This window comes from Bufo gargarizans, chromosome 2, assembly GCF_014858855.1.
Source record: "Bufo gargarizans isolate SCDJY-AF-19 chromosome 2, ASM1485885v1, whole genome shotgun sequence".
Lineage (NCBI taxonomy): Eukaryota > Metazoa > Chordata > Amphibia > Anura > Bufonidae > Bufo > Bufo gargarizans.
In genome coordinates this window covers 657,423,383-657,495,471 of record NC_058081.1, presented here as the reverse complement: position 1 = coordinate 657,495,471, position 72,089 = coordinate 657,423,383, and the positions used below count along the sequence as shown (strand labels likewise).

The 72,089-nt window shown below is 44.6% G+C and overlaps 1 protein-coding gene across 1 annotated transcript; it reads right to left on the bottom strand.

Annotated features, from left to right (window-relative positions):
• Positions 1-33,190: 33,190 nt before the first annotated feature.
• LOC122926915 (apolipoprotein A-I-like) lies at positions 33,191-36,934 on the bottom strand. Its single transcript, XM_044278436.1, has 4 exons — positions 36,857-36,934; positions 36,130-36,208; positions 34,378-34,510; positions 33,191-33,971 (listed from the first exon to the last, which is right to left on the bottom strand). Exons 2-4 carry the CDS (start codon positions 36,170-36,172, stop codon positions 33,410-33,412), a joined length of 738 nt encoding a protein of 245 aa, XP_044134371.1. The 5' UTR covers positions 36,173-36,208; positions 36,857-36,934; the 3' UTR covers positions 33,191-33,409.
• Positions 36,935-72,089: the final 35,155 nt, after the last annotated feature.

The window sequence follows — 72,089 nt, the reverse complement described above, 5'->3', positions numbered from 1 at the left end:
AGGGAGAGGACGTGGCTGTTCTGACACGTCCTACTGAACCTACTACCTCAGGTCCCAGTAGCCGCCAGAATCTACAGTAATATTTGGTCGAGCTTAATGCCGTTCTAAGGATGGTAAGGCCTGAGCAAGTACAGGCGCTAGTCAATTGGGTGGCCGACAGTGGATCCAGCACGTTCACATTATCTCCCACCCAGTCTTCTGCAGAAAGCGCACAGGTGGCGCCTAAAAACCAATGCCCATCAGTCTGTCACATCACCCCCGTGCATATCGGGGAACCTGTCTGAGCCTCAAGTCATGCAGCAGTCTCTTATGCTGTTTGAAGACTACTGGAGGACTACTACTACTGGAGGACGATGAGGAGGAGGATGAGGAGGATGGGGATGAAGCATGTTCACAGCGGGGTGGCATCCAACGAAGTTCAGGCCCATCACTGGTGCGTGGCTGGGGGGATACGGAGGACGCAGACGATACTGCTCCCACAGAGGACAGCTTGTCCTTACCTCTGGGCAGCCTGGCACACATGAGCGACTACATGCTGCAGTGCCTGCGCAACGACAGCAGAGTTGCCTACATTTTAACGTGTGCTGACTACTGGGCCACCCTGCTGGATCCACGTTACAAAGACAATGGGCCAGATTTATCATTAGCTCAGGTCAGAATAATGGAGTTAAAAAGTCCCCAAAAAGTCCCAAACACTAAAACTGCGCACAAATTTGCAACTTTTTTCTGCTCTGCACTATGCTCTCCAATTTTCTGAAAGTGGGCGTGTTTTCTTATGTAAATGAATCTCTAGACAGATTTACTATTGGGATTATTCAAAAAGTCGCAAAAAACTCGCAATTTCACTCCAGTGAGGACCATGCCTATCTTATGAGACTTTTTAATAGAACATTTGGCTTTTTCATAAAAATCCACCTCCTTCTCTGAGTTGCAGGTTAATAATTTGTAATTTTTTGTTATTTTATAATAATTAAGTTAATTCCCAATCCACATTTATTTGCAGAACAGTTGCCATGCTCTTAAGCACATTTCACTGCCTTTTTCATCCCTCTAGCCTTTTCAAGGACTATTTTAGAGCCATTTTAATGCAAAAAAGTGCAAATTTTTGTGCCCTAAATGGAAAAAAAATCTTATTTTCAATTGTCGGGTGACATTTTACCATTTTTGGCGTATACAAACCCCTGCTGTGCCTGGGTGACAGGGGCCTAAATCTCTCAAAATCCTCTGTTGTATTGCTGGGTGACATGAACCCCCTTTTGCCGTGAATGAACCCCTGCTCTGTATTGCTGACAGGGAACTATATTTAATGAAAACATCTGTTACTGATCGGAAGATGCGCGACTACAAGCGCACGCTGATGATGGCATTCCCACCTGACAGCGGGGGCACAGTGGAAGCACAAGGCGAAGGCAGAGGAGGAGGAAGAGGTCGCCAACGCAGCTGGGGCACCGTCAGCACCTGAGAAGGCAGGGTTAGCATGGCCCAAATGTGGAAAAGCTTTGTCAGCCTTGGAGGTGCTGACCTGCCCTGCAGCCAGTGTATAGTGTGAACGTGTGTTTACCACGGCAGAGAGCATTATCACAGGCCACAGCCAATGTGGACAAGCTTACGTTTATTAAAATGAACCAGGCATGGATCCCACAGGACTTGTCCGTACCTTGTGCAGAATAGACATTCATACCAGCCTCAATCATCCATTCTTGTACTCAAGTGCACTTATTCTTTGTTTTATTTGGTTATATGTCCACATATTTTAAATATTTTAAAAATAAAAAATAACACAAATCAGTGTTGGCTACCTATTCCTCCTTCATCGCCGCTTCCACCTACACCGCCACGTCAACCTACACCACCACATCCACCCATCCACCACCTCCTCAACCTCCTACTCCTAGATCCAGATTGTTATTTGTAATTTTTCAGTATTTTATGTTATTTTAAGTCATTTCCCTATCCACATTTGTTTGCAGAATAGTTGACATGCTCTTAAGCACATTTTTATGCCTTTTGCAGCCCTCTAGCCCTTTCCAGGACTATTTTAGAGCCATTTTAGTGCCCAAAAGTTCGGGTCCCCATTGACTTCAAGTTTCCAATTGACTTTTTTTTCAAGTTCGGCCAAACTCCTCGAACCCGAATATCCAGGTGTCCGCTCAACTCTAATAGTGACAGCTCTTTGGATCTCATCTTGAGAGTTGACAGCAACAGATTCCAAATGCAAATAGCAGACTTGAAATGAACTCTGGACCTTAAATCTGCTCATTGTAATTGGGATAATGAGGGAATAACACACACCTGGCCATGGAACAGCTGAGAAGCCAATTGTCCCATTACTTTTGGTCACTTAACAAGTGGGAGGCACATATGCAAACTGTTGTAATTCCTACACCGTTCTCCTGATTTGGATGTAAATACCCTCAAATTAAAGCTGACAGTCTGCAGTTAAAGCACATCTTGTTTGTTTCATTTGAAATCCATTGTGGTGGTGTATACAGCCAAAAATGTTACAATTGTGTTGATGTCCCAATATTTATGGACCTGACTGTACATACTTTGGGAGATTTTGCTTTATTCAAATTGGAATTTACTGGGACAGTCTTCTGAGCTGTAATACAAGTATTCACTATTATCTTTTGAAGCAACATCACTTTATTTTTATTACTGTCTATTAACAGTGCGGAGAAATTAATCCCCATCATTAACCTGAACATGATTATAAAAATGGCTTATAGGACTGCATCTCATTTCATCCATTGGGAGCAGTGGATTGCATTGTAAAAATCCATCTCGCCTCCCTTTTCAGGATCCTATTGTCCCAGTCACCACCTCTCTGCAACTGTGGGATATGCTCAATTCCAATGAATTTAATGCAATTAGTATCCCCTCCATGTATCATATTCATGTGTCTTGCTACAGATGTATCCTTGTTGTTTCTGATATAATTATAACGATCCCTGACACGTCTTCTCAATTCCCTTTTGGTTTTGCCAATATAGTCTAGTGGACAGTTACATTGTGCCAAATGGACTACTCCAGTTGTCTGGCAATTAATAACATCCTTGATATCCTATATGGTACATTGCTTGTCTTTGAACAAGTGAACTCCTTTGTTGTCCTTACTTGGCTACACGCCACACATTTACCACATCTGAACATGCCTTTCGGACGTCGTGTCAGCCAGCCTCCTTCTCTTACCGGCGGCTGATAATGACTGTGGGCAAGTCTGGCCCAATCATTCCCCAAAGATCTGGGTCATCACGTAAGATGTCCCAGTGTTTTTTTTATGATCTGTCTTACACGTTCATGTGTGTTATCAAACATACCAATAATTCTTATCGGTTGTCTTTCTGTGTTCGCCAGTTTGTTTGGGACTAGTAATGTTTCCCTCTTGGACGCAGATGCTGACTGCAGTTCTGAGGACCCCATCAGGATATCCTCTTTCTCTAAATCTTACCCTTAGATCACTTGCCTGTTTTTTAAAATTGAACATGTTGGAGCAATTGCGTCGTACTCTCATGTACTTTCCTTTCCCGTAATGAATAAGGATATGCACTCTCCCACCTCAAGAGACTGTTTGTGGCTGTAGATTTACGGAATATGGGCGTGTTAGGCTACTTTCACACTAGCGTTTTTGACGGATCCGTCATGGATCTGCAAAAACGGATCAGTTACAATAATGCAACCGCATGCATCTGTCATGAACTGATCCATTTGTATTATCTGTAACATAGCCAAGACGGATCCGTCATGAACGCCATTGAAAGTCAATGGGAGACGGATCCGTTTTCTATTGTGCCAGATTGTGTCCGAGAAAATGGATCCATTTGGCTCAGTTTCGTCAAGCGGACAGCAAAACGCTGCAGGCAGCATTTTGGCGTCCGCTTCCAGAGCGGAATGGAGACTGATCGGAGGCAAACTGATGCATTCTGAGCAGATCCCTTTCCATTGCATTAGGGCAAAACTGATCTGTTTTGGACCGCTTGTGAGAGCCCTGAACGGATCTCAGAAACGGAAAGCCAAAACGCCAGTGTGAAAGTAGCCTTAATTGTATTATTCCGTCCTCTCTGTATTTGCACATCGAGAAAAGGGAGAGTGTTGGGGTCACATGTCGATATAAATCTCAAGGCTAGATCATTATTATTGATGATCTTCACAAATTTATAGAAGGAGTCCTTGGTCCCTTTCCACAACACAAAAATATCATCAATAAATCTTAGCCACAGGCTGATGTTGTCATGCCAATGGCTAAGATCAACCGACCAGATATAATTAGCCCCCCCCCCAGCCCTGGAGTAGTTTTGCGTATGCTGGCGCACAGGGGCTCCCCATCGCGGTACCCCTGAGCTGGTGCTAGTATTGGTTATTGAAGATGAAAAAGTTGCGCGTTAGATTAAACTCCAAGAGGTCCAGTACAAATTGATTGCGTGTCGATAGTGCCACATCTCTTGTGGATAAAAAAGTACTTACTGCCCTCATTCCCAGATGGTGATGAATGGAACTGTACAGGGCCTCCACATCAATAGATGCCAACTAATTATACCCACTGAATTGAACCACACATGTAATACAGAAAAATAACTTTATTACACATAATCATGTCAACACAATATTTCACAAAAGTACAGTATAAAATCCAGGGGTGAAAACTGTAGAGCAAAAATCCCCCTCCCCACAGACACTTCAAACTTACATTACATATACAAATCATATATGCACACTGACAGGTACCGCATAATAAAGTGCTAATGCTACAGGGCATGGTGCAGTCATCTATGGCTGGTCAGTAATGAAAATCCAACACTCATCTCACAGCCAGGGCACACGTTGGGTCCCCCATCCGGTATGGTCCAAACTACATGGCTCCAACTTGGGGAGATCCCAATTAGTGTCACCAACGGTAATGAAAGTGGTATATACAATCATTCCCCGACACAGAGCGTGATTAAGATGATGGGATGCCCGGCTCGATACACACACACCTTTTCCCCATGTATGTTTCAGGATTGGAGGGAACTAATAATTATTCACATATACAGTAGATTGTTGATATGTGTTTTTTTCTTTATAGAACTGTCCTTTTGAAGTTTCTGAGATTGTACAATGGTTCCAGGTTGTTAGAGAGTTGGAAGGAAAACTGTCTAGCTGTGCATTTTTTTAATGCCTGACCTGTAATGAACTCTATGCCACTGGCAGTTTCTGAAAGGAGAAGCAGTATCCCCTTGACAAACACACAGAGTTCATGACCTGACACTGAGTTTTCTTTAAAGTGGACCTGTCACCACTCCCCCTCTTCTCCATATGTCTGTTATGGTAAGTAATTGTACTCAAAATAATAGCAAAGACAGGTGCACTCTGAACCCTCAAACTGATTTTAAAATTGAGATTAGCCAACATGTCCTAGTGTTAGGTCCCGAGCTACTTGAGAAACCTTGGTACGGTGCCCGGGCTTAGACATGTCCTACACCGTAGGACACGTTGGCTAATCTCTCAATTTTAAAATCAGTTTGAGGGTTCAGAGTGCACCTGTCTTTGCTATTATTTTGTTATATTGTTATATTGATTATCAGATCCACATAATTGCTATCTTGTGTAGGATGTCTATTGTGGTACTTGTGGTTCGCTGCAGGCATCCTCCACTGTATGCATTTTTGCTGGGTATCATCATTAGCAATGGGCCACAAGTGCAAGATCTGCTCCCCTATATATATATGCACAACTGCATGTGGGTTTGAGCACTTCCTGCCTGTTTAATACCACGCCATTCTTTTCAGTTTGTATATAAGTAATTGTACTCCCATTAAATTATAATTCTGGAGCTCCATTCATTAGAACTCTGTTGTGCTGTTCCACTGTAAGGGTTCATGCACGCTGCCGTAGTCGTTTTTTGCGGTCCTCAAATTGCAGATCCTCAAAACACAGACACCGGCCACATGCGTTCTGCATTTTGCAGAACGGAATGTCCGGCCCAGAAAACAGACAAGAATAGGACACGTTCTTTATTTTTGTGGATGCCACAGAATGGACATACTGATGCAGACAACACACAGTGTGATGTCCAAATCTTTTGGGGCCCTATTGAAGTGAATGGGTCCGCATCCAAACGCGAAAAAACGTGGATTGGATGCAAACATAAATATAGTTTTGTGTGGATGAGTCCTTATTCCTACTACAAATGTATGAATATATTCACACCTGGGCTTTACCTGTCCCTATGTCAAAGGAGTGCATCCTTAAAGGGGTTATCCAAGACTAAAAAATGTCCTCCATATGCCCGGACCCCTCACACTAATTTTACTTACCTGGGTCCACGCTCCCTGCGCCTCTCCTGGTCCCCGCACTGCCGCCGCTGCTTCTCCACATGCGCAGATGAAAACATCCGGTGCTGGGAGGCAGCAGCCAATGGCAGGCGGTGACAGAGATGAGCCTGCCTAGAATCGCGGATAACCTCTTTAACAATTCTGGCACTGTTAAAACAATGTAGAATGTGTAGAGAAACATCCCGACTGGTAACACCAAGGGTTGCCAACCATCCATGATAATAGGTCACTTTTTTCCTGTGTCCGTGAAAAAAAATAGATGCGTGTGTGATTTTTTTGGAGGCTGGTCGTACTTGACTAGGTTATTTTGGTGGTAATTATTAGTTTTGAGCACCAAAGTGCTCGGGTGCTTTGGTGCTCGAGTAGAACACATCGGGATGCTCGGGTACTCTACAGAGCAACAGAGCACAATGGAAGTCAATTGGAGAACCCGAGCATTAAACCAGGCACCCCCTGCTGTGAAGATGGGAGGGCGTCTGGTTCACATGAAAAGGTCAGAAATTGATGGAAACACCACTGAAATGGTTCGAGAACAGCACGGGGAGGATGTCTGGATGCATCTTGGTCGCTGCTGGGAACGATGTTGGCCGAGTAGTACGCCACTTTTACAGACTGACAATAGTACTCACAAAACCGAAGATAAAATCGATTTTAGAGGAAAAATTGTTGGGAAACATTCTTTCCTGTATATTTACTTGCATATAAAGTGCAAGTGCTGCCAAAAATGACAAGGAAGAGGCACTCCGATACAACCTGTATATCACATAAAGGAGGGCCTCATTCACATTGTGGTACAATTGTTCATGTAGTGGGACTCCTACACTCATAACATCTATGCACTAAGTGAAAGGGCTGGCAAAAATTACAAGGAATCGGCACTCCAATGCACCCTTTATTACACATAAAGGAGGGCATCATACACACCTTTGAAAAATTATGATTGATGGCCTGCTGCTGAACAATAGGGGCGACGGCCTGCTGCTGAACTGACCATCTAAAACATTAGGGGTCAGGGTCTGCTGCTGAGCTGACCCTCTAAAACATTAGGGGCGAGTGCCTGCTGCTGATCTGACCATCTAAAACATTATGGGCGAGGGTCTGCTGGTGACCCTCTAAAACATTAGGGGTGAGGGTCTGCTGCTGAGATGACTCTCTAAAACATTAGGAGCGAGGGCAGCCTAATAAGCATGTTGATATGATGGAGGAGGACGAGAAAAGGAAGATTGAAACATACAGCCTTTTTTGTGGTGGAAGGGGTGCATAGGAATATAGTGTATTCAATACACAATAACATTTAGAGTGCCTTTATGTTCAGCTGCTTTCCTCTGGTGGAGTAGAGAAGTCAGGGGCAATCCAGGCCTTGTTCATTTTGATTAGAGTCAACCTGCCAGCCAGTCAAAACACTGGCGGCAGGGCAGGCCAGCACCTCCAAGGTGTAGAGTGCCAGTTCATGCCATGTGTCCAGCTTGGACACTCAATAGTTGTAAGGCACAGAGGGATCACAGAGGGATCACTGAGGACGCTGACACGGTCTGCTACGTGCTCCTTCACCATCTTCCAAAACTTTACCCTCCTTGCGACACTAGACTGCGCATCAGGTTGAGGGTGCTGGCGGGGTGTCATGAAACTGTCCCAGACTTTGGAGAGTGTTGCCCTGCCTCTGTTGGAACTGCTGTGTGTTCCCCTCATCTCCCCTCCTCAGTTGCCCAATGAACTATGGACTCTGCCACCAGCGTTGTCAGCTGGAAATTTTGGGAGCAATTTTTCCACAAGGACCTTCTGGTATTGCACCATTGCTAGTCCTCTCCACCACAGAAATGAGAGATGAGAAGTTCTCTTTGTAGCGGGGCTTGAGAAGGGTGAACAACCAGTAATCGGTGTTGGCCAAAATGCGTATAACGCGAGGGTCACGGGAAAGGCAGCATAACATAAGGTCAGCTATGTGTGCCAGAGTCCCAACAGACAAGACTTTGCTGTCCTCATCAGGAGGATGACTCTCAATCTCCTCATCCTCTTCCTCCTCTTCGGCCCATCCACGCTGAACAGATGGAAGAAACCTGCTATGGGTACTACCTCTGTAGCGGAGGCAACTGTCTCCTGCTCCTCCTCCTCATCATCATCCAATGCACGCTGAGAAGACGAACTGAGGGTGGTCTGGCTATCACCCTGTGTACTGTCTTCCCCCATTTCCACCTCTTCCACATGCAAAGCATCCTCCTTCATTGTGAGCAGCGAGCGTTTGAGTAGACACAGAAGTGGTATGGTTACGCTGATAATAGCGTTATCGCCACTCACCATCTGTGCTGATTCCTCAAAGTTGCGCAAAACCTCACAGAGGTCAGACATCCATGCCCACTTGTCGCTTGAGAAGAGCGGAAGCTGACTGGAAAAGCAACGACCATGTTGCAGCTGGTATTCCACTACTGCCCTCTGCTGCTCACAAAGCCTGGCCAACATGTGGAACATGGAGTTCCAGTGCGTGCTCACGTCGCACAACAGTTGACAGCTGTAGATGACTTTCGGAAATGGGCATACACGTGTTGCTCAGGCAAATTGGGGTAGGTTTTGAGAAACCGCTGAACTACTAAGTTGAACACGTGGGCTAGGCATGTTATGTGTGTGCGCTTGCCGAGCTCCAAAGCTGCCACCAATTTACGGCCATTATCAGACACAACCATGCCTAGTTGTAGGGTGAGTGGCGAGAGCCACAGCTCAGTCTGGTCCCTTATACCCTGCCAAAGCTCTGCAGTGGTGTGCTGTTTGTCACGTAAGCAAATTAGTTTCAGCACGGCCAGTTGCCGCTTCCCCACTGCAGTGCTACACTGCTTCCAGCTACTGATTGATGGCTGACTGGTGCTGCAAGATTCAAAGGTGGAAGTGAAAGAGGAGGTGGGGGAGGAGAAGGGGGGGTTGCAGCCACTATGTAGGTAGCAGAAATCCTGATAGAAGTAGGGGCTATAATCCTTGGCATCGGTAGCACCTGTTCCATCCCAGGGTACGGCTTTCTCCCAGCCTCCACAATGTTCACCCAGTGTGCCGTCAGGGAAATGTAGCATCCCTGGCCAAAAGCACTCGTCCATGTGTTTGTGGTTGAGTGGACCTTCCCAGTAACTGCGTTGGTCAGGGCACGGGTGATGTTACGGGACACATGCTAGTGTAAGGCGGGGACGGCACACCAGAAAAAATAGTGGTGGCTGGGGACTGAGTAACGAGGGATGGCCACCACCATCAGGCTGCGGAAAGCCTCAGTGTCCACAAGCCTAAATGGCAACATTTCCAGGGCCAGCAATTTGGAAAACTGCGCATTTCGTTCTATGGGCTGTGGGTGGGTGGCTGGGTATGTGCACTTTCGTTCAAAGGCCTAGGGTATGGACATCTGTGTGCTGCGTGGACACAGAAGTGGATGTGCTAGCTGATGGTGCTTACGAAGGTCCAGGTGCAGGGCGGGAGGCAGGTTGCGCTAATAATAATACTTTTGGGTCTGTAACACCTTTCAATACTAAACCCTGCCTAAAAATAAAAAATAAATCCTGTCTCTACATTATCTGTCCCTTCTGCTGCAGCTCTCTCTGACTAAGACCAGTGATGGCCAGTTCGCAGTGTTCCTGGTGTTCCCGATGACCGCAAGTGTTTCAAAGCGGCTCGTGGCGCAGGCACAGGTGAGGACTTACCTCTGCATCGCCGGGCTTGGGAATAAAGATGGCAGATCGCATGTGTTCGTTGGCGAATACTGCGAACTGGCCATCACTGACTAAGACTAAGCCGAATCACGTATCATCGGGTGCTATATAGCACCCGATGACGCGTTCCAGCCAGTGAATCACTGTAATGCCAGTAACCAACATGGCTACGGCATTACAGTGAGTGCCAGTACCTCCCCGCATGTGTATTGGCTGCGTAGCAGGCAACAAACATTCGGGGAGGAGACTCAAGCATCACGCTCTAGCACATGCGGTGTTTGGCCGAACACCCCAATGTGCCGAGCAGAATGGTGTTCGGCCGAGCATGCTCACCCAACACTAGTAATTATCATCATTTTACAGCTCACAGCAAATGCTGGTGTTGAGTTCTTATACGCATGTTGAGCTATAGTCATGGATTACTTAGAATCTTTATAATTCATAATGGTTTTCCAATTTGTCCATAAAATATGTTGGCTATCCGTGATTTTGTGATAAGTTGTCCACAAAAAAAAAAAATTTGGGTTGGCAACCATACGTCAATTTATTAATAAATGTCTAGTACGAGTAACAGAGGAATGGTATAACATACATTATGAAATAAAACGGACCAGAATTGTTATATTATGGGGAATATAATTATTTAGCAAAGCAGACGTTTCCTGAGCAGCGACAGATCTTCTTTAAGTAGGAGTGCTGTGTTCTGATCTCTGGCCGGTTTATGCGTCAATAGGTCAAATACAAGCAATAACAAGTTAATGCTGACTAGTACCTCCAAATACACATTTTATATCAGGCACAAATGTCCTTGTTTCTGTTGTGATAGCGCCTAACTCCTCTGCTATCAGAAGGAATACATTTATGACATTATATGGCACTTATTACAATCTTGCCACACATCCATGAGTCACAACAGCCGGTCAAGGTCCTGAGTGAGATTTGCCATGCTGACCAAATCTCTTTCTGATGACTAGATGTCAAAATAGCTTATTTATTCCAGTTAAATCTGAACATGTGATAACCTTCTGTAGGGAGGGCCAATTAGATAGGAAACAAAGTTGTCTGGAGGTAACATTGCACTCTACAAACTCACTCAATCAAATGTCCTTTAGACTACTGCTTTGAAATATATGATTCTTTCTACAGGAAATATGCAAGACAGTCCGTTCTGTGTGTGGCCCTTGACCCTGACTCGAGACCCACTCAAAGAGGGTGTGAGAGAGAGGTAAACACTATACAGTTAAACACAGAGACTGTACTCCTACAGAGGGGCACAATGCTTTATGATTATGCATGCTCCCTTGGCTTAGTAGCTACAGTCACAGATGAATACAGAACTTGGAGATTACAGCAGAATGACACACAACTTAATGGTTAAAGTTCTGTGGTGGGTACACAGCTTAATGGTTGCAGTTCTCTGGTGGGCACACTGCTTACTGGTTAGAATTCTCTGGTGGGCACACAGGTTATTTGTTACAGTCTTGAACTGAGCAACGTCTGGTAACAGGGGGACATAGAGGAGCAACAGGGCTTCTCATGGCTTATAGCACATGCAGCGACCGGGCTGCAGGGGCAACACGTGAGCTACGGTCGGCCAATGGGGGTAGTAGTAGTTTTACTCACGGTTAGCAGCGCTCCCTGGGCCGGCGGGCAGTGATGGGAAGGACAGCACCAGTTCCTTCGGGGCACACTGTTGTCCAGGGATTCCCGCCAGATGGTGGTTGAGGTGCCCTTGGTGGAATAGGTTTTTGAGGTGCCTTGGAGGCAGGGTCCCTGGTGTTTGTGACGCCAGCACTGTAAAGTGCAAAGGAAGGTAGTAGCAAGGATGAGGAGTCAATGGTTGAAAACAATGGAACTTTTACTTGATTAACTATCTCAGGGTAGTCAATACAGTTCATTTATATAGCAGAAGTAATAATCCAAATATTAGCTCAGCTGTAATCCTTGTAACAGGCTTGGCAATTGTAGCTTGCAGAATTTTCTTTCTATCCTGTTGGAGAGATACTTTCTTATATCTGTCTACACTATGTTCACACTTTAGAACTCAGTTATTGGATAGAATAACTTCTTACTTGTAATTAGCAATCCACAGAGCGGTCTTCCTGACGGCAGGCAAAATCCTTCTGCTCCGTTATTTGTGCAGGATGCTTTACTCTGATCCACAATGTCCATAGAGGCATGTGGTAATTAGACAACTTGGCGCCCAGTCGTCTGGTTGTGTCCAGGCGCTTTTAGGCCAGTCACTGGTGCTTGTGGAGCCCATGAGCTAAGGTTGCTTCTATCTCCGCTAGACTCACTCCATATCCAAGTAATGACTCTCTGGTCAGTGCTAGGTAGCTGTAATAATGTTCCCCATGCTCCCTCAGCCTGGCAATAGCCAAGGGGCTAAAATGGCAGCTACATCTTAGACAGGTGCTGCTCCACAGATCCATCAACTTGCTACTTTTCTAGACTCTCTGATTCTACTTCCTTTCTGTTTCTACTTCCTCTCTGTATTAGCATACCCTAGCTATACATAAGTGATGCCAGCACCACCTAGGGGCGAATGGTTGTAATGACACTCTAACAGCCTGTTATCAGGAATTTACAGTTTAAATACAGCAATAAATTGACTTAGCATATACATAAGTTTAAAGTGCCCATGAATATCAGTGAGTGGGACACTGCATCCCCCACTGCTCTAAAGTAAGCCGTCCTCTGCGTTTGTCTTACTAGATGCTTTGGATCTCTACGCCGTCACATGCAAAATATTAAACATGCGCCACAAACACAAGTATGCATAAAATCATTGTTGCAAAGTACTATTATGTCACTTCGGTAACCTCATATAAGCAAAGGGTTATGCATAACAATACACATTATGAAATATCACATACATCTGTCTTGCCGGGTTCTCATGGGGCAAGGGTGACATGGGGCGTCGCATCTGTGCTTAACGGTGTCAAAAATGGGCGTTGATCTTATAATGGGGCAATACAGTCCGTGACAAAGTCCTCTGAGATAAAGTCCATCCCTGATTTGGGGCATCCAATAGCTGGTTAAAGTGCAAAGTCTCTGATTCTTAAAACTCATGCGTTGCATAAGATAAAACACAGAAAATGTCTTTCTGGGCACATGACTTAAAACGTTGCTATAACTTTGGTGTAGAGTCTCAGACAACTTGAGAGTGGGTAAAAAAGGGATAAAAATGGCGCAAACTTGGAGCAACTTGAAAAGCAGCAATAGAGTCCAGCAGGAAGCCCTGTATTATTGGCAAAGGGTAGCTGATTCTTACGTGGCTTGGGGAACTGCCACAGAAACAGGACCCAAAACGGAGAGTCCCTTCCCCAAAATAGCAGCACTGGCTCCCAATAAAGTAGTCTCTCACAGGGAGGCTAAAATGATTTGGCCAGCCGGCCTACTCACCTATACGGAAAGCTGGGGACATCAGTGTCCAGAGGGCTCCTCAGAGGAAGGCCTGGGCGGTATTCCTTTTTCTGCATGGTGGTTGCTGAAGTCAGCTCCAGCCCACTCTTGTGAAGATTAATACTGCTCTCTCAGCTGAGGCTGGAGGAATCGATGCTGTGGGCTTTTGTGCACAAGCAGATGCAATTACTGTCCATGCTGGCTCAGCAGACAGCGGCCTGGGACGAGATTCAGGTGTCTCCTGACAGGACTGGACTGTAAGCTGCTGCAGGAGCCGTGCACATTCTCCCATGTCCTTCACAGGCGCTGGCTTTGGTGCAGCCCGAAGACATCTCTGTTTGGTCTTAGGCCGAACGTCAGGGTCTTTAGTGGCAATGGCGGCTTGCCATACAATTTTGGCTCCCATGAGCTAAGGCTGCTTCTCCACTAGACTTACTCCATATCCAAATAATGACTCTCTGGTCAGTGCTAGGTAGCTGTAATATTGTTCTCCATGCCCCCTCAGCCTGATCAGAGCCAAGGGGCTAAATTGGCAGCTACATCTTAGACAGGTGCTGCTCCACAGATCCATCAACTTGCTACTTTTCTAGACTCTCTGATTCTACTTCCTTTCTGTTTCTACTTCCTCTCTGTATTAGCATACCCTAGCTATACATAAGTGATGCCATCACCACCTAGGGGAGAATGGTTGTAATGACACTCGAACAGCCTATTATCAGGAATATACAGTTTAAATACAGCAATAAATTGACTTAGCATATACTGTACATAAGTAGTGTTGATCATGATCACGAATATTCGAATTTCGAATTTTTATCGCAAATATAGGTACTTCGAAAATTCGCGAATATTTCGAATATAGTGATATATATTTGTAATTTCGAATATTTGATTTTTTTCCCTTTTTCTTTTTTAATTAGATTTTTTTTTTTTAATCAGTACACATGATCCCTCCCTGCTTCTAACCTGTGGACCAATAAGAAGGCTGCAATATACTTGACTTTAGGAGTAGTGTTGTTTGCGAATTTTGCTCTATATTCGTTGTTTTCGAATATTCGCTATATTGCTATATATTCTTGTTTTAGAATATTACGAATATTCGAAAAAACGAAGTTATAGCAATATAGCGAATAGTCGAAAAAAAACGAATATAGAGCAATTTAGCTAATATAGTGCTATAATCTTTTTTTTTATAGTTGTCATTTTTTTTCCAATCTGAACTTCAGATTAGAAAAAAATTAAAACTATTAGTCAAAGAAGATTATAGCACTATATTAGCTAAATTGCTCTATATTCGTTTTTTTCGAATATTCGCTATATTGCTATATATTCTTGTTTTAGAATATTCCGAATATTCAAAAAAACAAAGTTATAGCAATATAACGAATATTCAAAAAAACAGAATATAGAGCAATTTAGCTAATATAGTGCTATAATATTCTGTGTCTAAAAGTTGAAAAATTCGCATTACGAAAATTTGTATATTACACGATCATTCGAATTTGCGAATATTCTACAAAATATTCACAAAATATTGCAAATTCGAATATGACCCCTGCAGCTCATCACTATACATAAGTTTAAAGTGCCCACGAATATCACTGAGTGGGACACTGCACACAGATACACATACTGCAGTCCTGAACCATTTGCAGAGTCCACATGATCAATGCAGTCACAATGCATTCAAAGTTAAAGGTCTAGGACCTGCAAATGAATAGATGTTAAAGCACCAACAATAAACATGGTATTAGAACACAGCAAACCATGCCAGCCTAACACCTTAATGACTACGCACCAAGTGGTGCAGGTTCTCACAACTACAGCAATGTATTTTTGGCATTGCTTTAGTACGGAGAGTAGAGTCCTTCAGTGGGCCCTTCTTAAAGCTCTAAGGATGAGTTTCAACTAGCAGATTGTGTTGTCTCCTTGTCCCGGCATTACTACTGATAGGCTACAGCCCTAAAGCCTGTAACCTATTAGAGACTGGGACAGGCGATACAATAACATAGTCATCATCGAGCCGCCTGAACCGGGCACCGTACAGCTAAGGAAGCAGGCTCAAAGAGGCCTGCAACACATCACTGACAGTGGAGGTAAGTATTTGAGGCTCTGTTTTTTATTTTGGACCATGCTGTTGTGCAACCATGGAAGGGGGGGAACAATGGGGGGACCTACTGGGGGCACTAAATAAGGGCATTTTGTACTGGCACCCATAAGGGGGCATGTTCTTGTACTGGTATTCATTATGAGGGGCACTATGGGGACATTAGCTTTACTGGGGGGTAATAAGAGAAGGCATTTTTTTGTACTGGCACACATTTAAGGGGAATTTTTTGCACTGGCACACATTATAAGGGGATATTTTTTTGTATTAGCACACATTATAAAGGGGTGTTTTGTCCACTGGCGCAAATTACAACGCGTTATTTTTTTGTGCTGGCACACATTATATGGGGTATTCTTTGTACTAGCACACATTATAAAGGGGTATTTTTTGCACTGGAGCACATCATAAGGGGGCATTTTTACTGGCGCACGATATAAGGGGGTGCTTTTTGTGCTGGTACACATTATAAGGGGGTATTTTTTGTACTAGTGCACATTATAAAGAGGATTTTTTTGTACTAGCACACATTTTCAAGGGGTATTTTATTGTACTGGCATACATTGTAAGGGGATATTTGCACTAGTTCACATTATAAGCAGGTATTTTTTGTACTAGCACACATTTTCAAGGGGTATTTTTTTGTACTGGCATACATTGTAAGGGGATATTTGCACTAGTTCACATTATAAGCAGGTATTTTTTGTACTGGTGCACATTATAGGGGTATTTTTTGTGCTGGCTATCATGAACCAGCGGGTTTATGAACCCACTGTGCCACGTGACCAACCTCCTCTAATGCTGTTGTCTAAGTGAACCCCTCATTCTTCACAATACGCCTGATAGTGGGGCTAGGCATTCCAATGGGGGACACCAGGGCGATACCTCTTAAGGTGGATTGGCGAACGAAGCAGCTAGTCCAGGTGGAACATAGGGTTTCCTTGCAAGCTACCTAAGGTACAGTCATAGTCAACAGGCCAAGTCATGACCAGGAGCAACAGTGCAGGACTGAAGGATAAGACAGAGGTGAAGTCAAACAAGCAATGGGTCAGGGCAAGCGGCTCAAGTACAGGTCATGCAATCTGGGTCAGCAACCAAGGAGATGAGACAGGGCAGATAAAGAACAACCAGGAAGCAAAGTCCAGAATCCAAGCATGGGTCAGGAATGCAAACACAAATGAAAGCAACCTTCCTTTGCAGGACACAAGGAACTATGGCGCTCAGGCACCTGGGAAGGCGGCTGGATCATTTATATAGGTGCAGGATGGCTAGGATTGGTCACACAGATCACATATGCAAAACTCTTAACTTACAGGAAGTGATGTGTTCTGGCCCTTAATGAGGTGCTACAGGGAACAGGCTGGAAGGCATGCTGTGTCCATGGCTAGAAGGAACCCGTAGAGCGAATTCCAGGAAGGATAGTGTCTGTAAGGACAGCGCTCAGGACCACAGAGGTGAATGAGAAAACACTGGCAGCTAATCACTGACAATGACTGAGGTGGCTAGAGAGGACAGTTTTCGCCTGAGCACGGAGCCAGGGAGCGCCATGGTAAGTAGAGGAACATCTGCGGTTAGCAATGCGCACATTATAAGGAGGGAGTTTTTTGTACTGGCGCACATTGTAAGGGAATATTTTTGTACTAGCACACATTATAGAGGTATTTTTTGTACTGGCACACATTATAAGGTTGGATTTTTGTATTAGTTCACATTATAAGGAAAGTACTTTGTCAGTGTTATACAATATATTTTAGGATTACACAGCATTATAAATTAGTATAATGCTGTGCGCTCCTCTCAAAGGAGGGGAGGCCAGAAGGGACCTCTCATTGACACATGCTGTTACTTGCATTGAACTCGCTTGTGTGTGTCTGGCCTGACAGTAGGACTGGAGGTAAGGGGTTACATTGAGAATTTGGCATAGGAGGGGGTGCTGTTTCAATTTTTACCTCAGGCAGCAGAAAGGTTAGAAGCACCCCTGCCACAAAGCATTGATGAAAGGGGGCCCAAGCTACACCCCTGACTGAAGCTACTCCCAAACAGATGATTGGCCAGAGTGGGGTATTGGATCCTGATCAGCTATTAAATTACTACCATAAGGATAGACCTTCAATATAAAAATCTTGGGAAAACCCCTCTTTTTTTATGCAATCCTGTCTCTGTTACCTCTGTGGTCATAGGATAACTGAATTCTGCCAACTGATAAAATGTCCAACTCGGACCATGAGCCAAAGTAAAGTTTGTTTCTTTACCTAATGGAAATTAACTTGTATAATATCTATAAAACACTACTGTCCCTTTATTACCCAGCACTCACCTTATCTAGGAGGTAAGTTATTGGCGCTCTGTACCTGGTGTTGTGTGGTTGTAACTAATGTGATACTGTTTTTGAGGATCTGCAAAATCTGGAAATACAATAGACAATTTGTCAGTGGTGGCCAGCTGGTGCACCTTGGTAGGGTTCATGGTAAAATCTACTCTAACTGATAGTTACAGATGTGTATCATAAGGTAACTTGATAATTTGAAGAAACTTCTAAAAACTACCAAATTACAAAAAGGTGCAAACTCTTAATGTTAAGCCAAGTTATATTTCCTATTGTATATAATGAGGACTAGCAAGGGTGATCTGATAGAATACTGCACGGATGAAAGAGCACTACAACTGTATCAATCTGTCATCTATTACATCTATCTGGCATACTACCTAAGTTTATTAAAGGCTATTGAGACCTGTTTAGCATTTATTTAATGAAATACATGCAGTTTTGGCTTAAAATCATTTCTGTCATTGTTTTTTATTTTTTTTATTTCAATCATTTGTCTTCTGCAGCCTGCATGTATTTTCGTACATTGCAGACTGCTCTGTCGCTCTCAGTGTGAAATCCATCCAGACAAGTTCTCTGACAGCTTGTTCTGTAGCCCCTCCTCCACTATCAATGCAAGTCTAAGCTTATATCTTTACAAACGTAAAGAGTTTTTTTCTGAGGTTTTTAAATTAATGACCTATCAATATAAGATCAGCATGGTGAGACACCCCAAAACCCTGCTGAGAAGATATTCCAGAGGACATAAGCAGAAATAGGCACTGTAACTGCATAATGTCCGGTAATTTCTTATATCGTAACAGCTGATGACAGGGTCTTAAATCAAAAATCTAAATCCAGCAACCTGTACAACCCTTAAAAACTTTATACTTTATTATATCAGTTTAAAAAATGATATCCCTCTAGTGTCAATGGTGTTGAACAACCAGTTCAAAATGAATAAATTACCCCAAAGAAAATAACCAATTCAATAGTATGATACCTGATCCAAGATTACCAATGCTTATTTAGAAATAGCAGATAAATGAACAGAGACCAAGCGTATTTCAAAGTGCAGTGGGGTGGGGAGACCCATCCCTGATAGATCACCCTACTATAAACCTCAGCCCAGAGACGACCCCTAGTGGTGGGGACTCTCTGTTCTTGTACCTGGGCTATCACACCCTCACTGTCCCTCAAGGGTCCTGTTAGCACCCCAACGCGTTTACCCCATACAATGGGTTCCTCAGGGGGTCAGTACCATAGATGGATTATACCCATAGCTTGTGAATAATCATACAAAGAAAATAAATAATAAATAATAAAGCGTATCTGTATACAACACCTAATACTTGCAATGATGCCATATAATATACTGCATAGGACAATTATACCGTGTGCTATCTAACATTGGGAGCGAACTAAACCAGACTGGGCGGGCTATTATATGCCCTATAAAGAGATATTATGCCAGTCCCAGCATTACTCCAAACTGCAGGCACATCACACCGAACCTTGATAGGTACCTGCAACAGAAAAATCAGGACTCAGCATAACCAAGTTCAGGGTTCTATCGCTCTCATTATCCCAGATGGATATGTGCAAACTGGGCAAAAATGTTAATGCCATCCACTGCTATCAGACAGTAAATTCCAGTACTGTTAATCTGATGCAACACCAAGAAACATATCCACGCAGCAGTTGTTAAAGGAGAGGCAGCCAAGGTTACGCAAATACATGCGACGGTCCCCTGCGCACCTCACCGCTCCCAGGGGTCCTTCAGTGTCGATGGGCACTTCTCTACATGCACCATCTCCTACTACTTACTTCCCTGGCAACTTGTGTTTGAAGAAGGTCATTTTTGACCGAAACGTCACTTTAATGTGAAGTTGCCTTACGAATAAAGATTGAATTCTGCATTCAATTGGAGTGCTGTTGTCTATATCTACTAATCATATTTGACCATGGCATCTGAGGGATCAAATGGTTAAAGGGGTTGTCCAAGTTATATTTATTGATGAACTATCCTCAGGATAGGTCATCAGTATCAGATCGGCTGGGGTCCGACACCAGGCACCCACGCCGATCAGCTGTTTGAAGAGAAGGCATGCGCCGTGGCAGCGCCGCCTCCTCTTCACTGTTTACCTTCTCGCCGTTGCATCTGCAGTGGTGAGCAGGTGTATTTACACCTAACCATCCCATTCATTTCAATGGGACGGATCGTTCCCATACACTTGTACAGGAGCGATCCGTACCATTGAAATGAATGGGACGGCTTGGGTGTAATTACACCTGCTCACCGCTACAGATGCAACAGCGAGAAGGTAAACAGTGAAGAGGAGGCAGCACGACGTGCGCCTCCTCTTCAAACAGCTGATCGGTGGGGTTGCCGGTTGTCAGACCCCCACCGATCTGATATTGATGACCTATCAGGATTCAGTGCGGGTGCTATGCTAACATGACAGTGTTATCTGAGCCTCCCTTTATGGGTAGCGAAGTGGTGCCCTAGGTGGATGACTACCCTCGTCTATCCATTGTCCCGGCCTTAATGCAGAGCACATTACCGCAGGAGGTATAACAGGAGAGGACTATAACCCCCAGCATGTCTAAGCCATTATTTAATAGTATAGCACATTACAGGGGGACGTATAAGAGGATGGGTTTACAACTCCCAGCATGTCCAAGCCGTTATTATGTAATATCAGAGTACATTATAAGAGGCGGTATAAGAGGAGAGGACTACAACTCCCAGTATATCCAGGATGTTGTAATGTACCCTGATATTACATAATAATGGCCTGGACATGCTCAGAGTTGTAGCCCTCTCCTGTTATACCTCCTCTTGTAATGTACTCTGATATTACATAACAAGCTGGACATTCTGGGAGTTTTAGTTCTCTCCTCATACCTCATCTTGTAATGTACTCTGATACTATATAACAGGAGGTATAAGAGGAGAGGACTACAACTCCTAGCACTTCCCTGGCACTTACATTGAATCCTTCAGTGATTCACCATGAATCACTGGTCTTCTTCTTCATTACTTTACTGCACTGCTTAGCTCTTCCTCCTGTTCTGGTCACATGATGATGAGGTCATCGCAGGTCCTTCAGCCCCCTCTTCTCTGCTGAGCTACGCCTCCTCAATGACATCATTGCAGGTCCTACAGCTCCAGTAGAAGAGTGTTGCTGGTGTCCGGAGCTGTCAGTTTGCAGAGCAGCACTGTGAAAAAGACTTGTGTTATGTGTACAGGGAGGGGGCCTTACACTGTATTGTAAAGTGCAACTGTTCAGCTGTCCGCCCGCCGTTCAGCTGAACAGCAGCACTAAAGCAGAGGGCCCCTTAGACGATGGGGGCCCAGGGAAATTGCCCAGTTTGCCCCCCCCCCCCCTAACGCCGGCCCTGGTCATAAGTAAAAAAAAAAAAAATCACAGAAAACTAATACTAATACACTAACAAAATAGATGCAAGCATTATATATGAACTAAGCCCTCATGCTGATATGGTAAAATCTGAGACTCTTAGCCAATATATTTTGATCAAAACACATCTGTGCCAACCTACCCCCGCCGAGGTGGTCTCAGTCAGGCAGGTCCTACGCTAAAACTACATATGCCATTGGGCATCTATCTTCAGGAGAGCAGACTCTGCACATGTAGTGTGCTGCTCCTAGTCACCTCCATGTGCACACAGCAACCAATGAGAGGAGGAGCACACACATATATGTACCACCTAATCAATGCAGCCTATTTGATAGGAAGGGCAAAAGTGCAGAGGAATGCTACTCCCAGAATAAAATAGGAGCACATTCATACTTGAAGGTGCCAATCCCTCAAGCATATGCTACAAACTAAACAAAAATCACTGAAAAAGATAAAAAAAACTGAAATAAAAACATCCTGCACGATATGATAAACAAACATGCGGATATCCATGGCTACATGATCCTTCCTATCAAAAAGGCGACCTTGATTAGGTGGTACATATAGCTGTATGTGTTCCTCCTCTCATTGGTTGCTGAATGCACATAGAGGTGACTAGGAGCAACACCCTATATGTGCAGGGTCTGCTCTCCTGAATGTAGAAGCATAACGGCATACAGTAGGTAGGTTTCGCGTAGGATCTGCCTGACTGAGACCACCTTGGCGGGGGTAGGTGGGCACAGATGTGTTTTGATCAAAATATATTGGCTATATATAGCCAATATAATATATTGGCTATATATATATATATATATATATATATATATATGATAAAATCTGAGACATATATATATGTCTCAGATTTTATCATTAGAGTGAGGGCTTAGTCTATATATAATACTTGCATCTATTTAGTTAGTGCATTATTATTAGTTTTCTGTGATTTTTTTTGTATTCTATGTTCAGTATGAAAAGTTTTATGGCTAGTAGAGTAGAGTGGACTCTTGGATGTTCGGGTTTGACGGGTTCGGCCGAACTTCAAAAAAAAGTTCGAGTTCGGGACCCGAACTTGACCCCGAACCTGAACCCCATTGAAGTCAAGGGGAACCTGAACGTTTAAGCACTAAAATGGCTGTAAAAATGTCATGGAAAGGGCTAGAGGGCTGCAAATGGCAGCAAAATGTGGCTAAGAGCATGGCAAGTGCTCTGCAAACAAATGTGGATAGGGAAATTACTTTAAATAACATAAAATACGTAAAAAAATAAAAAGAAATCTTGATCTAGGAGGAATAAGTCCATATGGAGTAGGAGGTTGAGGAGGCGGTGGATGTGGCGGTGTAGGTGGAAGTGGAGGTGGAGGAGGTAGTCAACACTGGTTTTTGGTTTTAAATTTATTTATATTTTTATAAAAAAATTTAAATACACCCCAAAACATTGGGAAATATAACCTGTGATAACCCCCTCCAGTCGTGCTAAACACACATTCAGACAATACACTGGCTGCAGGGCAGGCCAGCACCTCCAAGGGGTAAAGGGCTAGCTCAGGCCATGAGCCCAAGTTGGAGACCCAGAAGTTGCAGGGGGTGACCCCTGTCAGTCAGTTCGTGTAGGCGTGTGCATACTTACTGCCCCACCATGTCGCACGTCCCCGTGATGTTCACGATCCAATTTGATATCTTCTCTATCAACTTTTGATGTTCTTTTATGCGCCTACCATGGTGATCACGGGTGGCGGGGAATTAGGGCTCCAGGCCGGAGAGGGAGCGTGAGAAAGAGAGACCACACACATCCAAGGGAGGATTATTTTATTCTAATTTAACATTATAGAGCGGCAATATGGGACAAAGTATTAAAGCGTAAAAGTGGGACAACGTTTTAAAGTTTAAGCATTGAATGAAAGGATGTGTCGCGCATCAATTAATGAAGAATTTCTTAAATTTTATTCCCTGTCAACTATGCAGAGCAGGGGTTTCTAGCCGGCAACATTTGAAAAATGTCACCTGACAACGTAATTGACGATTTTTTTAAATTTAAATTTATGTTCCTGTCACCTATGCAGAGGTTCCCCAGTGACATCCACCAACCATTTGGATATCTTCTCTATCAACTTTCGATGTTCTTTTCTGAGCCTACCATGTTGATCGCGGTTATCGGCGAATCAGGGTTCCACGCCGGAGAGGGAGCGTGAGAAAAAGAGACCAAATTTAAGGGAGATAAATGTATACATTTTTTTGGTGGGGATCGAGCGGAAATATGGGAAAAGTTATTGATGCGTAAATGTGGGCCAAATTACAGAAGCTCAAATGTGGGCCAAATGAGTAAAGCGGAAATGTGGGACAAATTATTGAAGCGCAAATGTGGGCCAAATGAGTAAAGCGTAAATGTGGGACAAATTATTGAAGCGCAAATGTGGTACAACTTGTTTAAGTTTAGGCATTGATTTAAAGGAGGTGGCGCGCATCAATTAAAGAAGCATTTCAGAAATTTTATTCCCTGTCACCTATGCAGAGCAGGGTTTTATTCACTTCTAAAATTGTAAAATGTCAACCCAAGAATGTAACAGAAAAATTACAGAAATGTATTATTAACCTGTCTACTTGGTAGAGCAGGGGTCTATGACAAAAAAAATTGTTTATTGTCACCCGAAAATGTAAAAGAAAAATTATTGAAATTTATTAAGCTGTCAACTAGGTAGAGGAGGGGTATATTACAACCAAAAATTTGTGAATTTCACCCGAAAATGTAACAGACAATTTTTTTTTTTTACCTGTCTACTCGGTATAGCAGTGGTACATCACACCTAAAAATTGGCGAATTTCACCCGAAAATGTAACTGACAAATAATTTTTTTTTTAACCTGTCTACTAGGTATAGCAGTGGTACTTCACACCCAAAAATTTGTGAAATTTAACAGAAAATGTAACTGACAAAGTAGTGAAATGACATAAAATAAAATATGTACAAATAAAAAAAGATATATTTGATTTATGAGGAGGAGTTCCATATGGAGTAGGAGTTTGAGGAGGCGGTGGATGTAGCAGTGTAGGTGGAGAAGGGCGAGGTAGCCAACACTGGTTTTTGGTTTTCATTTAATTTTTTTTTTAATTAGGGTACACTCCAAAAGAGTGTGAAATATCCAAAATACAAGAATGAGCAATTGCACTGTAGTATAACAATGGCTGGCTAAGGCCGGTATACATGTCTATTCTGCACAAGGTACGGACAAGTCATGTGGGATCCATGCCTGGTTCATTTTAATGAACGTGAGCTTGCCCGCGTTTGTCTGTGATGACGACCCCTTCCGTGCTAAACACACGTTCAGATAATACACTGGCTGCAGGGCAGGCCAGCACCTCCAAGGTGTAAAGGGCAAGCTCAGGCCATGTGCCCAATTTGGAGACTCAGAAGTTGAAGGGGACAGACCCGTCATTCAGTACGTGTAGGCGTGTGCACACATACTGCTCCACCATGTTGGTGAAATGCTGCCTCCTGCTAAGACGCTCCATATCAGCTGGTGGTGCTGGTTGTTGTGGCGTGCTGCCAAAGCTTTTCCACATTTTGGCCATGCTAACCCTGCCTTCTGAGGTGCTGGCGGTGCCCCAGCTGCGTTGGCGACCTCTTCCTGGTTCTCTGCCTTTGCCTTGTGCTTCCACTGTGCCCCTGCTGTCAGGTGGAAATGCCACCAGCAGAGCGTCTACCAGCGTGCGCTTGTACTCGCGCATCTTACGATCACGCTCCAGTGAGGGAATTAAGGACGGTACGTTGGCCTTGTAACTGGGATCCAGCAGCGTGGACACCCAGTAATCAGCACAAGTTAGAATGTGGGCAACTCGGCGGTCGTTGCGAAGACACAGCAGCATGTAATCGCTCCTCTGTGGGAGGTGTATCTTCTGTGTCCTCTGTATCCCCCCAGCCACGCACCAGTGATAGCCATGAGCTGGTCTGGGTGCCACCCTGCTGTGAACATGGTTCCTCCTCCTCCATCTCCTCCTACTCATCCTCCACCTCATCATCCTCCAGAACTGTGCCCTGGCTGGACAATTGTGTACCTGCCGTTTGTGGGTACAGGAAGCCACCTTCGGAGTCACTTGTGAATGACTGGCCGGAAACCCTCCGAAATGATCCCTCTTCCTCCTCCTCCTCCTCCTCCTGTGCCACATCCTCTTCCATCATCGCCAGCAGCGTTTTTTCAAGGAGGCAAAGAAGTAGGATAGTTACACTGAGAACGGCATTATCGGCACTGGCCATGTTGGTGGAGTACTCGAAACAGCGCAACAAGGAACACAGGTCTCGCATGGAGGCTCAGTCATTAGGTGAAGTGGTGCTGTTCCGCAGAGCGACTCACCCATGCGTGCTGCAGCTGAAACTCCACTATCGCCTGCTGCTACTCGCACAGTCTGGCCAGCATGTGCAAGGTGGAGTTCCACCTTGTGGGCACGTCGTATATGAGGAGGTGAGCGGGAAGGCCGAAGTTACGCTGCAGCGCTGACAGGCGAGCAGCAGCAGGATGAGAACGCCGAAAGTGCACTCAGACAGCCCGCATTTTATGCAGCAACTCTGACATATCGGGGTAATTTTTAAGGAATCTCTGCACCACCAAATTCAGCACATGCACCAGGCAAGGGATGTGCGTCAAACCGGCTAGTCCCAGAGCTGCTACGAGATTTCACCCATTATCGCACACCACCAGGCTGGGCTTGAGGCTCACTGGCACCAACCACTCATCGGTCTGTTGTTCAAGGCCCATCCACAGCTCCTGCGCGGTGTGGGGTTTTTCCCCCCAAACAGATACGTTTTAAAACTGCCTGCTCGTTTACCCCTAGCTGTGCTGAAGTTAGTGGTGAAGGTGTTACGCTGACCAGATGAGGAGCTGGTAGAGAATGAGGAAGCAGAGTAGGAGGAGGAAGCAACAAGAGGCAAACTGAAGCACCCTGCAATCCTCGGTGGTGGAAGGACATGCGCCAAACTGCTATCCGCCTCAGGCCCAGCCGCCACTGCATTTACCCAGTGTGCTGTTATGGAGATATAACTGCCCTGACCCTGCTTACTAGTCCACGTATGCGTAGTCAGGTGCACCTTGCCACAGATGGCGTTGCGCAGTGCACACCTGATTTTGTCCCCTATTTGGTTGTGAAGGGAAGGGATGGCACGCCTTGAAAGGTTGTGGCGGCTGGGCACGACATACTGTGGGACAGCCACCGCCATAAGGCCTTTAAAACTCTCCGTCTCCACCAGACGGAATGACAGCATTTCAAAGGCCAGTAATTTAGAAATGCTGGCATTCAGGGCTAGGGATCGTGGGTGGGTAGGGGGGTACTTCCTCTTCCTCTCCAGCGTTTGGGAAATGGAGAGCTGAATGCTTCCGTGGGACATTGTGGAGATGCTTGGTGACCCAGGTGTTGGTGTTGCTGGCAGATCCTCTGTTTGCGGGGTGCCAGGTGGCACTGTCACTCCAGAGGTGGATGAAGAGGCCGCGACTGCAGCAGAAGAGGAAGCTGGAGGAGCCAGAGACCTTTCTAGGTTTTTGAGGTGTCTACTCCACTGCAGCTCGTGCTTTACACTTAAATGCCTGGTCATGCAGGTTGTGCTCAGGTTGAGAACGTTTATGCCTCGCTTCAGGCTCTGATTGCACAGCGTGCAAACCACTCGTGTCTTGTCGTCAGCACATTGTCTGAAGAACTGCCACGCCAGGGAACTCCTTGGAGCTGGCTTTGGTGTGCTCGGTCCCTTGCTGTGGTGGGCAGGAGCAGGCGTACTGTCTAGAGGATGGCCGCTCCGCTTTTGCACCCTGCTCCCTCTTCTGCTGTGCTGGTGGCTCTGTGCGACCACCGCCTCTTCCTCCGAACTACATAGGTCACTCGCATTGATTCTTGATTCTATGTAGGGTCGAGGACCTCATAATCTCCCACATCATCTTCCACCCAGTCTTCCCCCCTGACTTCCTTGTCGGTCTGCACACTTTCGAAAGCCCCAGCAGTTGGCACCTGTGTTTCGTCATCATCTGAGACGTGCTGCGATGGTCCTCCCATGTACTCATCTTGAAAGATAAGTGGTTGGGCATCGGTGGATGGCCCTGGGAAACCCTGCTAACAGAGTCAGCAAAGGAAGGTAGTGACGATAAATAACAAGAGGACCTGTTATTGGAATGAGTACACTTTCCGTTAACGAGGATCTATTGGAGGGCAAGTCTGGTGCCAGCAGCCGACTTGCTCCCAGCCTCCACAACGTTCACCCAGTGTGCCGTCATGGTGAGGATTGTGTTGACCAGACTCTTGGCTACTGAGACTGGACTTGTAGGTGAGGGCCTTATGTCGCTTTGTTGTCTCTAGATAACTTCTAGGAGATCGCACGTTCCCGTGACGGCGACGATCCATTTGGATGTCTGCCCTATCATTTGGAGCAATTTTTCAAAAAGGACCTTCTGGTATAGCACCGTTTTGCTTGTCCTCTCCAGCTGAGGAATGAGAGATGACAAGTTCTCTTTGTAGCTGGGGTCGAGAAGGGTGAACACGCAGTAATCCGTGTTGTCTAAAATGCGCGGGTCGCGGAAAAGGCAGCCTAACATGAAGTCAGCCATGTGTGCCAGAGTACCAACAGGCAAAACTTTGCAGTCGTCATCAGAAGGATGACTCTCTCAATCTCCTCATCCTCTTCCTCCTCCTCTGCCCACCCACACTGAACCTAAAAGGAGGCAGTAGTGTGACCCGCAGACACAGATTGTGGACCCAGGCATTTATCCCACTTATTACGGTGCTTGGATGCCATGTGGCAGATCATGCTGGTGGTGGTGAGGTTACTAGTGTTCAGGCACCAGTTCATTTTGCTGTGGCACAGGTTGCAAACTACTATTCTTTTGTCATCCGCACTTTCCTCAAAAAAGCGCAATACTGTGAAACACCTACCCCCTGGCAAAGGAGATTTATGCAAGCAGGTGCTCCATGGAACAGTTGTGGGCTTGTTTGGTGTGGCCCACCTTCTCCCTTTTGCCACCCCACTGCCTATTCCAGCCTGTTGCGGTGCTGCAGATCCCTCCCCCTCTGTACTGCTGTCCTCGTTTGGCTTTCCACCTTCCCAGGTTGGGTTAGTGACCCCATCGTCCACCACCTCCTCTTCCACTTCCTCACTCTGATCATCCTCCTGATTTGTTGACCTAACCACAACCTCAGTGATTGACAACTGTGTCTCATCCTCTTAATCAACCTCTTGAGACAGTAATTGAGGTTGACTCATTGGCAACTGTGTCTCATCATCATCCAACTCATTACACACTAATTGCCGTTTCCCACCATCATCTTCTTAAGACAGTGGATGCTGTAAAGGTTGGGAATCAGGGCACAAGATCTCATGTCCCTCTTCAAGCTTGCTTGCTGAGTGGGCCAAATCAAGTAATGGCGATGAAAAGAGCTCCTCGGAATATCCGAGTGTGGGATCACTTGTTTGGCGAGACTCTCCATGGTGGGAGGAAGGAGGATCAGGGTGAGGATTCTGTTGACCAGACTCTTGGCTACTGAGACTGGACTTGGTGGCAGACAGGGTGGTGCTTAACCGACTGGAAGCATTAACTGCTGCAATCCAACCGACCACCTGGTCGCACTGGTCTGACTTCAAGAGTTTTGTCCTGCGACGCCCTGCAAATTGGGACATGAAGCTAGGTATCGTGGATTGTTTTTCTTGTGCTCTGGCAGCAGGCACAGTTTCAACACGCCCAGGGCCACAGCCTCTGCGTGAACCATCAGCATCACGGCCACTTCCCTGTCCCTTAATGCTCGCATTCTTCATATTAAATGTTATATGCACGCTTGACACACAAGATGTGGCACGGATGTCACAGTTCACAGCAAGCACAGTATAAGGAAAAAGTACGTAAAAGTATGAAAAAAGGAAGAAAGATTTCACTTTTTTTTTTTTCTATCTCTGGGCCTGACACACAGAAGGTATTGCACAGATGTCACAAGTCACTGCAGACACCGTGTATAGAAAAAGTATGGAAAAAATATACTAGTTTTCACCTATATTTCTTCTCTCTTGTCCTGACACACAGAAGGTATTGCACAGATGTCACAAGTCACTGCAGACACCCTCTATAGAAAAAGTATGGTAAAGATTGGAAAAAATATACTAGTTTTCACTTATATTTTTCCTATCTCTGGCCCTGACACACACAAGTCACTTCAGACACCCTCTATAGAAAAAGTATGGAAAAAAATAATTTGATGGCTATATTATATTCCTGCCACCACACACAATAGTCCTTAAAAGGACTTTTTGGTCTTTGAAATGTTTTTCAACTAAATCACACTCCCTACACTATCTGTCCCTTCCTAAGCGCAGCTCTTTCTGACTAATGAGCCGAACACGAACCATCGAGTGCTATATAGCACCCGATCACGTGTTCCGGCTAGCCAATCACTGTAATGCCAGTAACCAACAAGACTACGGCATTACAGTGTCATGCGACACATATCATAATGTTGCCCTAGCATTGAAGGGGCAGGGCACTGTGTTGGTCACTGTTAAATGGGTGGGCACTGTGGAGGTCATTGTTAAAGGGGCAGGCGCTGTTCAGGTCACTGTTAAAGAGGCGGGCACCGTGGAGGTCACTCTAAAAGGGGTGGACACTGTGGAGGTCACTGTTAAAAGGGTGTGCACTGTGGAGGTCACTGTTAAAGGGGCGGGCACTGTGGATGTCACTGTTTAAGGGGGCGGGCACTGTGGAGGTCACTGTTAAAGGGGCGGACACTGTGGAGGTCAGTGTTAAGGGAGCAGGGGCCACTATTAAAGGGCCAATTACTGTGGAGGTCACTGTTATGGGTGATACTGTCGCAATTTTTTAACGACACACAGAAACACTAAACATTAAATGAAATAGATGAAATATACCCAATGCGAAGCCTGGTCCGTCTGCTAGTATATATATATATATATATATATATATATCCATAGAAAAAAATCTGGCAGCATTCCTTTCACATGCAGCTGTAAGGTGCCCGCGGTGGTCCCTCGATTCAGGACGGAAGACAACAAAGAAAGTCTGCAGTACTCCTTGAAATATAGAAATGTGTTCTTTATTCTTTATGAATAAAGAACACATTTTCTATATTTCAAGGAGTGCTGCGGACTTTCTTTGTTTTATATAGATATAGATATATATAATATATACTAGCTAAAGGACCCGGCTTCGCTCAGGTATATTTTAACCTATTTAATTTAATGTTTGTGTGTGTCGTTAAAAGATATCAACACTATCCACTATAATAGTGACATCTACAGCACCCCGCCCCCAAAACAGTGACCTCCACAGCCCCCCACCCCTTAACATTGACCCCCCCCCACAGTGCCCCGTCCCTTAAAATTGAACCTTCATAGCAGCCCACCCCCTTAACTTTGAGCAGCATTCCCATTTAACAGTGACTTTCACAGCATACGAACCCCTTGACAATGACCTCCACAGGGGCCCATCCCCTTAACAGTGGCCTTTATTGTATTGGGGGCATGTCTTTTTGAACAGCTCACTCTAAGACAGCAGCATTGTACTGTCTGAGTGTGAGCTGCAGGGAGAAAGTCACCCTCCCTCCCATTTCCACAGCTGACAGAAGTTGATTTTTACCTTCATATTTTCAATCCCCGTCGGCTGAGGAGTCGGAGGGTGCATGGCCTAGCTGGATTGGGGGCATGTCCTTTTGAACAGGTCACTCTAAGACAGCAGCACTGTTTTGTCTGAGTGTGAGCTGCAGGGAGAAAGTCACCCTCCCTCCCACCACTGCAGCTTACAGAAGTTGATTTTTACCTTTATTTTTTCAATCCCCGTCGGCTCAGGAGTGGGAGGGTAGAGGCCTAATCAGATCTGGGCGTGGCTTATCGGGACCTAGAAGTTGATTTTTTACTTTATTTTTTCAATCTTAGTCAGCTGAGGAGTGGGAGGGGGCGTGGCCTAACCAGATCGGGGCTTGTACTTTTGAACAGCTTATTCTAAGACAGCAGCACTGTGCTGTCTGAGTGTAAGCTGCAGGGAGAAAATCACCCTCCCTCCCACCCCTGCATCTGACAGAATTAGATTTTTACCTTCATTTTTTTTAATCCCCGCCGTCTCAGGAGTGGAAGTGGGCGTGGCCTGACCAGATAAGGGGCGCTGCTTAGCGGGGCCTGGGGGCAGGGTTTTAAGTCTTTTGAGGGTGGGCACATTGTGGCAGGGGGCATATCTGGGCTCCTTTCTGCAAGAGTAACGCCCCTCTGGGCACCTTACTGTCTCATTTGCATACCAAATAAACTGGATTTTCAGAGGATAAAAACATCTATCGCTGGAACAAAGGCACATCTTGAATAAAGGTACTAAGTGCTATTAGGCCATGGCTTTACTTCAATAGCAATTATCCTTGTGACAGATTTCCTTTAAAGCTCTCCTACAGCAGTGAAGATAAATGTCTGGGTTGTTATGCAAACCTGGAGTAATGCTGTGTATGTGGAGGCTGGAGGACCTGCGAGCTTCTATTGGCTGATAATGGTCATGTGACCAAGCTTCTATTGGCTAATGCATTTTTTTGGGAATATCTCAGGAATTGTACGTCCTAGAGAGCTGAGACCTGGTCTAAAACCTTCCCAGACACCTTGTGTACCTGTGTGCCAAATTTTGTGATTGTAAATGCGACGGTGCGGATTCCTTTAGCGGACATACACACACACACACACACACTCAGCTTTATATATTAGAGATATATATATATATATATATATAGACACACAACCACTAACTCCCTGTCTCCCTGCTACACCTACATCACACACATTAACCACCCGTCCTGCACACTAGTGTGTCCCCCTCCCCCTCTTCAGCTCACAGTGTCAGCAACTATATAACGGTCATATAGAATGTGCTGTTTGTGTCGCTGTGAGATGCAGGAGCTTACACACTACCTGAAGCAGCAGAGCACAGCAGATAAGAGGATTTGGCAGGTGGCTGCAGGAGCAAGGGAGACAGTCGATTGGAAAGGGCGCAGGGCCAATTAGCCTGCCTGGGCCCCTCAAACTCCCAGGCCCCATAGCAACTGCGTGATTTGCCGCTATGGGCGGTACGCCAGTGGCAATAAATAGTGTCTTCTGACCGGTTCATGCATTACTACATAATACTACATAACATATTTAATGTTTTCTGCTGCAGCATAAACTTACAATCAGCCTATAGGCTCGGGTACACGTCACAGCTACCTGTGGAGTCCCTATGGCTCTGTAATATGGGCTACCTGCACTCTGTGTGCTACTGTATACGGTGCCTTCACATGGAACAATATCACAGAGATATTCTATTCTCCTTGACGAGCGTATCGCCATAATATGGTATCTGGTGGAGTATGCCATGATGCCTGTTCCATTGAATTCATTCAAAATACAACAGAAAAACTCCCTATGTATGACATTGGAGGCCTACTGAGGTACATATTAAGTCCTACAGGTGCTGTATGATGGCAATATATCAGTGTGCATAAGCCCTCTTAAGTAATCAGTCCTTAAAGAACCTAGCCCAGCTATGTTTTTTTTTTTTCTTTTTTACTGTACAGTCTCCATAAGCCTAAAGGGGTTTGCCTCCTTTTGGGTGTGTGTTGGCAAACCCCCTTTACGTGGTCAGACCTACAAAGCCAAGCATAGTTACCTGCTCCCCAGCATTGAATCCCAGCCCCTTCATTCGCCTACCTGGGCTGCCTCACTTTGATGCTGCTGCAGCCAATCGCAGCGGTAACCGGCCTCCTTTTCATCACATGACCAACTGACATGACACAAGGGGAGCAAATTACCTCTGCAGCTAGTGTGTCAAATCAGATGTTGACAGTGAGGGACCTGAGAGAGGCAGCCTTGACTGGGAAGCGAAAGATCCAGGACCCAGCTGGGGGTAGATGGTAAGTATGCCTCCCTTTGCTCGTCTTCCCAAGAAGTAGGGTTTATAAAAAATAAATAAAATAAAAACAGTAGGAGGCCACCGCAATTTAATAAGTTAATTTAAATATATTATAAATCAGGGATCCAGAAATTAAGCTTTGATGAAAATTTTATATAAATTGAAGATTGGTGGTATTACACTCAAGGTGGTATCAAGAGGTAGAGTGCTTTACAGAAACATTCATTTTAGCTCAATAGACTTAGAAATCATAAGGACATTTCTTCTCTGGTTATTTCTTGAGTTGCCTTCATTGGATGCTTTCGAAATATTGTTTAATCTCCTTAAACCACGCCTCAACTTGTTTATGCAATTCTTTGCCATCTGGAAGCTTGTCTGCTAAGTGTTGCTTGACCTTCTCCGCGTTCTTTTCTACACTTTCTTTCAGCTCCTTCGCGTCCTTCTGTAATTCATCTTGGATTTTTTTGTGATATCTCTCATATTCTGCTTGTAAATTATTCATATGGGGTTGCAGTTTGACACGCAGGCTGTCTATTTCAGCACGCATGTTGTCCCGACCCTTTTCTCCAATACTTTCAAGATTTTCAAAGAAATGTGACACAGACTTACTTATTCCAGTTACCATGTCAGATCCAACTGGCACTGCTTCTTTTACAAATTTCTTAAAATGCTCGACTAACTTATCATCGAACTCGTTCAAAATCGGGAGCACGTCCTTTCTAAGCACTGGGAGCTCCTCAGTAAGCTTCTCATCTAATCTTTTCCATACTTCTTCAAGGTACCTTTCCACAGCTTTCTCTAGCTTTTTGGTATGTATCTTTGCAGCTTCCCACTTCTCTTGAATATGATATCTGGAGAATGAAATTTCTAAATATTAGAAATTGCAGATGAGTTTAGTTCTATGTGCATTGACTTTTGTGACAGAAGGTGTCTTGGAGTACCACAACAACTACTTCACCCCTTATTGTTATGCCTTAAGAATCCAAACAACCTGCAAAGCATTGATCTTTAAAATGTTTATGAGCAGGAAGTACTTATAATTAATTAATGGAGAACTAAGCAAGATCTCTAACTTTCTACAATCTCTAGCATTTATTATCTGAAAATTCGATTATCTGATTATCCACAACAATCCACCAAGGCAAAATCACAAATCTAGAAATTTGGATCTTATTATACACAATGTCATAAGTGAGAAATAACATTAATTCTTTTTTTTTACTTTTTTTTTACAAAAATTTGAGCAACATGTCTTACTCCTTTTTAATCTCTTGGTAATCCAGGCTTTCGAAAATACTTGCTATGATTGAAACCCCATGTTCAATAGCTTTCTCTATAGTTTGTTCTTCGGTAGGTTCATCTTGTTGCCAAAAGTAGCGCCCCTGTGCTCCTGCAAGACAAAGAATGTCATAAGAAAGCCTGGCTGGATGGAAAGCTTTCCAGAAAAGGTTAATGTCAGGGCACAATATGACAATCAGAAATAAATGTTATCATTGTTACGGTCCAATCGCAGCAGAGCTTATCACAGCCAGGGAGGAGAAACACTGCACAGCCGGGGAGAAGGAGACGCCCCCTGATAAAAGCTGCTGTCTGCTCCTCCCTGTAACGATGTTCAGTATTAACATACTGGGCGTGAAAACTGCAGGGGGATACAGCGGGGCATGCAAGGAGTATTTGAAAAAAAGAACAAGGATGACAGCATCAGCGAATGGTACCCGCAAGTAAAGGTACTTCATTAAACAAAAAAAAAATGAATGAATGGTCCTTTTTAAGGTGGATTTACACAGAAAGACGGGCAGCAGATTCTCAGGAAGGAAATGCTCCGCAAAAAATACAGATGACATCTTTGTGCATTCCGTATTTTGCGGAAGGGAACAGCTGGCCCTTAATAGAAGAATCCTAGTTTTGTCCATAATGCGGACATAATGCGCATACGGTCCACAAAAAAAATAATGGAATGGACACGGGAAGAAAATAAGTTTGTGTGCATGAGCCCTAAATGAAAAAGAGAAACTGCCAAAAATTCTTACAAAATTTGTTTTCTATGAATATTGAGTTTTAGAAAATACCCCTTTCTGATGAAAGTGTCACTTTAAGCCAGGTTCACATGAGAGTAATTTTGGCTGAATATCAGCCTGGGTGCTGGTCTAAAGACCTGAGCTGACAACATTATACTGTAGAGCCTTATGATGCTGTCAAGTTGGGTGATTATACTTATGGTCGTGGCAGGACCAAGAAGTGCCCGTATTAGACTCATTGGAAACTGGCCTTATTGAGACAGACTGATCTTCATGAGTACACATTTAGGCCTCTTGCACACGAACATGTGCGCCCCGTTGCGGATCCGCAATACACGGGTGCCGTTCCGTGGGCATTCCGCATCATGGATGCGAACTCATTCACTTGAATGGGTCCGCAAATCCAGAGATGCGGAATGGTGCGGAACGGAAGCACGGAACGTAAACCCTACGGAACCCGTACTTACGTTCCGTAAAAAAGATAGGACATGTCCTATCTTTTTGCGGAACAGCCGGATCGCGGACCCATTAAAGTGAAAGAGTCCGTGATCCGCTGCGGCTGCCCCACAGACGGAGTTCGTGCATTGCGCCCCTTTTCTTTTTTTTTTCGGGTTGCAGCACGACCACGGGGTGCACACGTTCGTGTGCAAGAGCCCTTAAAGGGTTTAACCCAATCAGAGAACTCCATCTCTGAATCAAGCTTTGGGTACGGATGATGAAACCCCCAATGAGTATCTGTTATCAGCAGTTAAAAATACGGTCCAGTCTAACATTTTACCTCCAAGGATAATGTGGTATTACATGGCACCAATGCAAATAAATAGCTGACCACCATATAATACAGGACATATAGACATTGGGACTATCCCTTTATCCAATACAAAAAACAGCAGTCAGTGATTACAAAAAGGCCTTGAGAACATCAGTAGATATAAAGCCGAAGATAATTTTCCCCTAGTATTATTGACCATACAGAGGATAGTCATCATACCTGTAAAGAAGAGCAGGGCTACAGATAGTAGCAAAATTTTCATGCTTAGGCAGACGCTTCAATACGCCACGTAAGCAACCTGTAATAGACAAAAAAAGATGATGACATTTAAATTAATTTTCCCATTTTAGAAAGTGAGGTCAGATCTAGGATATGCCATCACTTTATGACTGGTGGAGGTCTGACCTCCAATCCTGAGAATGAAGTGGTGCAGCACTTCCCGTTCTAAGATCTCCATGCACAAAGGCTCTCCAGGCCACCTGGTTGCACAGAGAACAGCAGCCGACTCCATTCACTTGCACATTGAGAGGCTTGGGGTCACTAAGCACGGAAAACCATGAAGGGGACGTAATGTTAAATTACCGCTGCAGCCCTTCATTCCTAGAGGTTTAACCCCAACCGATCATACAGTGAGGGCATATCCTACCAAGTTAAAGGAAAATTCAGTTCATGAATGAAGTAATAACCTTGTCTTTGAACCTACATGTACACATATGCAATTTGTTGTCTAATTATATCCAATATCACGGTACTAACAGATCAAAAACAGGGGCTAATCTGCCATCAAACCCACCGACTACAGCAAGAGGTACAAATCTTTACACTAATAAAGAAACAAAATAATAAATTCTATTAAAAGTACAATTCACTTCTTTCAGCATTCCCCTAGTCTAGTCATTTATGGAGACCCCCAAAAAGATCATATTCATATAAATGGGTAACTTACAAGTTTAAGGAATTCAGGATGCCGTGTGAATGTGGCTGCACACTGACTGGCTTATATATAGTGATTTCACCACCCACTGCTGGGCACCGACCCAATCAGATTATAAGACACGTTTAACACAAAGTTCAAAAATGCGAACAAAATAGTACACAATTACAGACTGATTAAAAAGTAGGACGGTGGCAGAAGCAGAACCCATGGGGTAACCTTAGAACATTACCTGATGTGCCCCAGAGGGCAGCATTCTGTCCAGTTTCCCATGTCTATTTTGGAGCGGGGCACAACTTTGCTTCTTCATCTCAGTCAACAGATTCCTTCCTGGATGGAGGTCTAAACTAATCTTGAACGCCTTGTAAATCTCCATTCTATATATATATATAATGAAAATGTTTTATGGTGCTTTTCCTACATACTACCCCAGTCATGGTGGCTAAAGTGCCCAGGGGTGAATTGGCATTTCTGGGACACCAAGTAAAGATATGTCTGGAGGCCCTTGTTGCATTGCCCTGTAGCACCACTAGGCTCTGCACTATAACACTGCTATGCTACGCCCCAGTCACACTACTTTATGTTGACCCTTATGTGCCCCACACACAGTATAATGCCCCTTAATGTACCTCTGCACAGTATAATGCCTGCTTATGTGCCCCCACAACATATAATGCCCCCCTTATGTGCCAATACACAGTTTAATGCCCCTTATGTGCCCCCACACAAAAAAATCCCCTACATGTGCCTCCACATAGTATAGTGCCCCCATATGTGCCTACACACAATATAAAGCCCTTGTATGTACCTTCACACAGTATAATGTCCCCTTATGTGCACCCACTACATATAATGCCCCCTTATGTGCCCACACACAGTTTAATGCCCCTTATGTGCCCCACACAATATAATTCCCTTTTATGTACCTCCATACAGTATAGTGCCCCCTTATGTGCCCACAGACAATATAATTCCCCTTTATCTACCTCTACACAGTATAATGCCCCCTTATGTGCTACCGCAATACATTATGATGCCCTGTGATGTGCACCTTACACAGTATAGTACCTACTGCTGTGTGATTTATAAATGTAAATATGCTCTGATCCAACTGGCAGATATGTGCAGCAGGCGTGATGATTGCCTGCCAGCACCACTCTGCCAGTCACAGAGAGAAGCTGATAGCTCCCTGCTTCACCATTGTATTCAACAGTATCTGCATCCTGAGGATATTAATGCATCTAAAAGCGGTGCCGCTGCCAGGGGGCAGCAGGGTACCCCAGATCCCTGCGCCCCCGCATAATTGCATATTTTGCGTATTGGCCAAATCCACCACTAAATGTGCCACCACTAGATGGAGCTTCATAGTGTTATACACTGAACTCAGTAATATTCCAGTATACAACTAGCTCCTAAGCCCCTTTTTGTGGCAGCTCTGGGTAGACATTATGCTAGCTGACATGAAGAGAAAAAAGTACTAAATTAGCCTAAATCTTTGGTGAGGGTCATAGATGGTGGGTATCAAAATGATAAAGCTCATTAAATGGAGTCTGTCACCAGGAAATTTACTGATAAACCAGGCACACCGGGAAAGATTTACTAATAGTGTCGTATTTTGCACTAAAATATGAATCACGGTCTTAATATTAGAACAAAATTGATATTCTGGTGCTTGGACCTTTGTAAATTTGTAAAATGTGTCCATGCACCAAAAAAAACTGTCTAAATTTACACCACCTAAGGGATGGCGTAGTTCACAATTTTGGCATTTTTTTGGAGCACAAAGGTGTATTTAGGCCACACCCGTTCCCCACAAAGTCATTTAGGTCACGCCCCCTTCTCCACAAAGTCATGCCCCCTTCGCGTGAAACCACGACTTCCTGGTGGACAAGGCATCAAATGCTGAAAACAGATTGTAAAACAGTAACAGTAAATATGATGCAAACCATGCACTTACTGATTGCTTCATTCTGGAGTAAACTATTTTTAGTCCATATGCAAATTAGCAGTTAATTGAACCAAAGGTGGGCCTAAATCACTCTGTGCACCCCTGCACTGCCTACTTCCTCTGCTAGCCCTTCTCGCTTCTTCTTGATGGACATGATCAGGCAAATATGCAGTAACCTGGCCCTGCCAATCAAGAAGGCCAACCTGTCGAGGATGAAGTTAGCAGATAGCTGGAACATATAAATAAACAAGCGACTGGCTTGATCCCAAACTAAGGAGCTTATAGGTGAGCCCTATAAAACCCCTAAGAGCTCTCCCTGACTGCTATGCACATGCAAGGGTCTGTATGGTAGACAATTGCGTGCCTGCGTACCTAATACTGTGTGACACCTGAAAACCCTATAATAGTGGACACGACCACTGGCTCCCTGCACTTAATACGGACGGAGTCAGGGTCACCTAGAATCAAGCCAGCAAGGAAACACAATAAAGTAAAAGACTTATCTGTACAAACAGCAGAAGCAGCCTCCTGCAGTTAACACCTCATCCAGGAAGTAGTATAAACTGCAAAGTGAGGCAGTATGGGAGGGATTATAAAGGAAGACGATTAGTCGAAATAAGTGACACCTGGCAGAAGGAAAGGAAATGAGAAAGTGAAACCAAAACAAAGAACATCATACAAGAGGTAGAGAAAAACGTCTGCCAAATCTTCTCACAGAACTGGCGGTGACAGTACCCCTCCCTTTACGGGTGGACTCCGGACACTCAGAGCCCACCTTCTCAGGATGAGACCTATGGAAAGCCCTGATGAGACGAGTGGCCTTAATGTCCACCACTGGAACCCACATCCTCTCCTCAGGACCATAACCCTCCCAATGAACGAGGTACTGAAGATAACCACGGATAATGCGAGAATCCACAATCCTAGAGACCTGAAATTAAAGATTACCATCAACAATAATCGGAGGAGGCAGCAAAGAGGAGGGTACAGTGGGTTGGACATAAGGTTTTAATAGGGACTTGTGAAAAACATTATGGATCTTCCAAGTCTGAGGAAGATCAAGACGGAAGGCAACGGGATTGATGAAGGACAAGATCTTGTAAAGCCCAATAAACTTAGGATCCAACTTTCAGGAGGGAACCTTCAGTTTGATATTCTTTGTAGACAACCACACCAGATCACCAACATTCAGGTCCGGACCAGGTACACGTCTCTTATCCGCCACACGCTTATATCTCCCACTCATCCTCTTCAGATTACCCTGAATCTTTTGCCAAATAAATGACAAAGACGAGGAAAATCTCTCCTCATCAGGTAAACCAGAAGACCACTCTGCAGAGAATGTCCCAAACTGCGGATGAAACCCATATGTACCAAAAAATGGTGACTTATCAGAGGACTCCTTGCGACGGTTATTTAAAGCAAATTCAGCAAGGGACAAAAAAGAATACCAATCCTCCTGATTCTCCGCCACAAAACAGCGCAGATATGTCTCCAGATTCTGATTGACGCGTTCGGTCTGACCATTCGACTGCGGGTGAAAAGCAGCAGAGAACGACAACCGAACCCCCAAGCGAGAACAGAAGGCCTTCCAGAATCTGGAAACAAATTGCGTGCCCCTATCAGAAACGATGTCTGAAGGAATGCCATGCAATTTAACAATATGATCAACAAACGCTTGCGCCATCGTCTTAGCATTGGGTAACCCAGGAAAGGGAATGAAATATGCCATTTCGCTAAAATGGTCCACTACCACCAGAATCACAGTCTTCCCAGAGGAACAAGGCAGGTCCATAATTAAGTCCATGGACAGATGCGCCCAAGGACGGGAAGGAATGGGTAACGGGAGGAGAGAACCCGATGGCAGTGAATGAGGGACCTTGGCACGAGCACAGGTCTCGCAGGCTGCCACAAAACCCTCAACCGTCTTACGAAGAGCCGGCCACCAGAATCTCCGAGCAATGAGATCCACTGTGGCTCTACTTCCCGGGTGCCCAGCAAGGACAGTATCGTGGTGCTCCTTAAAAACCTTGTGTCATAAAGCAAGAGGCGCAAACAATCTCCCAGGAGGACAAAGATCAGGAGCCTCTGCCTGGGCTGCCTGAACCTCTGCCTCCAAATCAGGATAAAGAGCAGAGACGACCACCCCTTCAGCCAAAATGGGACCCGGGTCTTCAAAGTTCCCCCCTCCCGGAAAACAATGTGACAGGGCATCCGCCTTCACATTTTTAACCCCAGGGCGGAACGTAACAACAAAATTAAACCTAGAATAGAACAAAGACCATCTGGCCTGTCTCGGGTTCAGACGCTTGGCCGATTCCAAGTAGACCAGATTCTTATGGTCGGTAAACAGGGTAATAGGGTGTCTGGCTCCCTCTAACCAATGGCGCCATTCCTCAAAAGCTTATTTAATCGCACCTAACTCCCTATCTCCCACATCGTAATTTCTCTCTGCAGAGGATAGTTTCCTTGAGAAAAAGGCACACGGTCGCCATTTGGCAGGAGAGGGACCCTGAGATAAGACCGCACCCACACCCACCTCAAAAGCATCCACCTCAACAATAAAAAGTAGAGAGACATCAGGTTGTACCAAAATGGGAACGGAAGCAAAACTCTTTAATACTAGAAAAGGCTTTAAGCGCATCTACCGACCACGAGGAGAAATCCACCCCCTTTTTAGTCATATCAGTGAGTGGCTTAACAACAGAGGAATGATTCAAAATGAACTTTCTGTAATTGGCAAAACCCACAAACCGCATCAGCGCCTTCTGATTTTCAGGAAGCTCCCAATCAAGCACAGCGCAGACCTTCTCAGGGTCCATCCGAAAACCAGAAGCGAAGAGAAAAAAACCAAGAAATTGAATCTCTGGAACCGCAAACACACATTTTTCCAGTTTAGCGTAAAATGTATTCTCCCGCAGAATCAGCAAGACCTGACATAGGTGGTCCCGATGAGTCTTGAAATCAGGAGAAAAAAATCTAAATGTCATCTAGATACACCAGTACAAATTTCCCCATCAAATTATAAAAAATGCTGTTCACAAAATGTTAGAAGAAGGCCGGAGCATTCATCAAACCAAAGGGCATAACCAAATTCTCGAAATGACCCTCAGGGGTATTGAAAGCCATCTTCCATTCGTCCCCTTCCCTGACCCTGACTAGGTTGTATGCCCCTCTTAAATCCAACTTAGAAAAAACTTTAGCCCCAACAATCTGGTTAAACAGGTCCGGGATCAGAGGAAGCGGATATGGGTCACGAATCGTGATGCGGTTCAGCTTCCTGAAATCCAGACATGGTCTTAAAGAAGAATCTTTTTTCTTAACAAAAAAAACCCCAGCGGGAACAGGTGACTTCGAGGGTCGGATGTGTCCCTTTCTCAGGCTCTCAGAGATATAAGTACACATAGCGACTCTTTTAGGTTGGGAGAGATTGTATAGTCGTGATTTTGGCAGATTGGCGCCTGGGATGAGATTAATAGGGCAGTCGTACTCCTGGTGATGGGGCAACTCCTGGACACCACTCTCGGAAAACACATCCAAAAATTCAGAGAGAAAAGATTGCACAGTCTTAGTAGAAACCTCTGAAAGAGACGCCGTGAGGCAATTCTCTCTGCAAAACTCACTCCAACCATTTATTTGCCTTGCTTGCCAATCAATGGTGGGGTTATGTTTAGTGAGCCAGGGTAGCCCCAACACTAGAGGAGCAGGTAATCCGCTTAAGACGAAACATGACATATCCTCAACATGAGCGTCACCCACATTCAAACGGATATTGTGAACTATGCCCTTTAACGATCTTTGAGAAAGTGGAGCGGAATTGATAGCAAAAACAGGTATATCCTTTTCCAAAGTACATACCTGGAAACCATGCGTTATTGCAAATTGATTATCAATGAGATTGACAGCTGCTCCACCATCTACAAAAATCTCACAAACAATGTTCTTGCTGTCTAGCGCCACCCTGGCAGGTAGGAGAAAACGGGAAATACAAATAAATGTCAAACCTTCAATTTCCGCATCAACCTTGGCCATAGTAGCAAATGGAAAGTTTTTAGAGGTTTTTTTTTTTTTTTCTTTTTCTTTTTTTCTTTTATTACCCTTTAGAAAACGCCATGAATCTCCTAGAGGGGCAAACCTTAGCCAAATGATTTATACCCCCACAACAGAAACAAACATTCCTCTGAGAGCTGAATCCTCTACTATCAGAGGCAAGCAAACCCAGCTGCATGGCCTCCTCCTCAGAGGGGATTGAGACCGACCGAGACACCTGCGCACTGAATGAGACAGCCTCACTGTCCTTGGACTGAATATGACAGGAAGGAGTAGTCTCCTCTCTCTCTAAGACGCCTGTCAATACGAACAGCTAGAGACATGGCAGATTCTAACGAGGCTGGTCTCTCATGAAAAGCAAATGCATCTTTCAATCTTTCCGAAAGACCATGGCAAAAGTGACTTCAGAGTGCAGCATCATTCCAACCAGTATCAGCTGCCCATCTCCAAAATTCTGAACAATATATCTCTGCGGACTGTTTACCCTGGCATAAAAGACGCAGTTTAGATTCAGCCAGAGCAATAAGATCCGGGTCATCATATATCTGCCCCAGATCTACAAAAAATTCATCCACCGATTTAAGGGGCCGTGCCCCGACCGGCAGCGAAAAGGCCCAAGACTGAGCGTTATCCCTGAGCAGCAAGATGATGATCCCCAGCCTCTGCTCCTCATCACCAGAGGAATGGGGAAGTAGGTGAAAATTGGGTTTGCAAGCCTCTCTAAAGTGAACAAAATTCTCACTACCCCCGGAGAACGTATCTGGAAGCGAGATCTTAGGCTCGGAACAAACTCCATGAACGCCAGCAGAACCGGTCACCGGAAACTGAGACACAGTTTTACTGAGATCTGCTACCTCCAGCGAAAGACCCTGCATGCGGTCAATCAAGGCTGAAACCGGATTTATGCTTAAGACGGTTATGGCGGTTTATAATGTCACGGATGGTGTTGCAGATAGCTGGAACTTATAAATAAACATCCGACTGGCTTGATCCCAAACTAAGGAGCATATGGGTGAGCCCTATAAAACCCCTAGAGCTCTCCCTGACTGCTATGCCCATGCAAAGGTCTTTATGGTAGACTATTGCATGTCCACGTACCTCATACTATGTGACACCTGAAAACCCTATAATAGTGAGGGGACACTACCACCGGCTCCCTGCACTTAATACGGACCAAGTCAGGGTCACCTAGAATCAAGCCAGCAAGGAAACACAAATAAAGGAAACAGACTTATCTGAGGAATCAGCAGAAGCAGCATCCAGCAATGAACACAATCCAAGAAGTATAAATCGCAAAGTGAGGCAGTATGGGAGGGAATATAAAGGGAGACAATTAGTGTAAATAGGTGACAGCTGGGAGAAGGAAAGGAGATGACAAAGTGAAACCAAAACAAAGAACTTCACGCAGAGAACAAAACTTCTCACAGAAGTGGCGGTGACAAAAAGAGGTAGAGAAAAACATTTAGCGTCTCCCACTCTCACACCACCTCCTCGTCTGATTGCCTCTCTGTTGGTGTCCCACAAGGCTCTGTCCTAGGACCCCTGATTTACTTTATCTACACTTTTGGCCTGGAACAGCTCATAGAGTCCCATGGCTTTCAGTATCACTTTTATGCTGACAACACACAAACCAACCTTTCTGGCCCAGACATCACCACCCTAGTATCTAGAATCCAACAATGCCTTTCTTCCATATCCTCCTCCTTCTCTCACTTTCTAAAACTTAACATGGTCAAAACAGAATTCATCATCTTTCTCCCATCCTGCTCAACCCCCCCCCAACAGACCTATCTATCACAATCAATGACTCCACAGTCTCCCCAGTCAACCAAGTCCACTGCCTTGAGCAGTGGTGTATCTTGGTTTTGTGCTGCCCTAGGCGAGACTAAACTCGGGCACCCCCTAATATAAATTTAACCCACCCCTTCCTGTCACGGCCAAACCCCTTCCTCTGTAAACCCCACCCCTTCCTCTTTAGGCCCCACCCTTTCCTGTTAGAGCTTCACAACTTCCTTTCTGTATTTAAAAGTGAATAACGAAGGACTATATTTTGTGTTTTCTGTACCAAATTTTGCATCTATTATTTTAAGAGAATCTTTACATATAATAATATAAAGTGTAAATTCAACCACTTTATAAAGATCAGTCATCCAGGTCAACTATACTATATTGATCACGTCTTCAAATTGTTTGAATTAGCACGTGGTCAGTCCAGAGTCCACATGAGCAGTAACGGCACCAAGGCTTCAACAGCTGTTACTGGACATGCATACACAATTTGTGTCATTCATACATGACAATGCCACTGTACATATTAACACATCCAGTCCATTACATTACTTTAGCACAGACTTTCACACACCATTTACTTACATCAATTAATTTATCCTGAAACTTAGTTTTATCCTGAAACTTAGATGACTTTAGTAACATAGTAACATAGTACATATGGCCGAAAAAAGACATTTGTCCATCCAGTTCGGCCTGTCATCCTGCAAGTTGATCCAGAGGAAGGCAAAAAAAAACCCTGTGAGGTAGAAGCCAATTTTCCTCACTTTAGGGGAATAAAAATTCCTTCCCGACTCCAATCAGAATAAATCCCTGGATCAACAATATCTCTCTAGTAGCTATAGCCTGTAATATTATTACGCTCCAGAAATACATCCAGGCCCCTCTTGAATTCCTTTATTGTACTCACCATCACCACCTCCTCAGGCAGAGAGTTCCATAGTCTCACTGCTCTTACCGTAAAGAATCCTCTTCTATGTTTGTGTACAAACCTTCTTTCCTCCAGACGCAGAGGATGTCCCCTCGTCACAGTCACCGTCCTGGGAATAAATAGATGACGGGATAGATCTCTGTACTGACCCCTGATATATTTATACATATTAATTAGATCTCCTCTCAGTCGTCTTTTTTCTAAAGTGAACAGCCCTAATTTTGATAATCTTTCAGTTTACTGTAGTTGCCCCATTCCAGTTATTACTTTAGTTGCCCTCCTCTGGACCCTCTCCAGCTCTGCTATGTCTGCTTTGTTCACTGGAGCCCAGAACTGTACACAGTACTCCATGTGTGGTCTGACTAATGATTTGTAAAGTGGTAGGACTATTGTCACGGCCAATTTAGGTTTGACCGTGACGCTGTTGCGTGCAGACTGGTTGCCGGGGGCAACGTGTAGGTTTCTGTTTGCACGTACACTTTTCCTTTATTTGGTGCTTTCCCCGTTTTGGTTGTCACGGGGTTAATTTAGGTGTGTCTGCTAGGTGTGGTGGGTGTTACCTCAGGCCTCTTTATAAGATGGTGTGTTGGAGCCTGTGGTCATTCTTATTTTGTTGTCTGCCTGTGTAGGAGCTCTGCTCCCTGGCGGTATGTCTTTGTGTCTGTGTGAGTCACCCTTATTTATTATATTGTTTCCTTACCCTGGCTGTGTGTCCCCTCCGGTGTGTCTCTGTTTTCCTCCCCCACCTGGTGTATGTTGTATTGGTGTGGTTGGTGTATGGAGGTTTTCTGGTGGTGTCTCTGCTCCGGAAGGGGCGTGCTTTCCCGGAGGGGTTAAGGGAAGGCAAGACCGTGGGTTTCCCAGCCTGGAGCCTCCGTCCATCTTGGCTGCGGCAGGTAAGAGTAGATAACATTGTTATTTTGCTGTGTGACTTACCTGCCGTACTGCTTTACCCATGTTCTTGTCTCCTATCTGCCACTGGGTCTCTGGAGACACCTTTTCATCCGTTGTGTAGGATGAATGGGTGGTCTCTGCCCTGTCATCAGGCCTAGGGCGTAGCAGGGATAGCAGGGTCCTAGGTTGGTGAGCATGAGCCCCCTTACCTTATGAGGCGGCTCATGCGCTAGGAGTCTAGGGAGAGCGTTTAGGGTTACGTGAGGAGGTGACCTGCTCCCTGTTCCCTGCTATCTGGCGTAGCAGCCTCAGCAATTGCACGGTGGGGGGTTTTCCCCACTCCCCGCCGTGACAACTATGTTCTCATCACGGGCATCTATGCCCCTTTTGATGCAACCCATTATCTTATTTGCCTTGGCAGCAGCTGCCTGACACAGTTTTTTGCAGCTTAGTTTGCTGTTTATTAAAATTCCTAGATCTTTTTCCATGTCTGTGTTACCGAGTGTTTTACCATTTAATAAGTACGGGTGACTTGCATTATTCCTTCCCATGTGCATAACTTTACATTTGTCAGTGTTAAACCTCATCTGCCACTTATCTGCCCAAGCCTCCAATCTATCCAGATCCCTCTGTAGTAGTACACTGTCCTCTTCCGTGTAAATTACTTTACACAGTTTAGTGTCATCTGCAAAAATTGATATTTTACTATGCAAGCCTTCTACAAGATCATTAATAAATATATTGAAGAGAATAGGGCCCAATACTGACCCCTGAGGTACTCCACCAGTGACAGTGACCCAATCTCAGTGTGTACCGTTAATAACCACCCTCTGTTTTCTGTCATTGAGCCAGTTACCCACTTACAGACGTTTTCTCCCAGTCCGAGCATTCTCATTTTATATACTAACCTTGTATGTGGTACAGTGTCAAATGCTTTGGAGAAGTCCAGATACACAACATCCATTGATTCGCCGCTGTCAAGTCTAGAACTTACCTCCTCATAGAAACTGATTAAATTTGTTTGACATGATCGATCCCTCACGAAGCCATGCTGATATGGCGTTATTTGCTTATTTCCGTTAAGATGCTCTAACATAGCATCTCTCAGAAAACCTTCAGTTTACCCACAACAGATGTTAAACTTACCGGCCTATAGTTTCCAGGCTCTGTTTTTGGACCCTTTTTGAATATTGGCACCACATTTGCCATGCGCCAATCCTGTGGGACATTCCCTGTCAATATAGAATCTGCAAATATCAGAAATAAGGGTCTGGCTATGACATTACTTAATTCCCTTAGGATACGGGGGTGTATGCCTTCCAGTCCTGGCGATTTGTCTATTTTAATCTTTTTAAGTCGCTGTTGCACTACTTCCTGGGTCAGACAGGACACTTTTAATGGGGAATTTATTTCAACATTCGGCATGTCATCTGACAGTTTATTTTCCTCAGTGAATACATTGGAGAAAAAAATATTTAACAGCTTTGCTTTCTCCTCGTCGCTCTCTGCGACTCCCCCCTCATTACTCTTTAACGGGCCGACACCTTCAGATTTATACTTTTTAACATTTATATAATTGAAGAACATTTTAGGGTTAGTTTTACTCTCTTTGGCAATTAATCTCTCTAGTTTGGCCGCCTTTATTTGTTTTTTACATGTTCTATTTTTTCCTTATAGTTTTTCAGTGCTTCCGTGCTACCTTCCTGTTTTAGTGTTTTATATGCTTTCTTTTTGTCATTTATTGCTTTCTTTACAGTTCTGTTTATCCACATTGGTTTCTTTTTGTTCCTTAACCTTTTATTCCCATACGGTATGTACCTCTCACAATGAGATTTTAGGATGCTTTTAAAGATATCCCATTTTGTTTCTGTATTTTTATTTGTGAGGACTTTATCCCATTTAGTTAGGCCTATGGCCTCTCTTAGTTGGCTAAATTTAGCTTTTTTGAAGTTTGGTATTTTTGTTCCTCCCTGTAGAAACACTCTCTTGAATGATAATTGGAAGGTTATTACTTTGTGGTCACTATTTCCCAGGTGTCCCCCAACCTGCACGTCTGTTGTTCTGTCAGGCCTATTGGTTAATACTAAGTCCAGTATGGCCATCCCTCTAGTTGGGTCCTGAACCAGTTGGGAGAGGTAATTGTCTTTGGTTATTGCCAAGAACCTGTTTCCTTTATGAGATATACAAGTTTCAGTTTCCCAGTCTATATCTGGGTAGTTGAAGTCCCCCATAATAACCACCTCATTATGATTTGCCGCCTCGTCTATCTCGTTTAGTAGTAGATTTTCTTTAATTAAATATATTAATATATTAAACTGAAATGAAACTTGTTGAATACAACAAATGAAACTGTAAACATTTCTGACTTAAAGGGAACCTGTCACCGGGATTTTGTGTATAGAGCTGAGGACATGGGTTGCTAGATGGCCACTAGCACGTCCGCAATACCCAGTCCCCATAGCTCTGTGTGCTTTTATTGTGTAAAAAAACCCGATTTGATACATATGCAAATTAACCTGAGATGAGTCCTATCTCTGACTCATCTCACATACAGGACTCATTTCAGGTTAATTTGCATATGTATCAAATAGATTTTATTACACAATAAAAGCACACAGAGCTATAGGGACTGAGTATTGCGGATGTGCTAGCGGCAATCTAGCAACCCATGTCCTCAGCTCTATACAAAAAATCCCGGTGACAGGTTCCCTTTAAGTGCAAACTGTTGAATATTAGACTATTAGATCTAAATTATACTTGGAAACTAAAATGCCGAACTCTCTGTGTGGCAAAGCTGTTGAGCTCTTTATAGTCCAAAGATTTTGTGAGTTCAGACTCTATTGCCAACACTGCCAGGGAGTTCAATCTTTCCTCTCCCATTCTGGATCGCAAGTAGTTCTTCACTCGCTTCAAAGTCGAGAAAGAACGCTCAGCTGAGCAGTTTGTTGCTGCAGTACACAAAAACATTCTGAGAGCAATGTCCCCATTTAAATAAATACTTTGCAATCCTCTCTCTCTTATCATTCGGGACATCACCAGAACAGAGGTATCTTCTGCAGAAGAACTTATTAAGTATGAACGAAAGGTGAGGCACTCATAAACAAAACACTCCTGTTCCAAGTCTTTGCTGTAAGAAGAACAAAGGTTATTTGCATGCTGTGAAATTGCTGATGGCTCAGTTTTTGATAGTTCAGTAATGAATTTAAACTTTCCAACGAAAGAGTCATATGCCGTTTTTCTTCTCATAAGTTCAGCAACTAAGTTGTCACAAATAACATAAAAGGTGTTAATGCGAAGGTTTTCTTGGGCTACCTCTGCCTGTGTCTTGCTGGAAGTTGCTGAAACTTTCCGTGCTTGTACACCTTTCCTCTTAGTCTCATAATCCTTCACAACTGATTTTTCCATTGCAGCAGCTTCAAAAGTAGGGAATCGGCCTCTGGTTTCTCGAACAAACTGGATCAGTGACTCATATAGCTCCCCTACAATTACAACATCAATACCAATGCTTTGGAGTTTTTTGCTAACTGCACCAAATCTATCCAGGATAGTACCCCACAAACCACTCATAAGTGCAGTCTCCAGACATTGTATTTTATTCAGAAGACCTTCAGCTTCCTTGCATGTTTCTGGTGCCTCTGCGGTATTTTCCTTAATTTTGTTAAGGCTTCGATTACTTGAGTCCAATTTCGATTTAAGCTTCGACAGGCATTTTCCCTGGCTGACCATCGTGTGTCAGATAATCTCTTTACCGCTACAGTGTTTGGCACAGATGATAAGTGTTCTTGTAAAATCTCCCATCTCTGAGTGGAAGCAGTAAAAAAAAAGTAAAGGTATTGTAGGAGACCAAAGAATGAACAGGCTTCAGGACAACTTTCAGCAGCATGCTTCCCTACTAGATTTAAAGAGTGTGCAGCGCATGGAATATACACAGCAAGTGGATTTCTTTGCATTGTCATATGATTGCCCATGACAGTTGGCAATATCAAGATCATATTACTTAAGAGTGGTGAGGAGAGGACCACTTCAGCCAGTTGTTCCGATTTATGTCCAGGATTTGGAATAAAACGTAGAAAGCGCTCAATCGGTAAGCCATCTTCCTTGACATACTTTAAGATGAAGGCCAGCTAATCCGTGTGGGAGCTATCCGGTGTTGAATCAACACTGATAGAGTAATATTTAGCAGCCTTTGCCTCCTTAACTATCTGCTTTGTAACAGAATCTGCCATAAGCTAAATAAACTGCTTACAGGTAGTGAATGAGAGGTAAGATGTGACTCCTTTTCTTGTATTGCCATAACGGGCAATGTGTTCTGCTATAAATAGGTCAAATTCTGACAGAAATTCGAACATCATCATGTAGTTTCCGTTATGTGTGGAACCAAAACGGTCATGTTTCCCTCTGAAAGCAAGTCCTCGAGTGCCAAGTGCCTTAACTGCAGCAACAACTCTTTTTAAAACATTTCTCCAGTATTGAATTTCATCAGAACGCTGCTTTGTAAGACTTTCATCAATTCTCCCCAGTTTAAATGCTCTCGATTTTAAAGCTAGCACGCAGGATTTGTGTTCAGCTGAATGCTCGTGTTCATTTAATCGAGCCGTGCCATTTTTCCAGTCATTGAAGCCACTTTCTGCCAACTGGGATTTGCCACCAAACAAACAACATGGAGCACAAAACACTACTCCTTTGCTTTTGGAGTAAACCAAATAGCTCCTTTTTTGGTTCTCTCCATTAAAGTTTTCTTTTTTCAAAAAGGTGTTTAGTTAGCAACCTAGAATGGTCCGCATACAGCCTTCTCGACTGTGTAAAGTCCAGATTCTCATTTTTAATTATTCCATGTTTAGCCACATGGTCTCTGGTGCAATAATTTAAAACCCATTGAGCAGGGTCAGAGCTCACTCCTATTTTTACAACAAGATCATCAAATTCTACTGAACTCGAAGGACCTGATTCAGAAGTCTCAGTTTCTCTGGCAATACTAGTACTACTGGTAGCTATTGAAGTATCATAACTGCATGTAGCAACATCAGTTTCACAGATGTCAGCAGTTAAATCTTCAACTACCTCCTCACCCTGCTCAGTATTAGGGTCCATTCACACGTCCGTTGTTTGTTTCCTGATCTGTTCCGTTTTTTGCTGAACAGATCTGGACCAGATCTGGACCCATTCATTTTCAATGGGTCCTGAAAAAAAACGGACAGCACAATGTCAGATTTTTTTTCAGGACCCATTGAAAATGAATGGGTCCAGATCTGGTCCAGATCTGTTCAGCAAAAAACGGAACAGATCAGGAAAGAAACAACGGAAGTGTGAATGGACCCTTAGAAGAAGCCTCAGGTTTCGTGAAAAATTGTTCAATTTTTCCTGTCTGTTCAAGCTCCCTGGCTAATTTTTGCATTTTTTCGGTAACCAGCTCAACTTAGCCTCGGTGAAAATCGACAGACATAGCGTCACTGAAAATCAACAGACGTAGCACGTGCTGCTCAGCTATAATGGAAGGAGGCTCTGAAGGAGCATGCTGCTTCTCATGGGGGGTCGGCTTGCTGTCTGCTCTCCATGGCAACAGTCAGACTTTAATCAGGGACAGAGCAGAGAGAGCTGCAAGTGCGAGGGCTCTATTAACCCCTCCCTAATTCTCCCCCCTCTAACCACCCAACCCCTTACCCCATAAAACATCTAAGTAATTGTTTTTTTGTGAATTGCTCTAATTTAAGTACTTACAGTTTTTGAAGACAGCAGGCTCAGGGATCAGTGCATTGGCGGCCGGGGACTGGTCTCAGTGTTCACGGTGACCGTGTGCAGGATCTGTTCTGCACTTGGAGGAGATAAGGCTCACCCTAGCGTTGCCGGCCCGTGAATCCACCTAGGGTTGGACAATATCAAAAATATTCAGTCGATAACGATAGTAAGAAATTTATCGCGATAATGATTGTAAAGGATCTCCTAGCACCCCGACCGGGTACCTCGTTGATAGATGCTCCCAGTGCCTCCCGAGGACTCCAAGCACTCCACTTGACACTGATACCACCACAGGAACCAGGAACAGGAACAGCTCTTACAAGAGCTAGGAGTAATAGCCATGCGAGTATATACGTATAGCAATCCCCACACACATGAGACGAGGCTCTATGTTGAATGTAAAAACAGGAACACTTTATTGGGGGCTACCCACCCGTATTTATGCAGGTCCCCATCTGGTGGACACTCCCCTAGGGGACCAGATGGAAGACTGTGACACAGGACAGATATGCAGCAATTCAGGATACACAGACACAATACATCCCCACAATGCACCATGGTTTCCTCCTCTCTTCCCTGGAGACACCCGAGGAGCAATTCAATTATCTCTCAGGACAAAGGGAAATCGCCAATACACATGTGGGGACAACAGGACAGAAATCACCATTTACACATACAATGTCACAACCCTTACAATAAATACAGACATTTAACATCCCAAAATGGCACGAATTAGACCAGGGGTTCAAGTTAGTACAAGTCTTTTGTGAACAAAGGAAGCCTGGCTGATGAGAGGGTCCATAATCCTGGGGCAAGAGGCTAGCAAACAGACCCCTCCAAAACCCAGTGGCGAGGTTGGTTTCGCCACAACAATATATATCGCGATAAATACCTGTTTAAAAGAAAAAAAACACAAGGAGACGTTATACTGTTTTGGGTCAGCCTCAACAAGAGGTTATACTGTATGGGGCAGCCTCAAGGAGACGATATACTGTATGGGGGCAGACATAAGGAGACGTTATATTGTATGGGACAGCCACAAGGAGACGTTATATTGTATGGGGCAGCCTCAAGGAGACGTTATATTGTATGGGGCATCCTCAAGGAGACGTTATATTGTATGGGGCAGCAACAAGGAGACGTTGTACTGCATGGGGCAGCCTCAAGGAGACTTTGTAAAAAGAAAGATATTTAATCACCAGTCCGCAAAAGATTCTGCTGCAGGTCCGAGGAGTGTTGTGGGGTCGATCACTCATCTGGTGTGTGCTGGAATTAAGTCCGTGGTGGAACTCTGTGCGCTGGCGTGTGAACGTGGACCTTCGCTGCGAAGAATCAAACAAGCCGCGGAGGATACCTTTGATACGCCTGGTGTTGGTGGAGTGCCGATATCCACAAATAGGACATCTGCAGACCTCGGTACCTTTCTAAAAGGAGGAGAAAAAAACTGTTTGTATACCGTCTATTTATGATACACGCGGTCCGAACCCTATATGTAAATTCAAGGAGACTTTGTACTGCATGGGGCAGCCTCAAGGAGACGTTATACTGTATGGGGCAGCCTCAAGGAGACGTTATACCGTATGGGGCAGCCTCAAGAAGACCTTATACCATATGGGGCAGCCTCAAGGATATCTTATACTGTATGGGGAAGCCTCAAGCAGACGTTATACTGTATAGGGCAGCCTCAAGGAGACGCTGTACTGTATGGGGGCAGCCTCAACGAGACGTTATACTGTATGGGGCACTGGAGCAGCCACAAGGAGACGTTATACTGTATGGGGGCGGGGGCAGCCACAAGGAGACATTATACATACTGTATCGCATTGGGGGCAGACATAAGGAGACGTTCTACTGTATGGGGGGCGGGGGGCCGGGGGCAGCCACAAGGAGACACTAAACTGTATGGGGGATTGGGGGCTGCCACAAGCAAATAGTGCACTGTGTCATAAATAAATGTGGGATGTCAGACTGTCTATGGTGGCCCTGGGCTCTCCTCGAGGCTGCCCCAGGCCATACAGTCTGTATGGGGCAGCCTGAAGGAGAGGCCAGGGCCACCATAGACAGTCTGACACCATACCACCTTTTATTTATGAGTCTCACTCTCACTGTGCACGTGCACTTTTTGCTTTTTAACTCTCTCGTCTCACTCACTCCTGTTTGTTCCTCTGCCTGGACCTGGTCTTGGACACTCCTCGCAGGGTAGGCCAGGAGTCAGGCAAAGTGGGCAACTCTGTTCTATGACGGACGGTGTGTGAGGAGGGAGGTCTGGAGAGACTTTTCCCGTGGCTGGCTGCCGCTTATGTTGTGAATATTCTGGCCCACTGCGCATGCGCAAAAAAGACGACTCGGCGCAGTAGGAGCCGGAATTTTCTGCTACCTTCAGCTCCTACTGCGCTTGCGGCTAGTCGTCTTCTTCACGCATGCGCAGTGGGCCGGAATATTATGCTACGGAGGAATCCTCCGTGCCTACGGCGACAAACCCCCAGCAGAGCCAATCAGGAGCCAAGGTGAGAGACGCACCTCCCACGTCACTACTGGAAGTGACATGGGTAGCAAGGCCGGGTAGGTGAAAATTCCGGAACACCTGTGGTCGGGAGGAGGAGGAAGAGGAAGTATGTCACTCCTTCACTATGCGGCGCCGGCGATGCTGCCGTTCGCAGCGGCATAGTGAAGGATTGGATCGGCAAGCATCGGACAAAGCAAGGGGAAAAAAAGTTGGCATATTTGTGTACGTTAACTAACTAGGCAAACAAGGCATTTTGCCGCCCCATTGGCAAGTGTCGCCCCAGGCAAATGCCTTGTTTGCCTCGTGTTAGATACGCCTCTGGCCTTAAGTGACCTTGGATTCTGCCCTCTCCTTTCGACCACACATTCAAGCCCTTTCCACCACCTGTCGCTGCCAACTTAAAAACATCTCCCACATCCGCGCTTTCCTCAACTTTGAGTCTGTGAAACGAATTGTACATGCCCTCATCATCTCCCGCCTAGACTACTGCAACATTCTCCTCTGTGGCCTTCCATCTAGCACTCTCGCACCCCTCTAATCTATCCTCAACTCTGCTGCACGACTGATCCACCTCTTACCCTGTTACTATTTGCCTCTCCCCTCTGCCAATCCCTTCACTGGCTCCCCATTACCCAATGAATTCAGTTCAAAATACTAACAAATACATACAAGGCTGTGCACAACCTGTTCCATCCCTACATCTCTGAGCTACTTTCCTGATACATCCCCACACACAATCGCCGATCCTCACAAGACCTCCTTCTCTCCTATCCTCTTATCGCCTTTAAGATTTCTCCCAAGCATTCCCCATTCTCTAGAACTCGCTACCCAAACATATCAGACTCTTATCTACAGTGGAATCCTTTAAAAGAAACCTAAAAACCCACCTCTTCAGACAAGCCTACAACCAGTGACCCTGCTACCTCTATACCGCCATGACCAGCTTCACCCTCGCCTACTGTGTCCTTTTCCCATACCATGTAGATTGTAAGCCCTCACGGGCAGGGCCCTCTCTCCTTCTGTACCAGTTTATACCTCATCTTTTTCAGGTTTAGTGCAATTGTCTGTATTATGTACTGTATGTATACTTCTTTTCATTTGCACAGCGCTATGGAATGAATGGCGCTTTAATAATAAATTATAATAATAATGGAGGTATTTGAGGATCATAACTGAGAAACACTGCTCTACATTGTCTCAGGTGAACTCAGGGTCATTCTGGCCCACCAGAGTACCAGACTATCCTCCAGTGGGCCCAGGCTCTCATAAAATAGTGGGCACCCAAGGTCCAGGAGAAAACAATCCATTTGGAGCTGCCTTTGGAGCCTTTGGGGTTGGACCCCCAGAATAATTTCCTCTAGTTGGCCCAAGGAACTCCCAGTCCAACATGGGCACATTAACTCTTTTTTGCTCTCTATGTGTTTTGTTCTTTACAGTCATCAGGAATTGACTGGAAACTTAAAGTGGCCCTGGAAAAAATCCCCAACAGTCCACTAGAGAACATAAAACACTATGGCTCTCAGACTTTGGAGACACAGAAACAATTTTTTTCCCCCAAAAATATATTAGTTTTAGAGCAGGCATCCTCAAACTGCGGCCCTCCAGATGTTGCAAAACTATAACTCCCAGCATGCCCAGACAACCTACAGCCATCAGCAGGGCATGGTGGGAATTGTAGTTTTACAACATCTGGAGGGCCGCAGTTTTTAGGATGCCTGCTTAGTGTCTCCAAAGTCTGAGAGCCATACATATTGGGCATCGTCGAGTGTGTAAAAGTCGTCGCTATAAAAATAACTTTTGACCAAACGCCTCGGATGAACGGTGTTAAAAATATAAAATAAAAATGGTGCCAAAAATTTCAATTTGAATCCTTTTTGCCGGTAATAAAGCAAGGGTTAACAGCCAAACAAAACTCAATATTTATGGCCCTGATTCTGTAGTTTGCAGAAACACCCCCATATGTGGTCGTAAATGGCTATATAGCCGCACGGCAGGGCATAGAACGAAGGGAACTCCATATGGTTTCTGGAAGGCAGATTTTGATGGACAGTTTTTTTTTTTGACACCATGTCCCATTAGAAGCCCCCCCCTGATGTAGCCTAGACTAGAAACTCCCAAAAAGTGACCCCATCTAAGAAACTACACCCCTCAAGGTATTCAAAAGTTACTTTACAAACTATGTTAACCCTTTAGGTGTTCCACAAAACTAAATAGCGAATGTAGAAACAATTTTAGAATTTAATTTTTTTGTTACATTGCCTCAAAAAAGAGTAATATAGAGCAACCAAAAATCATATTTACCCCTAAAATAGTCCCAAAATAACAACCACCTTATCCCGTAGTTTCCTAGATGGGGTCACTTTTATGGAGTTTCTACTCTAGAGGTGCATCAGGGGGCTTGAAAGGGTACATGGTGTAAATAAACCAGTCCAGCAAATTCTGCCTTCCAAAAACCATATGACGTTCCCCTCCTTCTATGTCCTGCCGTTTAGCCAAATAGTAGTTTACGACCACATATGGGGTGTTTCTGCAAACTACAGAATTAGGGCAACCCATTTTGAGTTTTGTTTGGCTGTTAACCCTTTTTTTCCAGCAATAAAGGAAGGGTTAAAATGGATAATTTTCCAAAAAATAGAAATTTCAAAATTGTTTCTCCATCTGCCATTAACTCTTGTGGAACACCTAAAGGGTTAACAAAGTTTGTAAACCCAGTTTTGAATACCTTGAGGGGTGTATTTTCTTAGATGGAGTCACTTTTTTGAAATTTCTATTCTAGGGGTGCAACAGGGGGCTTCAAATGGGACATGGTATAAACAAAACCAGTCCTGCAAAATCTGCCTTCCAAAACCCATATGGTGTTCCCCTCTTTCTATGTGCTCCCGTTCGGCCAAACAGTAGTTTACGACCACATATGGGGTGTTTCTGCAAACTACAGAATCAGGGCAACCCATTTTGAGTTTTGTTTGGCAGTTAACCCTTGTTTTACTCCTGGAAAAAAATGATTATATTGGAAAATTTTCCAAAAAATAGAAATTTCTAAATTGTTTCTCCATCTGCCATTAACTCTTGTGGAACACCTAAAGGGTTAATAAAGTTTGAAAAATCAGTTTTGAATACCTTGAGGGGTGTAGTTTCTAGAATGGGGTCATTAGTGGGAGTTTTCGATTATCTAAGCCTCACAATATGACTTCAAACCTGAACTGGTCCATAAAAAGTGGGATTTTGAAGATTTCCGAAAAATTTCAAAATTTGCTTCTAAACTTCTAAGCCTTGTAACATCCCTAAAAAATAAAATATCATTCCCAAAACGCTACAAACATGAAGTAGACATATGGGGAATGTAATGCCATCCCAATTTTTGGGGGTATTACTATGTATTACAGAAGTAGAGAAACTGAAACTTTGAAATTTGCTAATTTTTCAAAACTTTTGGTAAAAATTTTATTTTTTGTGCAAAAAAATTAACTTTTTTGACCCAATTTTAGCAGTGTCATGAAGTACAATATGTGACGAAAAAACAATCTCAGAACGGCCTGGGTAAGTCAAAGCGTTTTAAAGTTATGAGCACTTAAAGGGACACTGGTCAGATTTGCAAAAAATGGCCAAGTCCTTAAAGGGAGTCTGTCACCACTTTTTTGCATGTTAGACCATTAAAATAGGGTTATTTGATCCAGCCAGAACATAAAAACGGTACCTTTGTGGTAGAAAACGGACTTTTCAATTTGCAGAAAACGAACTTATAAGATTATTTTCGGAGCCCTCTCAAGTGCCCAGGGCGGTCTCTCAATCCTCAGAGCCCAGGCAGGCACCTCCTAAACGGCTGATAACGCCGCCCTCCGTGCGCCTCTGCCCGCCCGTTTACTCCCCTCCCCTGTCCCTTTCCACTGCGGCTGTGCGGTACAAATCGTAGCGGGCGCATGCGCAATGCGATGCCCGCTCCTGGCAGGGCATCGCAATACCTATTGCGCATGCGCCGGCTAATCGCCGTTTAGCCGGCGCATGCGCAATAGGTATTGCGATGCCCTGCCAGGAGCGGGCATCGCATTGCGCATGCGCCCGCTACGATTTGTACCGCACAGCCGCAGTGGAAAGGGACAGGGGAGGGGAGTAAACGGGCGGGCAGAGGCGCACGGAGGGCGGCGTTATCAGCCGTTTAGGAGGTGCCTGCCTGGGCTCTGAGGATTGAGAGACCGCCCTGGGCACTTGAGAGGGCTCCGAAAATAATCTTATAAGTTCGTTTTCTGCAAATTGAAAAGTCCGTTTTCTACCACAAAGGTACCGTTTTTATGTTCTGGCTGGATCAAATAACCCTATTTTAATGGTCTAACATGCAAAAAAGTGGTGACAGACTCCCTTTAAGGTGAAATAGGGCTAGTCATTAAGGGGTTAAAGTAATTTCCCTATCCACATTTGTTTGCAGAGCACTTGCCATTTTGATGCCATTTGCAGCCCTCTAGCCCTTTCCATGACATTTAACAGCCATTTTAGTGCTCAAAAGTTCAGGTCCCCATTGACTTCAATGGGGTTCGGGGTCAAGTTCGGGTCAAGTTTGGGTCCCGAACTCGAACTTTTTTGTGAAGTTCGGCCCGAACCCGTAGAACCCGAACATCCAGGTGTCCGCTCAGCTCTATATACTAGTTTTCACTTATATTTTTTCTCTTCTCCTGACACACCAAAGGTATTGCACAGATGTCACAAGTCACTGCAGACACCCTCTATAGAAAAAGTATGGAAAAAATATACTAGTTTTCACTTATATTTTTTCTATCTCTTGTCCTGACACACAGAAGGTATTGCACAGTAGAGATGTCCCGAACTATTCGCCGGCGAATAGTTTCCGGTGAACATAGCTTGTTCGCCGCTGCAGGCGAACATATGCGATGTTCGGTCCGCCTCCTATACGTCATCATTGAGCAAACTTTGACCCTGTACCTCACAGTCAGCAGACACATTCCAGCCAATCAGCAGCAGACCCTCCCTCCCAGAACCTTCCACCGCCTATCAAAAAGCAAGGACAGCATCCATCTTAGATTAATTCTGAAGCTGCAGTGCCACAAAGTTGTAATCGCAATGCGATTGATACAGGTTATATTAATCACATTGCGATTACAACTTAGAGCTGGGTTCCTAATGGTTGTATTGATAGAATATAACGAAGATTGAGAATATAGTGCTATATTCGTTGTAAGTTCTAGCAATACAACCATTAGGAACTCAGATCTAAGTTGTAATCGCAATGTGATTAATATAACCTGCATTAATCGCATTGCGAATTCAACTTAGAGCTAAGTTCCTAATGGTTGTATTGCTAGAACTTACAACGAATATAGCACTATATTCTCAATCTTCGTTATATTCTAGCAATACAGCCATTAGGAACCCAGCTCTAAGTTGAATTCGCAATGCGATTTATAGTACTTGAATAAATCGCATTGCGATTTAAACTTTCTCAAATCCGACAGTACATTCTAGCATGGAGTCGTTCCCATGGTGATGGGGACGCTCCATGAGCACGGAAGTCGGCAGAAGCTCTAAGTTGAAATCGCAATGCGATTTATAGAACTTGAATTAATGGCATTGCGATTTCAACTTAGAACTTCTGCTGACTTCCGTGCTCATGGAGCGTCCCCATCACCATGGGAACGACTCCATGCTAGAATGTACTGTCGGATTTGAGAAAGTTTAAATCGCAATGCGATTAATTCAAGTACTATAAATCGCATTGCAATTTCAACTTACCACACTCTGGGTCAACTACGTAATTTTCCATGGGAGGTTTGCCATGGATCCCCCTCCGGCATGCCACAGTCCAGGTGTTAGTCCTCTTGAAACAACTTTTCCATCACTATTGTGGCCACAAAGAGTCCCTGTGGGTTTTCAAATTCGCCTTCCTATTGAAGTCTATTGCGGTTCGCACGTTCGCGAACATTTGCGGAAATTCGCAAAAACGGAAAGTTTTATGTTCGCGACATCTCTATTGCACAGATGTCACAAGTCACTGCAGACACCCTCTATAGAAAAATAATTGATGGCTATATTATATTGCTGCCACCACACACAATAGGCCTTAAAAGGACTTTTGGGTCTTTGAAACGTTTTTCAACTAAATCACACTCCCTACACTATCTGTCCCTTCCTAAGCGCAGCTCTCCCTGACTAATAATGAGCCGAACACGAACCATCGAGTGCTATATAGCACCCGATCACGTGTTCCGGCTAGCCAATCGCTGTAATGCCAGTAACCAACAAGGCTACGGCATTACAGTGTCGTGCGACACATATCGTCATGTAGCCCTAGCATTAAATGGGCAGGGCGCTGTGGAGGTCACTGTTAAATGGGCGGGAACTGTGGAGGTCACTGTTAAAAACGCGGGCACTGTGGAGGCCACTGTTAATGGTGCGGGCACTGTGGAGGCCACTGTTAATGGTGCGGGCACTGTGGAGGCCACTGTTAATGGTGCGGGCACTGTGGAGGTCAATGTTAAAGTGGCGGGCACTGTGGAGGCCACTGTTAAAGGGGTGGGCACTGTGGAGGTCACTGTTTAAGGGGGCGGGCACTGTGGATGTCACTGTTTAAGGGGGCGGGCACTGTGGAGGTCACTGTTTAAGGGGGCGGGCACTGTGGAGGTCACTGTTAAAGGGGCGGGTGCTGTGGAGGTCACTGTTAAAGGGGTGGGCACTGTGGAGGTCAGTGTTAAGGAGGCAGGGGCCACTATTAAAGTGGCAACTGCTGTGGAGGTCACTGTTATGGAGGATACTGTCTATCTTTTAACGACACACAGAAACATTAAATGAAATAGATGAAATATACCCATTGCGAAGAGTGGTCCTTCTGCTAATATATATATATAAACACAGATGATGCAGCAGCACAGTCAGACGTTTTGAACTGGGTGCAATTCCCCACAGAGGCTGGCCCCTCCTCCACGATATATACCTAACAAATGACGAGGCAGCACTTCCAGCTTTTGGTGACAGGGTGAAGCCCCCAAACTTTAATCCAAGCAACGTTTCGGCCTGCTCAATGAGGCCTTTATCAAGCTACATAACAGTGCATACAACCAGGTATATACACCCACAACTCAGTGCTAATCAATTACAATCAGTGATTACACATGTCAGCAGTCAGGTCACATGATCTCTAACTCTATCATCACATGACATTAGTGTGTGATAAACAATACAAATACACTCTTACAAGGGCATACAAAAGTTACAAAAGTGATCATATATCAATATTATAAACAGTGTGTTCCAATTCATATATGTACCTTTATTTTATTTACACGGAATTTGTGTCCCTTTCGTACATAACACCAAAAGGTGAATGCCGTGCATAAGTGCTCAGTGCATAAAGGGTTAAAATCAACTATTAATGATGCGGCTGCATCGTATCTAAAGTTAAAAACAACAAGATGGAGCTCACCACCCATGGACCCATATAACCAGCCAGCGTTGGCGTCCCCCTGTCAGCGGTGCGCATGCGCCGGGCCAGACGTCTCTAGCCCCGCGCCCGACGTCGCCGCGCACCAACGTGTTCACTCCATGGACCGCAGCGTCATCCAATGGAGTGCACAGCAGCAGAGAAGGGAGGAGGGCCAGGTCATGTGACACGGCTGCAGTCACACCGCACTGGGGGGCGTGTTCAGTGTCCATGGAGATGTACAATGAGTGTCAACATGCGGACGATCGCAGAGACGTCAGGATAAACACATATGCACAAAAGTCTCAATATCAACACAGCTTAAGTGCGTGGGGACGGCCAGGGGGGAAGGCAATCGAACCGGCCAATTAGCCAGAGGCGATCACATCATTCCCACCGGCCCCCCACTAAAATATACCTTACTTGTGTGCAGTTACAATGGGACAAACCCTTCCCATCTGCTTGCACATAGAGCAATAATGTGTGTACACAACCACCAGCTTCCAGGTCTGTGGCTAGTGTAATGAAGGGGCCCCCCCAGAGCGTATAGCTTGGGGGGCACATGGTGGCAGGGGCACTGGAGTCATTTTATTAAAATTTAAGGTTTTGGGTTAAAAAAGATGGTTTTTGGTGGGTTTTTCTCCTCCCCCCCCCCCCCCTGTTTCTTTTATTTCAGATTCTAGGACTCTCCTGACAGGAATCCGGTTTGGGCTGGTTCCCCTAGTGATCTGCCTGGATACGGGACGCTGGGAAAAGCTGTCAGGATTGGCCAGCTGTTTCTGAGGCGGGAAATGCTGAACAGCTGATTGGCAGCTGTCATTTTTGAGCGGGAATCAGCGTGGATAAATGACAGCGCACAGGTGCCCAGCTGTCAGTTCAAGTGGAGCAACCTGAAAGGAGCAGCGCCTGTCAAGACTGAGATGGAAGACTTACTGCGGAGCCTGATCCTGAGAGCGGAGTCATCGGGAGGAGAAGAGTGGCTGAGGCGCTGCCTCGCTCAGCCTGTATCTGGTGGCGGAGAAGCGGCGGCGGATCCGGAGGAGGAAGAAGCGCTGGAGCCATGCGAAGAGGAGGAAGACGGCTTTCAAGTGGCCAGTGGGGAAGCGGAGGTGGCGGCGCCGCGCAGCAAAAGAGCTAAGAGACATGCGCGCGCCGACACCCCGCCCCCTGAAGACGTCACCGCTGCTGCATCATCTCCATGCGCCGGGCCGCAGGCGGCGTCGGCCTCTGATTACGTCACGGCCCGGCGTCGTCATCAAAAAGCGCCTGCCGGCAAGGCTCATAGGAATAGCCGGCGGCGCTCCAACGCAGTGCCCGAAAGTTATGGAGCCGGGTGCCCCACTCTAGCAGGGCATGAAGAAGGCGACAGGGGACAGGCTGGCACAGCTGTGCAGCAACCATTTTCGGTGACCGGCCAATATCCAGGGAAGATCCGGATGAAAATTCCTCAGTCCGGTTCTGGGCAGGAGGTCCATTCCAGTGGTGAGCATGTAAACATTGATGTCATCTTTAATAATGAGAAGTTTCTTTCAGGTCTTAACTCCTTGTTTTCTGAATTTTTAAAGAGTAAGGGTACATCTTCGGCTGCGGGTGTGTGGTCATCCATGCCAGCGCCGCAGTCAAAGAACTTGCCCATTTTAGAGAAAGGTTCAGGGGTTCCAGAACTCTGTATAAAAGAGGTTCTCCCCTGTGAAGTATCTCCTCTTGGTTTCCATTTGTCTAATGGGATCAAAGAGAAGATATGGAACTTTGAATTTGTGGATCTATTACCTTTGCTACCTTCCAATAGGGAACAGAATGTGGAGAAAAAGGAGGAAAAAAGTGAGGATGTAAGAAAGCGCCTGCAGCCAAGATCTTTTAACAATTGGTTGCAAGCGTTTTGTATATACGCTGCGGTGCTGGGAGAAAGGCATCCTGGGAAATGCTCGGGCCTTTTCCAGCACCTTGATATTATACTGGAAGCATACAAGAACTTTGGTGGTGTTGCATGGTTCCAGTATGATGAGACTTTCAGGCAGAAGCTGGCAATCCATCCGTCTTTAAATTTTGGCGTTAAAGACATAGGTTTATGGATAAATTTGATGCTGCCACAAAGGTCTGTGCAGCAAAGGCAGACTCCTGCGAACCAACCTCTTAGGAAGGGAGTTTGTTTCGCTTTTAACAAATCCACTTGCAAGTGGCTTGCCAGCTGTCGCTATAAGCATGAATGCTCCCTTTGTGGGGGCAATCATTCTTTACTACGATGTTTTAAAAAGAATCAGCCTTCCTTTCTTGCCTCTAGGGAGCAATTATCAAAAAGCATGGACGCCAGTGAAATTAATAGAGCTGGTTCCGTGGCTAAGCAAGTATCCAGACAGGGAGAAAGCTAGTTTGTTGTTTAACGGTTTTTTATCCGGTTTTGATATTCCGCAGTTTGGAGGTTCTGGTTGTAATTTTGTTGATAATTTGAAGTCTGTTAATGTTTTTTCTGATGTAGTTAGAGATAAGATTAATAAAGAATTACAGTACGGTAGGTTAGCGGGTCCATTTCAGCACCCACCTTTTAAGAATTTCAGGTTGTCCCCTCTGGGTGTAGTCCCAAAGAAGAATCCAGGGGAATTTAGGTTGATACACCACCTATCCTATCCCAAGGATTCTTCTTTGAACGATGAAATCACAAAGGAAGAGGCGGCTGTTTCGTATGCCTCTTTTGATGAGGCGGTAGAATTATTAAGGAGATACGGTCATAGAGCATTGTTAGCTAAAGCTGATGTTAAAGCTGCATTTAGATTGCTCCCTGTAAAACCGTCTGGTTTTAATTCACTTGGTTTTAGCTTTGAGGGAGAATTCTTCTTTGATAAATGCCTACCTATGGGTTTTTCTAAGTCATGTGTTTATTTTGAAGCATTTTCTTCCTTTTTACATTGGGTGGTCCATGAATCTTTTCCAGGTGGTGGAATTTTGCACTATTTAGATGACTTTTTGTTTGTAGGTTCTGCTAAGTCAGAGTGCTGTGAGCAGTTATTGCAGGGGTTCTTAAGAATATGTTCGAAATTTGGTATCCCAATAGCTCAAGAAAAAACCATATTTCCGTGCTGTTGTTTAGAATTTTTGGGTATTGAATTGGACAGCGTGAGGATGGAATTTCGTTTGCCTGAAAAGAAGTTGCTCGATCTTAGATTGTTTATCTTAAGGATATTGGCTAAGAATAAATGTACGTTGAGGGAGCTTCAGTCTCTTTTGGGTTCCTTAAACTTCGCTTGCAGGATCATTCCTATGGGGAGAGTATTTTCAAAGCGGTTATATTTTGCCACAAGAGGTTTAAAGTCCCCCAAGGCGCACATTAGATTATCTAGACCTTTAAAAGATGACTTATTGTTGTGGTTGGATTTTTTGAAAAAATTTAATGGTAAGGTTTGTTTTCAGGAAGAATTTATGGATTCGGATGCGTTACAATTGTTCACAGATGCAGCGGGTAGTGTAGGCTTTGGGGCTTTTTGGAATAATAAATGGAGCGCAGGGGTGTGGCCCGAGTCTTGGATTGTAAATAAGTTTGTAGCTAATTTAGTTTTATTGGAGTTATTCCCGGTAGTTGTAGCCATTGTTATTTGGGGTTCATACTTTAGTAATAGGCGGATTCTTTTGTTCACAGATAACCAGGGGGTTGTTTTTGCAGTAAATACGTTGTCTTCAAAGTGTGAGAGAACTGTTCGTTTATTGAGACATCTAGTATTGTGTTGTATGAAATTTAACATTTGGTTGAAGGCTAGATACATTCCAGGTAAAAAGAATGACATTGCAGATGCATTATCTCGATTTCAGTGGAAAAGATTCCGGGAGCTCGCGCCAGAAGTAGACTTGGAGGGAGTCCCGTGCCCGGAGCATCTGTGAGATCTAGTTATGATATAATAATCAAAAGTCTCCAAAAGTCTCTGGCACCTAGAACATGGGATGCTTATTCATCCGCATGGAATAGGTGGCTTTCTTTTAATAGAAGTGAAGGTGGGACTGCAATAATCAACACTGAGGATGGAGGTTTAGCCTTCATTTCATCTATGTTAGAGAATGATTGCTCCTTTTCGCACATTTCAAAGACAGTTGCGGGGGTTTCATTTTTCCAGAAGTTGTACGGTCAGCCATGCTTATCGAATTCTTTTATTATTAAACAGGTCTTGAAGGGTGTAAGGAGGAGCAATCTAAAGAAGGATAAGCGTTGCCCAGTATCGCTAAGCCTGCTATTGAAATTAGTTGAGGTGTTGGTTAGTGTTACCAAAAATTTGTTTGAAGCATCTTTATTTAAAACTGCGTTTATTTTAGCCTTCTTTGGAGCCTTTAGGTTAGGCGAGTTGGTGGCTGACTCAAAAAAAAAAGCGGATCCGAGTCTGCTCCATTCTGATGTATATTTGAATCAGGAGAATGTTAAAATTAGAATCAATAAATCAAAAACCGATCAGTTGGGTCGGGGACAATTAATCACTTTAAACAAATGGTTCAATTCCCCGCTTTGTCCAGTTGGCGCAGTGTCTTCATGGCTAGGAATGCGGCCTAAAATTAATGGGGCTTTCTTAATCCATGAAGATCACAGTCCATTGACTAAATTTCAATTCAATTCCATCTTTAAGAAATGCTTGAAGGCTCTCAAGATGGATCATTTGCAGTTGTCATCACATTCATTCCGTATCGGGGCTGCCACTGAGGCTGCAAATCTTGGTCTTGAAGATGCAATTATAAAAATAATTGGTAGATGGGCTTCGAATAGGTTTAGATTATATGTTAGACCACAGCTTCTATCATTTTAAATAATGTTTTGTTTTGCAGGTTCCCGTATGGTTATTTGGTTAGTGGGACATTCATTTATTTATTGGGCTCGGAAGAGAGCTTTGAAGAGGCAGTACACTGAAAATCTATCGTTTAATGTTAAACAGTGTTTAGTACTATGGTTTGGTGTACGGGGTCTGCAATGGAATGACTTGCTTACTGTAATGCAGAAGTTATGCTCAATGTGGCCTTTACCCGACGTCATTGTTTTTCATTTAGGCGGCAATGACGTTGGGAAAATTAAGACCTTAGATCTAATATCAAGGATGAAGCAGGATCTAGCCTTGATAAAAGGTATATTTCCTGAAGCATTCTTGTTTTTCTCAGAAATTGTTCAAAGGATGGTTTGGTCAGGTGCAGAGCACCGAAAATTAGAAAAGATAAGGAAGAGGGTTAATAGAGCTATATCTAAGTTCATGCCATCAATTGGGGGGCAAAGTTACCGTCACATTGATTTGGAAGGTTTTGTCCCAGGTCTGTTCAGATCGGATAATGTACATCTATCAGATATCGGTCTGGACATTTTTAATCTGGGGCTGCAAAATATTATTGAGGTTGGTCTGTGTTGCTTGTTTGGGGGGGGGGGGGCCATGCCTGTTAGGCATTGGCTTGTGGGGTGATCGGTCACCCAGCTCGTGCTGGGTGGACTTAATGGTCCATAAAGAGTTAATGAGTTTTTAAGTATTTATTCAATTATTTATATTTTATGGTTGGTTTATTTATTGGTATTTATTGATTCAATATTTGGTTAATTTGGTATGATAAATTGGTAAACCCCAAATAAATCAACACGGCCTATTTATCCCAAACTGATTTGTCGCGTGTTTAATTATTTAAGTGGTAAAGTTATACGTTTTCAGTAAAATGTGTCCTCTGCCACCCATGAAGGGGCCCCCCCAGAGCGTATAGCTTGGGGGGCACATGGTGGCAGGGGCACTGGAGTCATTTTATTAAAATTTAAGGTTTTGGGTTAAAAAAGATGGTTTTTGGTGGGTTTTTCTCCTCCCCCCCCCCTGTTTCTTTTATTTCAGATTCTAGGACTCTCCTGACAGGAATCCGGTTTGGGCTGGTTCCCCTAGTGATCTGCCTGGATACGGGACGCTGGGAACAGCTGTCAGGATTGGCCAGCTGTTTCTGAGGCGGGAAATGCTGAACAGCTGATTGGCAGCTGTCATTTTTGAGCGGGAATCAGCGTGGATAAATGACAGCGCACAGGTGCCCAGCTGTCAGTTCAAGTGGAGCAACCTGAAAGGAGCAGCGCCCCGCCCTCCCTCCCCTTTTATTGTCGTGTTGCATATTTTGGGGGTGATCGGTCACCCAGCTCGTGCTGGGTGGACTTAATGGTCCATAAAGAGTTAATGAGTTTTTAAGTATTTATTCAATTATTTATATTTTATGGTTGGTTTATTTATTGGTATTTATTGATTCAATATTTGGTTAATTTGGTATGATAAATTGGTAAACCCCAAATAAAGCAACACGGCCTATTTATCCCAAACTGATTTGTCGCGTGTTTAATTATTTAAGTGGTAAAGTTTTCAGTAAAATGTGTCCTCTGCCACCCATGACAAACATCACCTCAACACATTAAATAGCTGTAAAAGAAGTCAATAGACATATTGCGCATCATGTAGCCCACCCCGGCGCTCAGCCACCGTCCGTCAGATCTCCTCACAATGGTCACTTCTTCACTAGCATGTTCAGGGTCCATAGGCGGCTCCATCCAGTAAACAGACAAAGGGTCATTAAGGTCATCCGAAAGTAGTCTGAAATGAATGAAAATTATATCAACATACAGTAATTTGCAATATTTTCAAGAAAGCAAGCACTGTTATGTATCCCCCATACCAAACAGGATGGTCGAGGACCCCCATTCGATTGCCTTCCCCCCTGGCCGTCCCCACGCACTTAAGCTGTGTTGATATTGAGACTTTTGTGCATATGTGTTTATCCTGGCGTCTCTGCGATCGTCCGCATGTTGACACTCATTGTACATCTCCATGGACACTGAACACGCCCCCCAGTGCAGTGTGACTGCAGCCGTGTCACATGACCTGGCCCTCCTCCCTTCTCTGCTGCTGTGCCTGCGGTGCACTCCATTGGATGACGCTGCGGTCCATGGAGTGAACACGTTGGTGCGCGGCGACGTCGGGGGCGGGGCTAGAGACGTCTGGACCGGCGCATGCGCACCGCTGACAGGGGTACGCCAACGCTGGCTGGTTCTATGGGTCCATGGGTTGTGAGCTCCATCTTGTTGTTTTTAACTTTAGATACGATGCAGCCGCATCATTAATAGTTGATTTTAACCCTTTATGCACTGAGCACTTATGCACGGCATTCACCTTTTGGTGTTATGTACGAAAGGGACACAAATTCTGTGTAAATAAAATAGAGGTACATATATGAATTGGAACACACTGTTTATAATATTGATATATGATCACTTTTGTAACTTTTGTATGCCCTTGTAAGAGTGTATTTGTATTGTTTATCACACACTAATGTCATGTGATGATAGAGTTAGAGATCATGTGACCTGACTGCTGACATGTGTAATCACTGATTGTAATTGATTAGCACTGAGTTGTGGGTGTATATACCTGGTTGTATGCACTGTTATGTAGCTTGATAAAGGCCTCATTGAGCAGGCCGAAACGTTGCTTGGATTAAAGTTTGGGGTCTTCACCCTGTCACCAAAAGCTGGAAGTGCTGCCTCGTCATTTGTTATATATATATATATATATATATATATATGTATACAGTACAGACCAAAAGTTTGGACACACCTTCTCATTCAAAGAGTTTTCTTTATTTTCATGACTATGAAAATTGTAGATTCACACTGAAGGCATAAAAACTATGAATTAACACATGTGGAATTATATACATAACAAAAAAGTGTGAAACAACTGAAAATATGTCATATTCTAGGTTCTTTAAAGTAGACACCTTTTGCTTTGATTACTGCTTTTCACACTCTTGGCATTCTCTTGATGAGCTTCAAGAGGTAGTCACCTGAAATGGTCTTCCAACAGTCTTGAAGGAGTTCCCAGAGATGCTTAGCACTTGTTGGCCCTTTTGCCTTCACTCTGCGGTCCAGCTCACCCCAAACCATCTTGATTGGGTTCAGGTCCGGTGACTGTGGAGGCCAGATCATCTGGCGCAGCACTCCATCACTCTCCTTCATGGTCAAATAGCCCTTACACAGCCTGGAGGTGTTTGGGGTCATTGTCCTGTTGAAAAATAAATGATGGTCCAACTAAACGCAAACCGGATGGAATAGCATGCCGCTGCAAGATGCTGTGGTAGCCATGCTGGTTCAGTATGCCTTCAATTTTGAATAAATCCCCAACAGTGTCACCAGCAAAGCACCCCCACACCATCACACCTCCTCCTCCATGCTTCACGGTGGGAACCAGGCATGTAGAGTCCATCCGTTCACCTTTTATGCGTCGCACAAAGACATGGTGGTTGGAACCAAAGATCTCAAATTTGGACTTATCAGACCAAAGCACAGATTTCCACTGGTCTAATGTCCATACCTTGTGTTCTTTAGCCCAAACAAGTCTCTTCTGCTTGTTGCCTGTCCTTAGCAGTGGTTTCCTAGCAGATATTCTACCATGAAGGCCTGATTCACACAGTCTCCTCTTAACAGTTGTTCTAGAGATGTGTCTGCTGCTAGAACTCTGTGTGGCATTGACCTGGTCTCTAATCTGAGCTGCTGTTAACCTGTGATTTCTGAGGCTGGTGACTCGGATGAACTTATCCTCCGCAGCAGAGGTGACTCTTGGTCTTCCTTTCCTGGGGCGTTCCGCATGTGAGCCAGTTTCTTTGTAGCGCTTGATGGTTTTTGTGACTGCACTGGGGGACACTTTCAAAGTTTTCCCAATTTTTCGGACTGACTGACCTTCATTTCTTGAAGTAATGATGGCCACTCGTTTTTCTTTACTTAGCTGCTTTTTTCTTGCCATAATACAAATTCTAACAGTCTATTCAGTAGGACTATCAGCTGTGTATCCACCTGACTTCTCCACAAGGCAACTGATGGTCCCAACCCCATTTATAAGGCAAGAAATCCCACTTATTAAACCTGACAGGGCACACCTGTGAAGTGAAAACCATTTCAGGTGACCATCTCTTGAAGCTCATCAAGAGAATGCCAAGAGTGTGCAAAGCAGTAATCAAAGCAAAAGGTGGCTACTTTGAAGAACCTAGAATATGACATATTTTTAGTTGTTTCACACTTTTCTGTTATGTATATAATTCCACATGTGTTAATTCATAGTTTTGATGCCTTCAGTGTGAATCTACAATTTTCATGGTCATGAAAATAAAGAAAACTCTTTGAATAAAAAGGTGTGTCCAAACTTTTGGTCTGTACTGTGTATATATATACTAGCTAAAGGACCCGGCTTCACTAGGGTATATTTAACCCATTTCATTTAATGTTTCTGTGTGTCGTTAAAAGATATCGACAGTATCCTCCATAACAGTGACCTCCACAGCAGTTGCCACTTTAATAGATAAAAGATATCACTATCATCAACACTATCCACTATAACAGTGACATCTATAGCACCCCGCCCCCAAAATAGTGACCTCCACAGCCCCCCCACCCCTTAACACTGATTGGGGGCGTGTCCTTTTGAATAGCTCACGCTAAGACAGCACCATTGTACTGTCTGAGTGTGAGCTGCAGGGAGAGAGTCACCTTCCCTCCCACCACTGTAGCTGACAGAAGTAGATTTTTACCTTTATTTTTTCAATCCCCGTCGGCTCAGGAGTGGGAGGGGCGAGGCCTAATCAGATCTGGGTGTGGCTTATCGGGACCTAGAAGTTCATTTTTAACTTTATTTTTTCAATCTTAGTCAGCTGAGGAGTGGGAGGGGGCGTGGCCTAACCAGATCGGGGCTTGTCCTTTTGAACAGCTTACTCTAAGACAGCAGCACCGTGCTGTTTGAGTGTAAGCTGCAGGGAGAAAAATCACCCTCCCTCCCACCCCTGCATCTGACAGAATTTGATTTTTACCTTCATTTTTTTCAATCCCCGCCGCCTCAGGAGTGGGAGGGGGCGCGGCCCAACCAGATAAGGGGCGCAGCTTAGCGGGGCTTGGGGGCGGGGTTTTAAGTCTTTTGAGGGTGGGCATATTGTGACAGGGGGCATGTCTGGGCT

Excerpts from the sequence above, each read along its gene's own strand:
- LOC122926915 (XM_044278436.1), bottom strand. The coding sequence starts at position 36,172 with ATGAAAATTTTGCTACTATCTGTAGCCCTGCTCTTCTTTACAG. Across the intron at positions 34,511-36,129 it reads AGCCCTGCTCTTCTTTACAG|GAGCACAGGGGCGCTACTTT; the intron begins GTATGATGACTA and ends TTTGTCTTGCAG. Across the intron at positions 33,972-34,377 it reads TACCAAGAGATTAAAAAGGA|ATATCATATTCAAGAGAAGT; the intron begins GTAAGACATGTT and ends TTCATTCTCCAG.